The 72,089-nt window shown below is 42.2% G+C and overlaps 1 protein-coding gene, 2 long non-coding RNA genes and 1 other non-coding gene across 40 annotated transcripts; 1 reads left to right on the top strand and 3 right to left on the bottom strand.

Annotated features, from left to right (window-relative positions):
• Nucleotides 1–17,949: 17,949 nt before the first annotated feature.
• LOC4352028 (phosphoglucan, water dikinase, chloroplastic-like) lies at nt 17,950–34,962 on the top strand. Its single transcript, NM_001423463.1, has 19 exons — nt 17,950–18,211; nt 18,934–19,585; nt 22,081–22,167; nt 22,306–22,437; nt 23,149–23,274; nt 23,353–23,531; nt 24,785–24,869; nt 25,223–25,390; nt 25,470–25,522; nt 27,309–27,514; nt 27,622–27,740; nt 29,208–29,278; nt 29,372–29,489; nt 30,560–30,646; nt 30,731–30,817; nt 30,893–30,969; nt 32,752–32,914; nt 33,022–33,151; nt 33,657–34,962. The coding sequence occupies exons 1-19, from the start codon at nt 18,033–18,035 to the stop codon at nt 34,556–34,558; spliced, it is 3,621 nt and encodes a 1,206-aa protein (NP_001410392.1). The 5' UTR covers nt 17,950–18,032; the 3' UTR covers nt 34,559–34,962.
• Nucleotides 34,963–37,736: 2,774 nt separating this feature from the next.
• Nucleotides 37,737–46,458, bottom strand: LOC4352027 (uncharacterized). Of its 37 annotated transcripts, none has more exons than XR_010738338.1 (12): nt 45,639–46,458; nt 45,339–45,508; nt 44,832–45,066; nt 43,794–43,893; nt 43,360–43,413; nt 43,106–43,217; nt 41,292–41,334; nt 41,122–41,186; nt 40,613–40,703; nt 39,676–39,803; nt 39,361–39,513; nt 37,737–38,205 (listed from the first exon to the last, which is right to left on the bottom strand). It is a non-coding gene; the product is annotated as an uncharacterized lncRNA (long non-coding RNA). The 37 variants fall into 37 exon arrangements; XR_010738363.1 differs by having other exon boundaries at nt 40,600–40,703; nt 43,106–43,225; nt 43,360–43,580; nt 44,832–45,025; XR_010738346.1 differs by having other exon boundaries at nt 41,122–41,203; nt 43,360–43,580; nt 44,832–45,025.
• An 8,442-nt stretch (nt 46,459–54,900) lies between these two features.
• On the bottom strand, nt 54,901–57,713 carry LOC136354680 (uncharacterized). The gene is made up of 4 exons (XR_010738253.1): nt 57,493–57,713; nt 57,155–57,418; nt 56,395–56,460; nt 54,901–55,173 (listed from the first exon to the last, which is right to left on the bottom strand). It is a non-coding gene; the product is annotated as an uncharacterized lncRNA (long non-coding RNA).
• A 997-nt stretch (nt 57,714–58,710) lies between these two features.
• LOC112937508 (small nucleolar RNA R71) lies at nt 58,711–58,817 on the bottom strand. The gene has a single exon (XR_003240172.1). It is a non-coding gene; the product is annotated as a small nucleolar RNA R71 (small nucleolar RNA).
• Between the last annotated feature and the right edge of the window lie 13,272 nt (nt 58,818–72,089).

Raw genomic sequence — 72,089 nt, 5'->3', positions numbered from 1 at the left:
GAAGGGAAAGAGAGAGTTGTTTTTTATTTAAGTCGACGGCTCTTGGATGCAGAAACGAGGTATTCTCCTGTGGAAAAGTTGTGCTTGTGTTTATATTTCTCTTGTACCAAGTTAAGGCACTATCTATTGTCAAATGAATGCATTGTGATATGTAAGGCCGATGTGGTGAAATACATGCTATCGGCTCTGATTTTCAAAGGAAGGGTTGGCAAGTGGATATTTGCTTTGACAGAATTTGATCTTCGATATGAGTCACCAAAGGCGATTAAGGGACAAGCTATAGCCGATTTTATTGTGGATCATCGAGATGACTCAATCGACTCGGTAGAAATTGTGCCATGGACTTTATTCTTTGATGGATTGGTATGCACTCATGGTTGTGGTATTGGCTTGGTCATAATTTCTCCTCGAGGGGCAAGTTTTGAGTTTGCCTGCACTATTAAACCTTATGCGACTAACAATCAGGCTGAGTATGAAGCTGTTCTCAAAGGATTGCAATTGCTTAAGGAAGTTGAAGCCGACGCTATCGAAATCATGGGTGATTCCTTATTGGTAATCAGTCAATTGGCAGGAGAATATGAATCCAAGAATGATACATTGATGGTTTACAATGAGAAGTGCCGAGAATTAATGAGTGGATTTCGGCTGGTAACTTTGAAACATGTGTCAAGAGAGCAAAACATTGAAGCTAATGATTTGGCTCAAGGGGCATCGGGATATAAGCCGATGTTGAGAGATGTTGAGATAGAGGTTGCTACGATTACAGCCGATGATTGGAGATATGATGTATTTCAGTATTTGCGAAATCCGTCTCAATTGGCTTCAAGAAAATTACGAAATAAAGCTTTGAAATACACCCTGTTGGATGATGAGTTGTATTACCGGATGATTGATGGGGTGTTACTCAAGTGTTTGAGTGCCGATCAAGCCAAGGCTGCAATCGGCGAAGTACATGAAGGAATCTGTGGAACTCATCAATCAGCTCACAAGATGAAGTGGTTACTTCGGCGTGTGGGGTATTTTTGGCCAACAATGTTGGAAGATTATTTCAGATATTATAAAAGGTGTCAAGATTGTCAAAAGTTTAGGGCAATTCAGAGGGCACCAGCATCAGCTATGAATCCTATTATTAAGCCATGGCCATTTAGAGGATGGGGTATGGATATGATCGGCCAAATCAATCCACCTTCAAGCAAGGGGCATAAGTTCATACTCGTTGCGACCGATTATTTCACCAAGTGGGTAGAGGCTATTCCATTGAAGAAAGTTGATTCAGGGGATGCTATTCAGTTTGTTAAGGAACATATCATCTACCGATTTGGCATTCCTCAGACGATTACAACTGATCAAGGTTCGATATTTGTGTCTGATGAGTTTGTTCGGTTTGCCGATAGCATGGGTATCAAGTTTTCTTCTCCATATTATGCACAAGCCAATGGGCAAGCCGAAGCATCTAACAAAAGTTTGATCAAGTTGATTAAAAGAAAGATTTCTGATTATCCTCGGCAATGGCATACTCGATTGGCTGAAGCATTATGGTCTTATCGGATGGCTTGTCATGGATCGATTCAAGTTTCTCCCTATAAGCTTGTTTATGGGCATGAAGCTGTTTTACCATGGGAAGTGAGAATCGGCTCAAGAAGAACAGATTTACAGGATGGATTGACAGTCGATGAGTATTACAATCTCATGGTCGATGAACGGGAGGACCTGGTTCAATCAAGATTGCGGGCTCTTGAAAAAGTTACTTAGGATAAAGAGAGGGTTGCTCGACATTATAACAAGAAGGTGGTGCCTAAATATTTTTCAGAAGGAGAGCTTGTTTGGAAGTTGATCTTGCCGATAGGAACTTGTGATAATAAATTCGGCAAGTGGTCGCCAAATTGGGAAGGACTGTTTCAAATCCACAATGTTGTGTCCAAGGGAGCTTATATGTTGCAAAGACTTGATGGGGAAGTTTATGGACGGGCCCTTAATGGCAAATACTTGAAGAAATATTACCCAAGTGTATGGGTTAATTCATGATCGGCTGAATTTGCCGATGCATGTAGAGCCGATGTGTTTGCATCGCCTTGAGATGGCCGATATAGTAATATCGCCCTTAGCTGTTTTATCTTCATAATCGGCTGTGTTTTGCCGGTGTATGATGGCCGATATGGTTATATCGCCCACAGACTAATTTATAATTTTATCAATGTCTTCGTCATTACAAAATTAGGGGGGGCATATATATATACAAAGTTGGATATTTTTGAAATTTTTGAGGCAAATTCAGAAGTTATGTTAATCGGCATAAAGGATTATCAAAGCAGTTACTTAGTTGGTGAAGTACCAAAATATCTTAGCCAATTACAAGAATTTTCTAAGCCCTATTACATGGATAGTCATTGAGACAAATATTACTGAATAGCCGATATAGCCCTTTGCCTAATTTGCTTTACTTCTTCTATGGCTTGGGCGTCTTGAGCATCGGTTCCAGGGATGACTTTGAGGGACTTAGTCATATCGGCAATATTCCTGATAGCCGATTTCAGCCTCAACTTCTGCTCTTCAATAGCCTTTGGTAGGTTAGCCAATTTTTGTTGCTCCAAAGACAGCTCAGCGTTACATTCTTGAAGTAGTGCCAAGAGCTCAATCTTCCGAGCCTCGAGCCGATCAATATTGGACTTGATCGGGCCTTCAGATAGCTGATCAAGCTTGGATTTCACTTCATGTACAAGCTGTCGATTGGCTTGGATAGTAGTTTCGATATCCTTACGCTCTCGGCGATCGACTAATCTTTGCTTACCTTTCTTCAGCTTGAATTGGTGTTGCTCAAGATAAGCAGCTAGAGTAATAACGTTGGCTAGATCATCTGGGATTAGAGGTTGAATTTCCTTAAATCTTGCCCGGATTGAAGCACAATCAGCTACCAAGCTGTTTAATGATGACCCTAGCTGATGAGATATGTCTTCAAGATTTCTCTTCACATCATCGGACAGAGTAGCTGAGGCTTTGCTAGTGGTGTCTTCTTCTTCTTCATCAAGGTAATCCTTGATGTCAAAAGAAAACAGATCGGTTAAGACCTGCGAAAGAAAACAGAACAGTTGGTTGTTCTTCTCCTTCAACGTTGTGGCTGCCTGTAGCCGATAGAGTCCATTCGCTAGACATCGGCTGCACAGCAGGCGAAGGAGGAGGAAGCTGAAAAAGACAAGTGTTAAATAATGTTGGCTTTGATTGTACTTAAAGATACAAAGAACCTTACCGGTGGAGCTGGCTTTGATGCTATTGTTGCCGATTTCTTCTTCACGGCAGTTTTCTTCTTCTGCAAGTACAAGACTAGTAAGCAATTGGCTGTTCAAATTTGATTATTCTAAAAAGGGATGATTGAAACAAGTAATTTACCCTCCTAAAATGAGCTGGAGCAGTAGGAGTTGGAGGAGTTTGTTTTGGAGAAGCCGATGGTGTTTTATCTTCTGGGTCACTCATTTCGGCTGCAGCTTGATCAACATCCTCTCTAAGTTCTTCTTCATCCAAAGCTTGTTCAATGGATGGATCTACGGCAGGCAAGTCATCGGCTAGCTTGGATTTCTTCTTTTTGGCCTTCTTCTTTGGAGCCAGAACCGATGGATCAATAGCCGATGTCTTGGTTTTCCTTTTTCTGCCGGCATCGACTGGTTCTCTCAGTTGCCCTTAGAGCAGACTTGAGGTCCTGGGGGCATGGTAGCCGATGACAGGGGGAGATAGTCCACCTCCATTTGGAATAAGGCCAGGAGCATACTCGATGTCCTTGCCACTGTTGCTTTTGCGAGGAGGGGAGGATTCTGTTGTCTGCAAGAAAGAAGAGAAATTAGATAAGGTATCAATCGGCTAACAGTTATGTTTACAAAATTGATAATGAAAAGACTTACTTGAGGGATGGCATCTGGGAAGAGGTATGTCATATACATGGAAGCCGATTGATGGAACAGATGCAATTTCCATTCACCCCACCATTTGTCAAAGGCTTTGCTCCTGAACCTTGCAAACTCTATATTCTCAATACTGCCAAGTTGAGGTCCTGGGATATTCAGCAGCCGATCCATCATCAAGGCTGAAGATATATCACCCCTGCACTGGATCTTATCGGCAAAGTACAAGCCGATCGGCAATTGTCCCATTCCGAACTGCCTAGCTGAACTCATTGGGTGATAAAATTCATAAGAAACTTGAATGTTTCTTCCTTGATAGATGCCAACTGGAAGGATGCATGGACTAATAGCAGCTGAAAAGACTTCTCTAGACTTATCAAATTTTTCGGAGTTGATATCCTCAAATCTGAAATCTGCTGGGAGATCGAAATTCATTGAGTCCTCATATGGGAACCAAACCCGAGCATCTCTCTGGAAGCCTTCATAGAAACTGCAGAACCAGTCTTTGAGCAGTTCAGCCGATAGCTTTGCTCCAGAATCGGCTGGTGTGGATGCATATTCTCCATAAGACATGCACCTGCAATGGGTTCGCTCTTCTCCATCATCATCTGTAATCGGCTCTAGTCTTGGGAACTCTACTTCTATCACTGATGGCCGATTGACAGCTTTCATGGCTACTAAGTTCAGCCAAGTCTGTAGAAACCACCATGGCCCACCTGCTCCAACCATCGAACCGACGGCTATCTTAGCTGATGCATTGTTCAAAATTTGGTACTGATAGCTAAGGAGAATTTTGCCCAAGGGGAATTGTCTTGACATAAAGCTTGTCGAATTTTGAGTCTGGTATTTGTGTAGCCCTAGACTCTTTGGTTAGTTGAGAAACAACTGAACATAGAGTCAAGAATTGTAGCTTCTTGTCATCGAGTAGCCATCACTTGAGTGAAGATACGTGTTGAACATGTCCGAGTAGAAATCTTGAATATTGGAACACCACTTGTTGTAGTAAAATAACACGGCATCATATTTGATGACGCATACCAAGATGTCGAGGCTCTTGAAGACGTCGTAGTTGGTGAAGTAGCAAAGCTTACAAAGTAGAGACAATAGAGTCTGCCGGTGCCGAAGATAATAAAGATGAAGTCGCTCCACCATGGTGACAAAGTTGAATAGTCGTGATGAAGTGAACACGAGTCGGCGGCAACAGAAGCAAACCGGTAGCGAAGATGCGTAGTTGTGAAGATAAAAACACCAGTCGGCGGCGGCATAACCAGTCGGCGACGGAAGAAGTAGAATGATGACGAAAATGAAGACGTCCTTGAACGACGAAAATAAGTCAGCCATGAAAGTGAAGAAACCATGGGCGGCGGCGAAGGCAAACCAGCGATCATGATGACGCCAGTCAATGATGACGAAGACGCGCAGCCGTGGAGGCGAACAAGCCAGTCGGCATCAGACAAGGTGGCCAGCAATGAAGACGATGATATCCATCAGTAGTGGTAGTGGTATAAACCAGCCGTAGAGGCGAGGGCACTAGTCAGCAGCAGACGAGATGACCGGCGGTGAAGACTATAAGGCCAATCAACACTGGCAGAATCATGCAGCCATGGAAGTGAAGAAACCAGTCGGCAACAGACGTAGACAGCTTGTGTTGAAGGTGATGACGCCTATTTGTGGTGGCGGCGGCGTGGCCAGCCGTGAAGACGATAGCACCAGTTGGCGTCATACGAGGCGGCCGGTCGATGAAGATGTAGACGTCCAACAACGGCGACATAATAAACCAGCCGTGCAGGCGGAGACACCAGTCGGCGGTGGCGAAGGCGAGCCAGCGGTGAAGTCGTAGATGCCCAACAACGGTGGTGTGACCAACCAACCGTATAGACAAAAACACCAGTCAGTGGCGGACGAGGCGGCCGGTCGGTGAAGACGTAGACACCCAACAACGGCGGCATAATAGGCCAGCCGTGCAGGCAGAGACACCAGTCGGCGGCGGTGATGGCAAGCCCGCGGTAAAGACGTAGACGCCCAACAAACGGCGGGATAATAGGCCAGCCATGCAAGCGGAGACACCAGTTGGCGGTGGCGAAGGCAAGCCGTTCGGTGAAGACGTAGACGCCTAACAAACGGCGGCATAATAGGCCAGCCGTGTAGGCGGAGACACCAGTCGGCGGCAGCGAAGGCAAGCCGGCAGTGAAGACGTAGACGCCCAACAACGGCAACATAATAGGCCAATCGTGCAGGCGAAGACACCAGTCGGCGGCGGCGAAGGCAAGCCGGTGGTGATGTTCTGACTGACCTATTCCTGAAGCGTAGGAAATAAGCTTAAAGCCATGAATCCCTATTGTGCATATCTGGATCTGGATCCTACAGAACAAACATATAGGATGAGTAGTATCTGATGTAAATACAATACTAGAGGAAAATTCAAGCATTTTAAAATGTTTATAAATATGTTTTTCTCCTCTTGTCAATTTTGATTTCCCCGAGCAGATGACTCATTACGTTTAAACACTCTGCCCGACTAGTCATAGCCCCCAAGCATCGGGTGTCGGCCTAGGCACTTCCCAAACATGCATATGAGTGATATGAGTTCGTCATTAATGGAACAAAGTTTCACGGATCAGAATTTACTACTCGGGTACTTTTGCAATTGTTAAGAGCAAACAATAAATTTATCTTATCTCTATGCTTTTGATTTATTCCGAATAATACTTAGCACCTTGCGTTACTCGGTCCATCCAACGAGCCCCCGGGTGCTAGGAATCGGCCCAAAGGCAACTATCCATCGGCAAACCAAACAAAAAGCATAGGAAGATAGAACTCCATAACTCGATAGGCACTTTTGTACTCAGATTATATCGCAAGCAATCAAGATAAATATTATAAAAATTGTTTAAAAAATATGATATAACATCTGTAGCCCCCGACTCACTAGTCAACGGCGAACCAGTTGATATAGTGAGGCAGAGGAAAAGGAAAATATCATATAAAGAATGAAATAAATGATGACTCAACTTTGTAATATTCCCCTTGGTGATGGCAGAGGTGGCCAATGTGGGAACAAAGTCGTCCATCAATAACAATGAAGACACCAGTCAGCGGCAACGAAGGCGGTCGACGGTGAAAGCGAAGATGCCCTCCAACGGCGGCATAATAGGCCAGCCGTGTAGGCAGAGACACCAGTCGGCGGTGGCTAAGGCAAGCCAGTCGGTGAAGACGTGGATGCCCATGAACGGTGGTGTGACCAACCAACCGTATAGGCGAGGACACCAGTCGGCGGCGACGGAGGCAGGCCGGCGGTGAAGTCGTAGACGCCTAACAGCGGTGGCATAATAGGCCAGCCGTACAGGCGGAGACACCAGTCGGCGGCGACGGAGGCAGGCCGACGGTGAAGTCATAGACGCCCAACAACAGCGGCATAATAGGCCAGCCGTGTAGGCGGAGACACCAGTCGGCGGCGGACGAGGCGGCCGGTCGGTGAAGACGTAGATGCCCAACAATGGTGGTGTGACCATCCAATCGCGTAGGCGAGGGCACCAGTTAGCGGCGATGGAGACGGCCGGCGATACATGTAAAGAGACAAAAGAAATCTCTAATTAGCATCAAGAAAATTAATCTTGTGGATGTATGTCTGCATATATCAATGCATATATGAAGCATGCATATATTATTTGGTTGGCCGATTGATCTCATGTAGCATGAACATTAGATGCGTCCACACAAGCAGATCATTAAACCGATTCATGCTCCTGCATGTCATGAGCACGTACAAGTCACAGGTCCGAGTCCAGCCAGATCAAACCAAGTCATAGGGAATCGGACTCGGGAAACCAGGGTGCATGCAAAAAATAAACCACACATCAAACTGAGATTAGTAGTAATAAAAAGTACAGATGTACATGTATCGAAAGATGCATGCTTTTGCATGCTGGCATGGAGGATTAAATTGACGGCGCCATGACAGGTGGGTGCACGCGGACATGGATCCCGGCCAGAACAATCGCTAGTTGACGCGCGTGTGGCAGCAGTCAAAGGCTGTCATGGACAGATGGTTGCTCTTGATCGGCATATACGAACATGCAAAAGAAAGCGATTAGTAGATTAATCTGTTATTAAACAAAGAAACATATAGACTCATATATATTGGATATATGGCATGATTAAGTTGGTCGTGCTTGTTGATTGAATCAACATAAGCACGTGTGTTCCTTATAACCGGCGATGCTCCATGCATGAAGACTGTCACCGGGCCATGTGCCGGCGTATAGATCAGCACAAAGCGTGATCAAATTTACGTCGGTTGGATTCACGAGGTCGCCGACTGCTTCGTCACGATCTCAGTTGGCATGAAAAAAACCAATAAATGTAAGAAGATCAAATAATGATTGAAAATTAATCTAATAAAAGTTTATTTGGAACGACAAACCCGATAGAAGATTTGAGTCGTCGAAACCGGTGAGATTGATCTTGGCGTTTCTTATGGAGTTGAATCCATCACACTTTTCGACGGCTAATTCGACGCAACCCCTACCTGGCGCGCCAACTGTCAAAACATGAATTCGGCAATAATAAAAGGGGGTAGCGCACGAGACCTAAAAGTGGATGGATGCGGAAACAAAGGATTTAGACAGGTTCAGGCCCTCTCAATGTGAGGTAATACCCTACTCCTGTTTGGGGATTTGAATCCGCCGGGTGTATTAGATCTGACGATCATATGTGCTCATATGCCCCCTAGAGGGCCTCCTGCCCACCTTATATAGGACGGGGGGCAGGATTACAAGATAGAAACCTTAACCAATACGGTATTGATTTCCTAAATCTACTTTACAATCTTATCAAACCAGGACTTTAGGCCGTTACATAATATACAAGGAAACGTAATACCCAAGTCATGATCCGTTATATATTCCATAGATATAAGTTATCCCCTATAACCAGTCGGATAACCATGCAGTGTGGGTATGGGGTATCCATAATCTCCACAGTTGCAGGGCCACAACTTGATCCACAGTAAAGAAATTTCTCCAACCACATCAGTAGAAAAGCTACATGCTCTCGAGAGGTGACTGGCCCTTTGCCCATGTATGCTACAATATACCCCGACCAACCCTAATGCTTTTGGTCTTGAATTCAAAGGTGCTTTTGGTATTCAAGCTCATGGGATTAGCCGATGAGGTCACATCCAGACCAGTAATCATGATGATATCTAACAAAGTAGGGGTCATCGGCCCTTGGTTGAACAAGAAGGCATTAAGGGTGTTGGACCAAAAGTAGATTGCAGCGGCCATCAGAGGCTCATCCTTAGCCAAATTTGCTGTAGTAAGGGCTAGCGCTTGGCTGATTCCGATTTCATCCCAGTGGGCTTGTTTGCTAGCCGATACCCATTCGAACCACAAAGGCCAGCTTTTCTCGGGGGTACTTTTCTCAATAGATGGCCATGATTTAAAGGTGTTTTTCCAGTGACTTAAGTTTGGGTTGGCCAGTCTAAAGGGGATTCTGTTGGTCTCAACAATGATAAATTCAGAGGGGTCAAGGTTGCCAATTGGGCCGAGAAAGTACTGATGGTCGTGCGACAAACTGGGAACCGCAACAAGATTGGTAAGATGCTACAAGTGCAAAAGAGATAGAGAAGAAGAAAATAAGATGAGATGAAGAAAATCGATCTACTGCACGGGAAAAAGGGATCTAGCCGATGGATACATACCTCTGCGTACTTGGATGACGGCGCAACAGACGGGCTGGTTGATGGCGCAGCGGACAAGCCGGCAGAGGTCGACATCATCGTGAGCGGAAGCTTGGCCGGGGAGGAGATCACCTTGAAATCGCCGAGCGCACCGAGGGGATCGCCGGAGAGAGAGAAAACTAGGTTTGCTTCAGCAGTGAAAACGGAGGAAACAGCGTGAAGTTTCTCGAAGGTGACGGTTAGCATTTAAAGCGCTGGAGTAACGGTCGGAAAACGGCAAGTGCGATTTTCACTCGGAGTCGACATATGGCAAATCCGAAACATTACCAAATATTTCGGACTTGGGGGGCATGTGTTAACGACCAAATTTGGTAATATCAGTGTTGGAAAAGAAGATTAGATCAAAGCAGAATCCAAGACGAAGATCGTTGCGGAAACAGAGCAAGAATCGGCTACGATCCAAATCGGCTACAGACAGGATTGGCAGAGTTCGAGTCGAACAGGGTTAGCCGATACAGCCGATTCTAACAATATGACACGGTGTACGTCATCGGGTTGAATTAATGTGCTTCATATGGATTGCCACACGTGGATTGAGTCCTAAGAAGGCAATTGTATCTATTAATTAGGATATTTTATGTAATTTCCTTAGAGATAAGTGTGGGCAAAAGTCTGCCGCAAAGACTTATGGTATCTTAGAGTTTGTTAGAGATGAGAGTTGTGTCCGACAAGGACATATTTTGTAATCTCGGGTATAAATAGACCTCGAGCCCCATGTAATCAATTAACACACGTTCAAATACAATCTCGGCGCATCGCCACCTTTTACTTTCGTTTTGTTTCGATGAGTTCTTGCTTTCGGGTTGAGCTGCATCGGTTTCGATCTTCAACTAGAGGTACGACTTGTTATGGCGGCTTGTGTTCTCGGGATTAGTGCTTGCATCATTATGACACTCTAATCTTGTGCATGTAAGTTGTCGAGTTATCATATATTCTATATAATCTCCGGCAATATCGTTACCTAACCTCTAATAGGCTAACATCTGTTACTAGGAGGCAGCCGACCAGGTTAATTACCGATGTTGATTTAGATTATATAGAATATCCACCACTCTACGAAACTTCCAATGGCTTGATTGTCTAGATATTGTGTTTCTTTTCATACTTATGGCTGCATCAGTTAGGTTTGACCTCATAAGTCGTGCTTAGAACTATAATCTCTAGCCTGCTTCTTGGTTGTCGATTAGAGTAGTATCGGGGTTTCAGCCGATCTTACCTGATTTAGCCTTATATTTCATGTGCTTAATTGATATGCTAAATCTGCCCTTTATATTGAGATCTTATTGCTTTTTAGATATGTTAAGCTTTTTGTTTGATATATTTTACTTGCTTTAATATCTTAATATAGAGTGGTATCGGAGTATTAGCCGATACGCGCTAGATCTATCTGATCGATTATGCTGTGAACATCTATAATCTCATTGTTAATATATATTTCGATCTAAGTGATTTATACTGTCTCGGCATGGCGACCAATCTATCCCAATCACTTGATTTAAGTATATATCGACATAAAAATTATGCACTGTTAACATCTACAGCCGATCGAGTAGATTTAGTTTTAATTTACTTATTTATAACTATCGATCGATTCACATATGACATCGGCTCGGAGATAAATGATATGTCATCGGCGGCTGGCTGATCGGCTATCATTTTTGGATTTAACTACAGTTTCTTTGTCTTTATTTCTTGTTGATTGCAGGATCAAATCAACTGGCACGCCCACGAACCTAAAAGGCAAGATTTTGGACCTGCGATGGAGTTAAGCATATATCCTAGGCCTCGTGTTTTCACATCAACAGCGAGCCTCATGAATTAATGACTCAACGAGCCAATACTTCATGACATGGGACCATCCAAACGGTCAACCGAACCGGCGAACGGAACCGATGGCTCAGAACGACAACAGAAAACTAGACACGATTTACGGCAAAGACTCGGTACGACAAACGATAGGCCGGTAGGAATTTAGGGATGCACCTACGCTTTGCAACTCGGCTACCAAGCTACGGCACAGCGGCAAACCACCACGACGACGCGAGAGCAGCGGTGGCGGCGGCGGCTAGGGTTTTGCGCGGGGCTAAAAAACTAGAGTTTCAACAACGATACTAAAAGAATTAACACCTAAAACAGGAGATTACGGATAGATTCCTCACCAAACCGAGATGATCGGCGAGGAGGAGACGGCGACGATGGTCCGGCAGCAACACGCGGAGACGACTGCAACGTTAGATCAAAACCTAGGACGGAGAAAAATTAGAACCGGATAGATAATGGTGATAGCCATGACACAGAGAGGGAAAACGGATTACCGGCAATGCTAGGGTGATGATGGTGACGACGGTCCGGCGGCAACACGCAGAGATGACGGCGATGTTAGATCAAAACTTAGAACAAAGATAAATTAGAACTGGATAGATAATGGCGATAGCCATGGCACGGAGAGGGAAAACGGATTACCGGCAACGCTAGGGTGATGACGGCCACGACGGGAGGCGGCGGCACAGCGGCGGGCGGTGGCGCTAGGGTGGGCGGCCGGCGGCTAGGGCTAAACCAAAATCGAATAGGAAAAATAGGGGTTCTAACTTATAGGAGAGGGGAAAAACTAAAAGAGATGGGGCCGGAGGGGAGTCGGCAAAGGAGAGGGGAGAGGATGCCGATTCGGACTCGGGGAGGGGAGGGCGGCGCGCGGCAGGGGGAGAGGGGGAGCAGCTGCCGATAGGGAGTGGGAGGACAAAAATAGGAAAAGGATTAGGATAGGGACTTTCCCAAATTGGAAAAGAAATGCGGTGCCGTTTTTGGAAAAGAACGGAAACGGACCCGCGGACAGAAACGGACCCGACTCATCATGCAAAACGAAACCGCAGACGAAGAGGGAGTGAATTGGGCACTATTCATGACCAAAGGTGAGAGAGAAAGATTATTATTAAGTCAAATCTTTACAATTTAAATTAACAACATTCTTTGCTCTAAAATCCTATTAATGATTTTAGAGCAAAGAGAATTCGAAAAAAATTCTCCCTGACATTTCCAATTATTAAATACATTGTTAATTTGGGTTTTCTCCTGGTTAACCAAAGTAATTTCTATAGACGATTTATTGGTGAATCAGAAACTACGAAAAAGGAGAAACTCCGGGTGTGACAGTCTAGTTGACATTCGGCTTCGTCGTTCCCGAACGAATATTCCACGCCACATTAGCTTATGCCGCATCTACCTGAAGTCCGCGCGTCCAACTTTGGTCACGTGTTCCTCGGCCAAATCCAGGGCAAGCGGCGTGAGGAGCGAGCACTTGCGCACGTTGTGGAGGTCGTTACCTCGTTTCGTCGTTCCTGCGCTTGTCCTTGCCGTCCCGTGTGTACGAGTGAGCGATGTGACATCCTGGCCCAGGGTTTAATAGGATTAATAGAATACTCATACCAACAAGTTGCAACTTCTTTTTCTTGGCCTGGAGCAATTTCGGGATGGGTGACTGACCAGGAAATTCTTCCCCTGTGCACATGAGTGAGGACAAAGTGTGCAGAAAAGACTTGTGTTCGTCTGTGAGGGCAGTCTATATCCAAGAAAAGCTGCCAGATGTAAGTGGTCCCGGCCTGGGAGAGGCGGGACGTTACAAGCGAGTAGGCCCGCATTGTCGTCGAGTTCATCCCGCAGGAGAGAGGGAGTTCCAGCAAGCCGCTGCGTCATCCCCGAGCTCATCCCACAGGAGAGAGGGGGGATCCGGCGCCTCTCCGCCCGGGGTCACCGCCGCTTCGACCACCTCTCCGCCCGGGCGCCGCCACTTCGGTCGCCTCTCCCCGCACGCGGTGCCGAGCTCGTCGCTCGATTTCCGCCGACACCCCGACGGGGAAGGTGGAGGGATAGCCCGGCGGAGATGAGGAGGAAAAGTGGCGCCGACGGTGGGGTGGTAGGGAGAGAGGTGCACCGGTGGTGTGGTGGTAGGGAGAGAGCGCGCCGACGGTGGGGTGGTGTTGATGAAAAATCCACGCTCGGTTGATGGTGCCGGAAATGTATTGGCACGAACTAAGTCGACGAACACAACAGCCTAGGAGATCTGCTTAGCTCCAGTGCAGGTCCAAAAGTTGATGAGATGTGGGCGTGCCAGTCAGTTTGATCCTGCAACTGATAAGATATGCAAATAGTAGATCAATGAGCTGATCAAGCCGATGGAGTAATTCCAGCCGATGCCTATATTAGCCGGTGCCGATAGGGTTTTAAGCAATCGGCTGTATGTCGATGCCGATAGGGTTTTAAGCAATCGGTTGTATGTCCAATGCAGAGTCTGATACTTGAGTAAATAAATGATATAAAGACAATCAGCTGATGATAATGTAACAAAACAACAATATAATCTAGTAGAAACCAATCGGCTAATAATGATATGATAGAATAAGCACTGATCCGAAGGTTATAGCATACATCGGCTAGAGGTCCGATGTCATAAAATCCACGAGATTAGATAAATAGTGAAACCTCTGTTACGATCGGCTAACTCTAACTTGTATGTGTTAACAACGGAATTTGGCAGCAAATTCGGAGAAGAAGAAAGAAGATCAAAGCGGATTTGGTGTTGAATCTAACTGAATTCGAAGTTGGACTGTGGTTGTATTTCTTAACGACATTACTAGAAATATAATTCCTAGCAATAGCACAGAAATATTCATGGTATATTATGGTTACAGACCATATCCGCAAGCGCACGGATATACCATTGTAGCATTTTACCTAAAAGTATTCCAAGGGTATCGTATTTGTTTAATCCCATGGGAAGATTATAATAGAGAGAACCAAGCTAATATTTATATGTTACTTGTGATAATCAAAATCTAAGCAGGGGTTAATTCATTTCAAGGGTAGAGTGACACAAAGCAGAAGCACTCGATATTCTCATACATACTGATTCTAGGCTGAGTGGAAAAGAATAAGAAAATAATCATTTCCTATACTTCTAATATACATACATACAACTTTAGTCAATATTATCTACTATATAGTTATATAGCCAATACCCCCCTTACGATGCCCTCCTGGCGTTTCGAGAGACCACCCCTGGTTGCCGAGTTCCTTACGACAACCCTTCATTGCCATCCAAATGGGGCAAAATATGGAGGAGTACCCTCCACAGGAAAGTAACTTAGGATTATATACTAACATGGAGGAATACCCATACTGAGCTATCACCATCAGCGGCCCACCTCTACTGTTCTGCAGCATATAACCCCAAATAATAATATTCAATAGCCTAAGCACCTCGCTTATGCTACCAAATACTACTCTACTATCATCCTCATGAAATAAGCAAACATATAAATGAACATTATACCCACATAATTGCATCTCCTGAGTAAGCTAGCTAGACAAGTATATCTCGAATAATATATCGAAAAGTCGGTACCCAAATGATTAGAATGAAGCAAAGTATCGTAAATATATTGAAAAGAAAATTCTATAAATATTACATGTCTTACAAAAGAAGGAAAAGCTACTAGAGCCATACCCGAATTCTTCCGAAAACTCCGAGGACTGAAGACTCTATTCTATTTCTATTCCACTATATTGTAGAGACTAACTGAACTTGAGAGAATGTATGAGAAGCCCCTTGCTTGAGTATGTGGAAGAAGTAAGGAGGTGAAGGCCTTAAATAGCCTAGTAATGATGGTTATGGCAGTTGGAAATGTGCGGTAATACCCTCCAACCGCTGTAGGGAAGAAATCTAGACCGTCCAGCGCCAGCCCTGCATCAAACGGTTGCACGGCGGGTTCATGGGCTAGGCCAAACCAGCACAATCTTGGCTAGCGGCCTCCTCTTTTGCTCCTTTCTGTATACTTGTGAATTTTGGGCTGTTTTGGACGTGTCAATTTGGTGTTCTCAGCCCACTTGTTCGCAAGTCTCGGCTGGTGGCCTCCTCTTTTGCTCCTTTCTGTATACTTGTGAATTTTGGGCTGTTTTGGACGTGTCAATTTGGTGTTCTCAGCCCACTTGTCCGCAAGTCTGATTCTCGATAGCGTCTGATTGATCGATTGTATGTTTTGCTACTGATTCTCCTCCATTTTGTATTTATTCTCTTGAAGAGGTTAGAATCCTAGTGCTAGTGGAATATAACTTATTCTAACATAAATATGCATTGCGAGCATAACTAGTTATCTTTTATTTTGGTAATATTGACGGGCGCAACTGATCGATAATGACCGTCAACAGACTGCACATTGACTACTTTCATAATATTGTCTTAAATCAATCTATTGAACTCATAGATAGTATTACAGTCGATTGGGTATGTTTAGGGTTTATTATTCTTTGATATATCCAGTCCATAGCCGATTTGGTCTAACTCCGTCGGCTGATACGCTATCGATCGACTGATTCTGCTTTTATTCTTTCTTGCTGATTGTAGGATCAAATCAGCTGGCATTGACACACTCGAGCCTAGCTTTGGAACTGCACTGGAGTTAAGCAGATCTCCCAGGCCGTCGTGTTTTCACATCAACAGTATGTAATCCTTACAAGCCGATGCGACGTCTAGATACTTCATCGGCTGAAACTCTGATGAAACCCTTATTGGCAATCAAAAAGTATGCTAGAGATTATGGTTTTAAGTACGACTTAGTAGATTAAACTTAACTGATGCAGCACTAAGTATGAAAAGAAACACAATATCTAAACAATCAAGCCCTTGACTGATTTTCAGGGTGGTGGATGTCTAAGCTAATCTAATCTAGCAAGACGATTTAGCCGATACTAGCAGAAACCCTAAAGCAAGAAGCAACCGATAGAGCTAAATCGATATGCTAAGACTAGATTAATAGAGGCATATGATAAATTGGTGGGCGAATGCTACCATGCAACCAATGAGTATTTATATGACTCCTTGGGTTCTAATCAAACATTTAATTTATCTCTTCTTTAAGTCTTTAAGTCTTGAATGCATAAAGACTACAAATAGGAACAACTTATTTGGAAAAACTCAAATGTGAAATATGTCTAACTTTTGTGGATGGAGGGAGTAAAATTAAAGCCACTCCTAGAGCCACTTGCACTGTGATGAACCAGATTTTGGACCCGTAGCTTTAGCCTACATGGCACTCTAAGGCTCCTCAAAATAGTGTGATGAACTGTGAATGGCCTAAGGTTGTATTCGGCAGCTAGGTTGGCAACACATATCTCGCGTACGGAAAACGAAGCACTCCATTAGCGCGTGATTAATTAAGTATTCGCTATTTTTTTCAAAAAATAGATCAATATGATTTTTTAAGCAATTTTCCTATAGAAACTTTTTGCTAAAAACGTACCGTTTAACAGTTTGAAAAGCGTGCACGCGGAACATGAGGGATTATGGTAGTAACACATGGCGTCGACCTAAGGCCTGGTTTAGTTCCCCCAAAAAATTTTCCTAAGAGCATCACATCGAATCTTTGGACACATGCATTGAGCATTAAATATATATTTAAATAAAACTAATTGCACAGTTAGAGGGGAAATCGCGAGACGAATCTTTTGAGCCTAATTAGTCCATGATTAGCCATAGTGCTACAGTACCCACGTGTGCTAATGACGGATTAATTAGGCTCAAAAGATTCGTCTCGCGGTTTCTAGGTAAGTTATGAAATTAGTTTTGTCATTCGTGTCTGAAAACCCTTTCCGATATCCGGTCAAACATCTGATGTGACAACCAAAAATTTTCTTTTCGTGAACTAAGAGCGAGTACAATAACATGCTAAGAGCGAGTACAATAACATGCTATAAGTCAGCTGTAAGCACATGTGGAGTAGAGAAAAGAAGAGAGAGAGGAAAGCGGGCTACAGATTTATAGCAGGCGGCAGAATGGACTCCTAAGTCAACTGTAAGCACATGTGGAGGAGAGAAGAGAAGAGAGAGACGAAAACGGGCTACATATTTGTAGCAGACTGCAGAACGGACTCCAATACGTTGAGTGTGTATGAGAGGTGGGACTATATATTGATGATATAATATATATTTATAGTTAACTATTATATAAATAAGATATGATTAGCTATAGATAAATTGAAGCTAATAATTACCTATACTATTAAACTTTCTCCAAACAGGTCCGAATATATGATAAGTACGGTGGTCGCGCATGGGGCCGGTCAAACGGTCACGGGAACCCCGTCGGCCCGTCCACTCGTTCCTCCCCTCCCCTGTCAGTCTGCCACGACGGCACCACCCCGATCGTCTCGCCCCTCTTCTCGTTTCCACTCCACCCGTCCTCCTCGCAGCGCATCCTCCTCGCACGCGGTCCGAGGCCTACTCGCTCGCTTGCTTTTGAGCCCCAGATCCTCCTCCTCCCCTCCCTCCGTGCCTTCTCGAACAAACCGACGCGGCGACGCCTTCCGGGAGCGACCGCCACCTGTTCGGCGGATTGCCGTTGAGGAGGATCAATGACGTCGCTGCGGCCCCTCGAAACCTCGCTCTCCATAGGCGGCAGGCCGCGCCGTGGTCTCGTCCTCCCGCCGCCCGGAGTCGGTGCGGGTGTGCTGCTCCGCCGGGGAGCGATGGCGCTCCCTGGGCGGCGCGGCTTCGCGTGCCGCGGGAGATCCGCGGCCTCGGCGGCAGAGAGGTGATATCTTGTTCTTTTTTTCCTCCTCTCTCTTATGCTTTCATGAGGCTGCGTGCAATAAACCTGGTAGAGCGAAGCTCTGTGTGTTGGGGGCAGTTGTATTGTATAGTTTGTTCCGAGATGTCTTTCGTGTTGGATATTATCCATTGCAACTCTAGTTCTGTCAACATCGTACGATTGGAAATTGCTACTAATAAACTTGTGATACAGCCCAATAGAACAAGTTTATATGGAAACTAGTAAGCAACAACACAACAAGTCTACCTAATGTAACCAAGGGATCAATCAAAGAAATGCCAAATATTGGACCAACGTAGCGGTATATGAGAAAATAAAAGCATAATAAACTGAGATAGACTGCATTCGTTATTTGTTTACTTAAGTTATTATAGTTCCTTCAGGATCAATGAAACATGGTTACACTTGATTGCTATTTAAATTTTGAATGAGAGATAATGTAACGTAATTTCATTATCTAGACTTCTGTATACTAACTGACTATCTCCATATTCCTTGACAATCTGTCTGTCATTATTATTATTTTTCCACAATGGTGGTTTGCCTTTTCTTTTCTGGCTTCAAGTGATTAACTAAAATTGTGAACCTGAAAAGGTTCATTTTAAAGAGTTTTATTGCACACATTTACTTTCCAGTTTACAAACTTAAATTTTCTGGACAATTAATTGGTTACAGTTGCTATAATTTGACTGTACATTGTACAGAACAAAGGAGAAAAAGAGAAGAGATTCTTCAAAGCAGCCATTGGTGCATCTCCAGGTTTGTCTAGAGCACCAGGTTAAGTTTGGTGAGCATGTAGGCATTATCGGTTCCACAAAGGAGCTTGGTTCATGGGAGGAGCAGGTTGAACTGGAATGGACTACAAATGGTTGGGTCTGCCAGCTTAAGCTCCCTGGAGAAACACTTGTGGAGTTTAAATTTGTTATATTTTTGGTGGGAGGAAAAGATAAAATATGGGAAGATGGTAATAACCGTGTTGTTGAGCTGCCGAAGGATGGTAAGTTTGATATAGTATGCCACTGGAATAGAACAGAAGAGCCATTAGAACTTTTAGGAACACCAAAGTTTGAGTTGGTCGGAGAAGCTGAAAAGAATACTGGCGAGGATGCTTCAGCATCTGTAACTTTTGCACCTGAAAAAGTTCAAGATATTTCAGTTGTTGAGAATGGTGATCCAGCACCAGAGGCCGAGTCAAGCAAATTTGGTGGGCAATGGCAAGGAAGTAAAACTGTTTTCATGAGATCAAATGAGCATCTGAATAAGGAGGCTGATAGGATGTGGGATACAACTGGGCTTGATGGAATAGCACTGAAACTGGTGGAGGGCGATAAAGCATCCAGGAACTGGTGGCGGAAGGTTAGTTGCTTTATAGTTAATTCCTTTTCAAATGGGTCTTATATTCCATGTACTCCCTCCGTCCCAAAATATAAGGAGTTTTGGTTGGATGGAACACATCCTATGTCCATATTCTTAGTGTCCCATCCAACCAAAACTTCTTATATTTTAGGACGGAGGGAGTAGTTTTTACCATTTATTTATTTATTTACGTGCAGAAGTTCGATACTTATTTTTTATACCATTCCTGGATAGTACTTAGAAGTGTTTAATACTTTTAGGTACCAGTTGAGTGGATTGAAATAGTGTTACTATTTCCTGGCCTGGACCATCGGTTGAACAAGAAAAAACCAGGATCCTTAGCTTAAAAAACCAGGCAACAATATTTCATTCAGCCAATATGTGGGCCTAATGATGATCCAAACTTTTTGATGGCCCAGAACATTTGATGGTTAAATGTTTGATAAAATGTGACATAGACTGGGATCGAAACCTTGGCTGCTAGCTAGTGCATGCTAGCTAGAGCAGGAGGTGATGTTGGCTGGAAAGAACAGGAAAACAATAAGAAAAGTTGATACCAATATTTGAGAATTGAGATCCAAACCTTGGTTACTGCTTTTTCTGTTTTTGACATGGAATTGGAGAGAATATAACTGAGTAAAGGTGGTGCAGCGCCTATTTCTCTGATCGGTTCTGTCTCTTCAGGGTTTGAAATAAATATTTATGCCATGCTACGGAATATTTTGTGTAGCCACCATAAAGCCAGTATGTTTAAAGCTAGTTTGCAGTTTAGGAAAAAAATCTGCTTATCTTATGACAATGCAATACACCATTACAGTGCAGAATAGCTACCAACCCTCTTTGTCCTGAACTTTTTGTAATTTAGCACTTTCTGGTTTCTTGGGAAAACTAATTGCAGGAATGTACCCTTTGCTCAGATCCAGCCTCAAAGGCATTGAGCTATAATGCCTCAGTGCTGGTGAGCTCTTTCTGTGAGTTTGTCATGTTATCAGAGGTCAATGCCAATGCTTGGCACTGACCTCTGCACCACTCAAAAATGATGTGGAAGACATTACCTCACAACAAAACAATGCCAACAAAGTGGTAAGGGTTTTGCTTTTCATCCAAGAGAGCAAGGTTCAAACTGACGATATCTTTTTACGGACCTTTCTCCTATCAATCCTACATTTGTACTCCCCTAATTTTCATTGAAAAGTGAAAACCTACATATTTTATATGTAAATTCATCTTTATTCCTAAATGTGAAAATTATCAATTTGTAAGCTCTCTAGGATTGAATTTTGTCACACAATATAAGCATTTCTGGGGCACTGAGTTCATTGCATGAAAATCCATACATTTTCAGCTAGTCAGGTGCTTGGGAAGGGAATCTAAGCAATTCAAAATTTGACCATTGAGGTGACTGAAAGGGAATCTTTTTCATTAACCTTAGTATTTGCTAAGCAACCTCAAAATGCTTATATTTTGGGATGGGGGGAGTACTTTCTATTTATAGCTATAAAGTTAAATGTATTATATAATTTATGTTGACTATTATTCTCCCAATATTATTTTAAAACTACATGTTCCATTTTTTAACTTGAAACATATGAAATGATATATACTACATGTTCTGTTTTTTTACATGTAGTCCTCTTTATTTGTAGATATAAAGTTAAATGTTAGTATGTAATTTATGTTCCCAAATTTGTAAGACAACAATAAAATATATTGGAAAGGGAAAAAAAAAGTAAGAGCCAAGGGGTCCATTCCTGCAATTAGTTTTCTCAGGGATTTATTTGTGAAATAAGAATCTGAACAGGACTAAACTATAAACAGTTCAGCTCTTTCTCTGCGATATTGAGGCAGCGATTTTTCAGTCATCGCTGAAGGTAACTGAAGATGATCGTTTACAAAAAGGATAGCTGAAGATGAACTGCAGGCTTTGACCGGCTTATATTGCAGGGTATTAGCTGTCATTGTGCACTAATCCTATACTTAGAACTGGTCATAATAGTGTTATAAAACTGCAAACAAAATGCAGTAATCTTTTGGTTGTATGTTTTTTAGTTTGTAGTGCTGTTGCCGTCAGATCTTTCTGTGTTTCTTGCACCTCTACTGCGCACGAACAACTAAATGGTGCAGCAGCACAGACAAATATATCTACATACATCTATACAAATCAAGCCATAGTTGTACCCCCATGATTGTCAGTGGTTACTGAAATCTTTTCAAAAGTTCTGGCTATTTCATGAAAAATGTAATATCCTAGTAATGTAAATTAGCTTGCTCTCTACTTTAGTGCTTCCGTGTTGGTCTAGTTGGTTATGTTAGCAAACATATGTGTGGAGATTATGGGTTTGAATCTAATGAACAAATGCGAGCGGACAGAGGGGAGTCCCCCTTGTGCATTGAGAGTTAGGGCCGGTGTAGGTAGTTGTTTTGTAGGGAGGTATATTATAACCCTGTCTACCTAATTATTTATATTAATTTAATTCATATTTTCCTTTTCGCAGTTAGAGGTTGTTCGCGGGATATTGTCAGAATCTTTTGATGACCAGAGTCGTCTGGGGGCCCTTGTATACTCAGCTATTTATCTGAAGGTTTCTCCTTACAATTGTTTTATGTCAATGGTCCTATAAATCTAATTTTCCTCTCTAGGATTATATAATTTGGAGTTAATAAGACCGTATAACAGTTTATTCATAGCTTTCTTTGATTTTTTTTATATTTTATTTCAGTGGATTTATACAGGTCAGATATCGTGCTTTGAAGATGGTGGCCACCATCGGCCTAACAAACATGCTGAGATATCGAGGCAAATATTCCGTGAACTTGAAATGATGTATTATGGGAAAACCACATCAGCCAAGGTTAATTGCCCCTTTCATCGTAGTAACAAAATGTTACATCAGCATCAGCATTTTCAAGTATTGTGATTATAGTCAGATCACAATGCCTTTAATCAAGATGAACTACTACAATTTTGTTCCCTTAAAAAGTAGAGTGAATAGTGTCCACGACGTATTGTAGCAGGACTCTGCTGCTTTATTTTAGTGAGAGCTATTATTTTTTCCCCTTAATGCTCCACCCAATCATATCTATATAAGGATATCCTTTGATTAAGCAAGCAATATGAAATAATTAATCTAGTCTCTCATGTAATCATGTTCTTCGTCCCAATTGATAGCCTCCTTGACCTAAGATCCCTTATATTTCTCTGTGCTGTCCTTGGTCCCATTCGTATGGTAGTTATCCCAATTAACTGAGGCTAAGCACATGAAAATGGTCCAACTTTTATATAATTGCTATTAAATGATTGCTCTGCTAACTATGTAATGCTTGACTGTTAGTTAAATCTTCAGGTGGATATAGGAGTAGGGCAGCTAGGGCTAGAGCCCTACTCCTATGCCCAAATATTCATTGAAATTATACTTTAAAATTTGAAAAATGGAAGACAAAAGACAAATTTATGTAGATTATACTAGTTCAGCCCTACTCTCGAGCACATTCTGGCTCTGCCAGACTAACATTTGGGAAAAGGTATATCTATTATTTGCCAACTTCCAATTATGTTTGTGCAGGATGTTCTCGTGATTCGCAAAATTCATCCCTTTTTACCTTCATTTAAGTCAGAGTTTACAGCCTCTGTCCCTCTAACACGAATTCGTGATATTGCTCACCGGAATGACATCCCACATGATCTCAAGGTGGTGATCCCTTTCTGCAGTTTTGAACAATCTCTTCATTGGATTACTTTACTTAGTTTGATCTTTTCATGTCGACAGCAAGAAATCAAGCATACTATACAAAACAAACTTCATCGTAATGCTGGACCTGAGGATCTTATTGCTACAGAAGTCATGCTTGCTAGGATTACTAAGACCCCTGGAGAATACAGTGAAACATTTGTTGAACAATTCACGATATTTTATAGCGAACTAAAAGATTTCTTCAATGCTGGCAGGTTATCTAATTTACAATTTTCCATTTTCCTACTTCCATAGATATAAGTTTTCTGTTTGCTGAAAAAGCTAACAAAATTGTCACTCTCTTTTTGAACTTATCTATCCTACTGTGTACTAAAACATCCTTATGCCAGTTATAGCTTTCCAATTCATGACTACTTATAACTAGAAGCAGTGGTAATTTTACGGTGATAGAGATAGACAGATGGTAGTCCCCCATCGACCCATGAATTCACACAAAGAAAGATAAATCAAGGTCTTAACTTGTGAAAAACACCAGACTGGTGCTGCTAGTATATGCACATATTTCTTGCAATAATGCTGGTATTAAGAATTTAATATATTTATTCAGGGCACCAGTGAAGGTAAGGCTGTGTTCTTTTGGAAGGGTTGGGAACCCTTCCGGCCTTCCCCTCTGGCACACAAAACAGAGCGGTGGATTAGCACATTATTAATTAAGTATTAGCTAAAAAAATTGAAAAATAGATTAATGTGATTTTTTAAAGCAACTTTTATATAGAATTTTTTTTGTAGAAAACACACCATTTAGTAATTTGGAAGCGTGCGTAAAACGAGGGAGTAGAAGTTGAGAAAGGGGATAAAAGAACACACCCTTAGGCTGTGTTCGAACCTGAGGATTTGTAACTCATTCATCCCGCATGGAAAACGAGGTAGCTCATTAGTGCATGGTTAATTAAGTATTAGCTAAAAAAACTTGAAGAATGAATTAATATGATTTTTTTAAAACAACTTTCCTATAGAAATTTTCTGGAAAAAAATGCACCGTTTAGTAGTTCGGGAAGCGTGCACTCGTAAAACAAGGGAGTAGAAGATGGGAATTTGTAGTTCTGAACGAGCCTTATAATGCATTCAACTTCAACGCAGTGACATGGAATGAAATAAGGAATTAAACTTTCAATTTATATTGTCAATTCTGGGTTTCATGTAATTGTTCACCAGGGTTAGAACTTCTAAGTTCTAGTCAGGCAACAGACATGCTTAGGAGGCCGTGTGCTGCCTAATGCCTATGTGGCTGCCCTTTTAGATGTACACTAGAATAAAAAAAAAAAGTTGCCATGTACTGCTAACCTGCAATCAAACCTTAAGAAGTAATAACAGATTACTACAAAATAAATTTATAAAACAAAATTGAAAAAAAGCAGATGTTTAGTGTGTTAGATATTCAAATGCCTGTTGGTCATATAGTGTCCATGTAAATATAAATTGTCTAACCTGATTACCGATTTCACAGCCTATTTGAGCAACTGGAGTCCATCAAGGAATCTCTGAACGAGTCAGGCTTAGAAGTTCTCTCATCCTTTGTGGAAACCAAAAGGGTAAACTTTGCTGAAACCAGTTAATTTTTCTTTATATGTATGATCATCAATTAATTATCTCCTTATTTCCTTTGCATTGGAGTTGCGGATAATGCTCTACCAGGGATCACTCTCAATCAGACACTTCTGTGCTCTGGTTACCTAACATAACATAATCAAATAAACTTATAAATACGAATTTATGTCACCTTGCATTGCACTATGTCCTTGTTATTTCTATGTTTTGACAGTTGATACCGACATTTGTTACTTTCTGGTATTTCAATAGAGGAACAAGTAGTACTGGTCTGGCATCATTGCTTATCATTGTCATGCCTAACTCATATTCCTTTCGTGTTTATCTTCCTTTTCAGAGTTTGGACCAAGTGGATCATGCAGAAGATTTGGATAAAAATGATACCATTCAAATTTTGATGACTACCTTGCAATCATTATCTTCTCTAAGATCGGTTCTAATGAAGGGCCTTGAAAGTGGCCTTAGAAATGATGCGCCTGATAATGCTATAGCAATGCGACAAAAGGTTATCTTGTCTAACATAATTGATAAGTGGTTGAAATTGGCTGCATATATCACAAGCGATACTTGATTACGTTTTGCAGTGGCGCCTTTGTGAAATTAGTCTTGAGGATTATTCATTTGTTCTGTTAAGCAGGTAACTGTCCTAGTTTCAACTAAGTGATTTTAATTGGTGCTTTCTCACAAACCTTATGAAATTGTACTTTTGAATTGCCTTTTCTTTCCATTCTGAAATGTTAGTTTCGCCCTTCATTTGTCTTACTAGTCAATAGTCGTCACTTTTTGAGATTTTATGTTCTTTGTTGATTAGTTTGTATGCACTTGTAAAATGCATCAGTGCTCTCTAAAAAAGCACATACCTTTCCAAACTAGTGGGCAATCGAAAATTTATTGACACTAACATGCCATAATCAATCTTTAAATAAAGTATTTACTTTGGGTATATATGAAGTGGGGGCTGCTCTGGTGAAAACTGATGGCTGCATGAATTGCAATTTTTTCTTGATTATGTCAGAACATAAATTTGATTGCATACTAGATTTCTCTTTTTGATCCAGAAGGACCATATTGGATTAAGTAAACAAATTGCTAGGGGTTTGATAGAAACGTTGTATGGTTACTGTATTAGTTTGAGTTATCCCAATAAGATCAACTAATTTACCACTAGAATTCTGCAATGAGAAACCAAGAATTGCTTGAAGCCTCTCTATCATGATAGGAAAAAGTCATTGGATAGATGTGGACGAGTGCCCTACCTCTTTTTGACCCCTGTTTCAAGCTTATCTATATCATGTGGTGTGGAGTCTTGTTGAATACAAATATTAAAGGAAAATACTGACGAATATGGATAAAAAGTGAATGTAGAGGTTGCACTCTCATGTGATGTAGTCATCTTTAGTGAAGCCATATTATCTATGTGCATATATAGAGTGGATATTGATCTATTCGAGGGCATGCAGAGTCATAATTGTTAGGTGAATCTAATGCTTAGGCATCAAATTTGTTAAATAAAACCAGCAGCTTACTCATGTGTACAAACAATAGATTGTAGGCAACTGTTGTCATAGGTAGTGGGCCGAGAGGTGGAGGTCCTAGTGAGCCGATGGGTTGAGGCCCTAGGGATCAGTTCCATCATCCTATGGTAGCTCAGTTGGATAGAGTTGGTTGGATAGGATTAGACTGGGTCTTTCCCTCCATCTTATCCATCTATATAAGGATGGATTGTATCGTCATTTGGAATTTTGGATTAAGCGATGAATCAGTCTCTCCCAACCTAAGTCCCTCTCTCATCCCTAGCAGCCGTCACCATCCTCCCGGCGGTGTTTACCCCTATGAACCCTAACCCATAACAACTGATGTCTGAACACTAGAAATGTTTGTAGGCTGCTGGGCTAATAAGTTTCCTTTGACAAGATAGAAGTCAGGATAGAGTTTTCCTGCTCTAGGATCAGTAGTAATCAGAGACCTGCAGAGATTGCAAGCAGCTGTAGTATATGTTGGTTTTGGAGCAGAATCGACTGAAACATGTTCTCTATAATTGGTAGTAATGCAAGCTAGCAGAAGTAGCTATTGTAGCAAACTGAAAACACCTTCAGTCCATCACCTACTTGTGTGTGTGTGTGTGTGAAGTGAGAAGAACAGTGTATTTCACTTGTTCGACTTTTGCAACAGTGAACTAATTTCCTTTGTGCTTTAGTGAAAAGATAGACTTTGCAGTCTGTTTTTCCAAATAATGCTAATGCATTGCATTGATTAAAATGGTATCAATTTTTGCTGACTTATTTGTTATGATTTATAGGTTAATTCACTCCATGACTCTATGTTATCATTTATAGCTTCAAAATAAAATCGTAGCTAGGCAAACTTATATTACTCTTGGCGGTATCAGTGAGCTTATGTACTTTGCTCTGGTACTATAACAGATTCATCAATACTCTTGAAGCCTTAGGTGGATCAGCTTCACTTGCAAAGGATGTAGCTAGAAATACTACTCTATGGGATACTACTCTTGATGCCCTTGTCATTGGCATCAATCAAGTTAGCTTTTCAGGTTGGAAAACAGATGAATGTATTGCCATAGGGAATGAGATTCTTTCCTGGAAGCAAAAAGGTCTATCTGAAAGTGAAGGTGCTGTTTCTTCTTTAATATCTATCTATTTTATATGCCCATGCCTAAATACCTTTATTGTAGTCAAGACTCAGAAATACCCTGACTGTTTCTTGTCATGTGTGAAGGTTGTGAAGATGGGAAATATATTTGGTCACTAAGACTTAAAGCTACACTGGACAGAGCACGGAGATTAACGGAAGAGTACTCTGAAGCACTTCTTTCTATATTCCCTGAAAAAGTAATGGTGAGTGTATTAAACGAAGCTAGAGGACCTTAACTCCATTAATGAAAAAAAATGTTCAATGGTATACAACTATGTTCATATTGTTTGACGTAGGCTTAGTTTGCTGTTATCATGGTATGGTTTGCTCTTTTCAAAACAGAAACCATTGTGTAATATTACTGCTTGGTAAGTCAGGTTATAGTTAGATAAATCATTTTTTTCCCCATTTCTTGTCACATTTCATCTTAAATGGTCTGAAAAAAATAAACCCATTCGCAACTTGATTAAGAAAAAGAGTAGCTAGATGGACACGGGAAATTAATAGCATTTTAACTGCTAAACTGAACGAGATTATCACAACCTGCTTCAGACTCAAACCAAACCTTCGTATGGAAAATTCCTTAATGCCATATAAATTTTCCTGTCCTAGATATGCCACTGAAATTTCGATTATTTATTTGTCACTGCTTTAGTCTAACAAGATAAAATCGGTAGCCTACAAGAGGTTTTAATCCTTGCCTGAAAATGTGACTGTTGACCAACTGGTGTTAAATCTTGGTGTGAGAGGTGGGAAATGCCAAATTTACCCTTGCTTTGCAAGTGAGGGAAGTCTCGTATTCCTGTTCTGTCACCATGTTAGGTTTATTACTCGCATTTACGCCATTGTATTAAAACTAACACATGTTGCAGAAATTTGTTAAAAATATCACATAGAAAATAAGAGTTTAAGACAAGTTTGTGCTCTGTTTGCACTCATGAAAATCACATCTTACTTCTTCATGTTCTGCTGCAAGTATGCATATATCCTGATCAGCATGCACAACTGTATGCATGCAGTTAAATGAAACAAATATGAAGATACAATGTTGTCAATATTATTATCCAACAAACTTAAACGCATAGTATAATAAGCTGCTGAGTACAACCTGTTGGTGTGGTTGACTGCCATTATGGCAACACACATCCGCCACCCCAAACCCACTCAGCTCAAACACCTGTGTTGTGTGAGCTAAATCCTGGATACTGCCCACCACCTCTGCCCTTCTCCTTTCTACTGGTTGTGTTGTCCATCACCTGAGAAGGATAGAAGCTAAGATGGAATAACATGGTGAATGGATGCCTAGGGTTATTGTCAATCCATTTTCACATGTTGAGTAAAGCAAGGGTAGGACTGCCATGTCGGAACAATTGTTGGCACGTCAGCTGAGCTGATCCCGCAACATTGACAATGATTGCAATTTCAGGCATGAATTAAAAAGCAGTGGTAAAACTGGAAGAACCAAAATTTCAGGGGCATATCTGGGATCAGACATTTTCAGTGGCATGTAAGCATGGAAAATTGGTTCATGGACAACTTTACTCAGATGGTCGTTCCTAAAGATTTACATTTTTTTTGTGATATTTGACCATACAAGTTTTGCACTCAGACTTTTTGTCTTGTTTGGTTATGTTTCAAACTTAGATTCTGTGTGGCTGTCTTGTTAATAGGTTATTGGGAAAGCCCTTGGAATACCAGATAACAGTGTGAGAACTTACACAGAGGCAGAAATTCGTGCTGGGTAATCCTTTTCTGTACAGAGTCTGGAAATTGTGGTTTTCTGGAGCTGTAATCAATCTAATTATTCTGAACCTAACTTTTTATATATGTCTAGCATTGTTTTTCAGGTATCTAAACTATGCACAGTACTTCAGAAAGCAATTCGAGAAGTACTTGGATCAACTGGCTGGGATGTTCTTGTTCCTGGAGTGGCCCATGGAACTCTGATGCGGGTATTTTCTGTAACTAAGCAGCAGACTTTCTTGCATTGAACTTCCTTCTGTTTGCATTGCCTTGTTTCCTGAGTTGCCACCATAATCCTAATATGAAATTTTGTGCATATCCATTGACACAGCCCAGGGACTGATTGGGGTAATTTGGCAAGGTAGGTGGCTTTGCCCTCAGTTCTCTCTGGTAGAGAGAGAGAGAGAGAGAGGAAGGAGGGGGGGGGAGGAGGGAGGGAGGGAGGGCGAGTACTGATTGGGGTAATTTGGCAAGGTAGGTTGCTTTGCCCTCAGTTCTCTCTGGTCAAGGGGGAGAGAGAGAGAGACCTCAATTTTTTTTTCCTTGTAGTGTTGCTGCAGTAGGAAACACTCCTTGACATCTTCTGTTGCACCAACCTGATTACTTACAATAGAGCAAGGGAACCTTAGCTTAGGGCACTTCAGACAGGAAGTGCAATATCATGACCATAAATGTGTGGTTTTATGGACAAAGACATGTTTGTATATATGTTTTCTTCTCCCAAATATTCATCATCCTAGCTTATAGTCTCCTAGTCCTTTCCACTCCATCTATCACAGTCCACCCTTCCTCTGTGCATTATTCTCTGAAGTTTTATTACACATTTGGAATTTTGGGTGGACGTCACATGTTTTGGGAGGAGTATAAGACTCATTTAGCATTAACCAAGATCTTTATCCTTGTCAGAGTGGCATTCTGAGTAGAATTTTATTTTCCTGTGACAGGCAAGTAACTAGATCTAGGTTTTTGGTGCCTTCAATTTTCATTAGTGACATATAGAAATTTCTACTGTTTCCATTTTTCTACTCTCTAGGTTCTTGTTTTCTGTTGGAGATAGTACATGTTTATTTGTTTCATAAACATGCATGTAAATTATTGTATGCTTCATTTCTAATTAAATTAGATCAGCTTGGGCCAGTGCCTTGCAAGAGACATTTCCTTCAGGTTACTAAATAAGGAATGGTTATAATATCCTCAGTCCAACTAGAAGTTTTTCCTGGGCCTGAGTTATTATCTGGTCTGATTGTCTATGTTTTGTGGAAACGATTTCTTTATTCAGGTGGAAAGAATTCTTCCTGGATCATTACCTTCATCTGTCAAAGAACCTGTGGTTCTAATTGTAGATAAGGCTGATGGAGATGAAGAGGTACTTTGGGAGCGCCAAGTTCTTATTTGCTGATCTTATCACCCCCATAACTGATAAACCATGGTTTTGCTCATTATTTGATAGGTCAAAGCTGCTGGGGATAATATAGTTGGTGTTATTCTTCTTCAGGAACTACCTCACCTTTCACATCTTGGTGTTAGAGCTCGTCAAGTTAGTCTTACTACACTCATTTCCTTTTACTTATGATGGTGCCGTTTCTGAAAGCTACTTTTGATATATTTACAGGAGAATGTTGTATTTGTAACTTGTGAATATGATGACACAGTTACAGATGTGTATTTGCTTGAGGGAAAATATATCAGGTCATGTTCTGTTCTAATGATTTGTTCTCATCGGAAATGTTATTTCTTTTGCTTTGATCTTTTGAAGTTTCTGTTTTATTTGTTCAAGTGACAAATATGCCCATGATTCTTCCTGTGTGTTGTGCAAATATTAATATGAGAGACGATTAAGTGACAACTATGACCTTGTTTGCGACTTTAGATTTGTATGTGGTGTACACTTTAAAATTGCTCTGCTAGAAATTTTGAATCGTTGATTGAATAACAGGCTGAAATTTTAATCTCGACTTGTGTGGTTGAATGTTTTCAGTATCTTGTTAAAAGTTTCGAATATCTAGTTGTGCTATTTAAACCAGCTAACTCATAAATGCTTTATATCATGATGTAATCCATATCTTTATCTCCACTATTATAAAAATTGATAGCATTTCTGCCAGAAATTTTGGTCCGTCACCTCCGTAGCTGTGCTGGTCTCAAACACAACTCAATCGCTGGGAGATGCCCTTACACTGTGTGAGGGAGCCTCACTCCTCCCTGCCCCCACATGGCTGGCTCCTCAGCTGGCCATGACCCACCAAGGCCGATGAGCCTACTTCCGTAAGCCAAGATCTCATCACCTCTCCCATGCATGATGTGGTGAATAGTTCCACAGGAACAGTAGCCTAAGCAGACAAAGCACATATGATGTCCCTTGTGATTTGAAAATTTGATTTCTTCTCCTATTCTCTTTCCATTTCTCTAGATATTTTCTTCTCGTTTTTTGCCACTTATAAAAATCGACTTACACCCATCACATCAATCGTGATGTAAGGTGTTTGTTTGCCAATGTGTTTTGGCTCTTCTCTTAGCGTAATACCGGTAGCAAGGTTAACTCCAAGCCTCCTACGTATCAATAGTCCAAACAACCATATTGGGAATAGATTCTTCACAAGCTGACCCATGTTAGTCAACACAGGCACCACCGCACCACTACATCAAAGCATTGCACTTCGTAACTTCAAAACTAAATACCATTCACAAATGATAACAATTTTTCATTGTAATTCATCAACCAAGCACACATGTCTTGTGATGACGACTACCATGTACATGCATTATTGATACTTCATTTTTTTTCACTTCTTTTGAAATTGTTTTCTCCGATGGCAATGCATGGGCATTTTGCTAGTAATCTTTATAGAAAAATATGACAGTAGGGAATCATGAGTTGTACGATCTACAGGTTTTGTAGATAATAGAAGTATAATTTCTGGTTACTGTGCCAACTGCGAGCCTAGTGGGTGAAGGACTGCACCACTGCAACGTTGGTGCTTCCTCCAAAGAAGGATAACTTGCAGCCTCTCCAACTAGGGATGCGCATATCCATTTCATTGTGGGCCAATGGTGCTTCCCTCCCTGCTAACTACATAAGATGTCATGACTCTCCAACTTACTGAGTTGTGCCAAAAGGAACGAATGGGGATAGAAAAGGTGCAGGAATAAAGTGTAGAAGAATATTCCAGCACACGCCATGAATTAGGCTTTATTCTTGGATAATAAGCATAAACTAAATCTAAGAGAAATATCACTTCCAAAAATGGCCTCAGTTTTTATTTAAATCAGATTGAACTTTGAACTCTGAATTTTCATCTACCATTGTAACAGACTTGCGATTTAAAATTCACTTGTGTATTTGGGTTAGCAAATTCCATAGATGCTTTCTCGTCCTTAATGAGAATTAATTGGCCTTGTTCTCTCAACAGTATATCTCTAGGACTTCTCTTTTCCCTTTTGGTGGACTGAAATTAACTTAGTTTCTTACAGATTAGAAGCATCATCCATCAATGTCAATCTCTCAATAGTTTCAGAAAAAAATGACAATGCTGTCTCTACAGAACCAAATAGTACAGGGAATCCATTTCAACAGAAACTCCAAAATGAATTCTCTCTACCATCGGATATCGAGATGCCACTGCAAATGTCTAAGGTGATGCTTCATTTCTTATCTTTGATAGGGATCATCCAGAAAGATGCATCCTGCATTCTTGTTGCAGTTGCTCTTACTTATTTTTCATTCCGTGGGCATTGCCACAGCAAAAAAGCAAATCAGGAGTGAATGGTAGTTTTGCTGCTCTTGAGCTTTCAGAAGCTTCAGTGGAATCAGCTGGTGCAAAAGCTGCTGCATGCAGAACTCTTTCTGTTCTTGCTTCATTGTCTAATAAAGGTATCAAGTTTTCATTTAAATTTTTTTTTGTCTAAGTTCTTTTGCAAATGGAACTTTACAAGGTTTGCAAGATATCGAGGGACTTTAAGTTTAAACAAGTATTTAAATAAGCTCCAATTATTATCAATGGGGAAGTCGAAAGTTTTGAACAGAAAATACTAGGATATATTACACTGCACGATTTTGTATGTAATCAAAGTATAAGGTAAACAATTCTGTGCATAATTTGGTGGATCATCCAAGTGCACGTATCATTGTATTTTCTTTATTAAAAAAAACAGTTTGCCAAGACAGTTAAAATGTAGTGCTATCCATGGTAAGTTGGTAACTGATGGAAAGTGTACATATGGTTCACAGGAAAACAATTGTAGTGACTCTAGTACAGGGTTGATATTATAGAGTTGTTTACTGCTAATGTTTGTTGAATGGAAAACTTCTAGGTGATAAATTCATAAGAGAAGACTTCTAATTATTATTTTCTGATATTTTTTTTACTGCTGTGTAGTCTATAGTGATCAAGGAGTTCCAGCAGCCTTTAGAGTCCCTTCTGGTGCTGTGATACCATTTGGATCAATGGAGGATGCGCTCAAGAAAAGTGGATCACTGGAATCCTTTACAAGCCTTCTAGAAAAGATTGAAACAGCCAAAGTCGAAAATGGTGAAGTTGATAGCCTGGCGTTGGAGCTACAAGCAATAATTTCACATCTTTCCCCACCGGAGGAGACTATTATATTTCTCAAAAGAATCTTCCCACAGGATGTCCGGTTGATTGTTAGATCTAGTGCTAATGTGGAGGATTTGGCTGGTATGTCAGCTGCTGGTCTCTATGATTCAATTCCCAATGTCAGTCTCATGGACCCATGTGCCTTTGGAGCTGCGGTTGGGAAGGTTTGGGCTTCTTTATACACAAGGAGAGCCATCCTAAGCCGTCGAGCCGCTGGTGTTTATCAGAGAGACGCGACAATGGCTGTTCTTGTCCAAGAAATACTGCAGCCAGATCTCTCCTTCGTGCTTCATACTGTTTGCCCCGCTGACCATGACCCCAAGGTTGTCCAGGCTGAGGTCGCCCCTGGGCTGGGTGAAACGCTTGCTTCAGGAACCCGTGGCACCCCGTGGAGGCTGTCATGTAACAAATTCGATGGAAAAGTTGCCACTCTTGCCTTTTCAAATTTCAGTGAGGAGATGGTGGTGCACAACTCTGGTCCTGCCAATGGAGAAGTAATTCGTCTTACTGTTGATTACAGCAAGAAGCCATTGTCGGTTGATACAACCTTTAGGAAGCAGTTTGGTCAGCGACTGGCTGCGATTGGCCAGTATCTGGAGCAGAAGTTCGGGAGTGCACAGGATGTGGAAGGTTGCCTGGTTGGGAAAGATATTTTTATAGTGCAAAGCAGGCCACAGCCATAGCATGGATGTGCGCCAATATCAGTATGGTTAGGTAAATAAAGTTTGCCGCATGGATCGACTGTTGTAATGCGAATAGCCTTCACGCAAAACTCGAAGGGTTGTCATTAGTGTTTCTTTACTATTTTTTTTGGAAGCAAGGGGAAAAAATAATGCCTAAATTCTAAAGGAAATAGAAGTTTAAGGCCTAACTAATTCAAATCTTTCATGCCATGGCCTGAGAATGCTAATATTAGCACAAATCGTATGGAAATGTAACTAGTATTCAAACAACTAGATCTCGTACGGCTTGTTGGAAAATCCGTTGTAATTGATGTAGAATTTGGCATAACATGTAATAACTACAATGCGATGTTTGTTACTGTACACTTCAAACCATCTTACTGCATATTCACAAATCTATTATTATATTATTATGCGTACAATAAAATCACCATTAGAATTATATATTACTGTAGTAATATGAGACAACACCATTGTTTAGTTCCTATGAGTAGGAGCTACCACCACGTTATTGATTGATTTTAATACAACTAACCTTTACTCACACGTTACTGTGCCAATTGTATTATGTGTTACTTGAGACCTGTAGTACCATCATGAAATCAATATAGTAACAATATAACTCGTGTGCAGTAACAGCGTAAATATATCTACTTTGTAATAATATCTTTCCTTTGAACTGCTTTAGCTGTTACCGACCCACGCCCTAGCCCGTATGCATCGTCCTCTGTCCTGTTCCAGAGACTGTGCCTTCTCCCCAATATTGATATCCTCTTCCTATGCATCTCGATCCTGATCCCTAGGGGTAGGCGTTTGGTTTTCCTAGTTTAACCGGTTCGGTTTTTGTGGGGACACGGGATAAAATTAGGTGTCCCACGAATACGTAACCTCCTATGCATCTCGATCCTGATCCCTAGGGGTGGGCTTTCGGTTTTCCTAATTTAATCGGTTCGGTTTTTGTGGGGACACCAGATAAAGTTAAGGTGCCCCACGAATACATAACCTCCTAGGAAGTTCAGTTACGCATGAAATGATATAAAATCATAAACTTTGATATATGATCATTCCATATATTACCCATAAAACCTTATAAACAAATAAACAGTCCAACTCCACCACAGGAACTGCCTGAGCATAGAATGACCTAGAAATCATAATCGTCCCACTCTAACGAGTCACGGGATCTCCACGAGCATCTTTCTCCTCATGATCTGAACCCATTTATGAGTACAAAAGGTACTCAGCAAAACATGCTTATAATAACATAATAAAATGCAATATAAGAAGTTGAAAGGTTTAAACCCAAACCTTATCAGTTATTTCATAGGGTCTGTCCTAATACACATTTAATATAAGCAACATAATTAAACATTTAATTTAAACAATATTAATAAGCATAAAATATACTACCTCTGTCCCAAAATATAAGAAACTAGGACCAAATGGAACGTTGATACGTTGTATTAGGAAATATCTCATCCAGTCCTAGGTTCTTATATTTTGGAATGGAGGGAGTAATTGTTTCTAATAACTTAAACAGAACATGAGCTAATAACAAAATTAACCAAATTAATTATTAGCCAATTAGTTTAACTTGTGCTCATAATCTGGAATCCACCCATAGACACAACTCCATTAACCGGGAGCACAACGCATTCAAATACTCTATGACTCTGCAACGTCTACCTAGCTTTTTACCCACACGATACCCACAGCAGACCAGGCTAAAAAGTAACAAGGTGTAATATTGCTCCACATCTCTCTTTTTTCTGCCTAGTAAGTTAAAGGACGCTTGGGTCATTGCTCGGAGTGATCCGGCCCCAAGTGTGTACCAACTTACCTCCGCATCCACTTAACATTGTTCGTTACTCGATGGGCAACTGAGAACTTCTTCGGCCCATAGGGCAGTTCTGAACTCTTAGATGAACCTTTAATGCCATCAGCTTCCTATTTCTAGTCAGATACCTTGAATGCTTCTTTTGAACCATGGGTCGATGACTCCAACATTACTTGATATCTCTATGCTGACCGGCCTAGATACAACCTCTTTCATCAACATCGTAAGTTTGAGAACAAAGTGCAACTATAAGTTGGACACCAAAGGTGGAGGTGGTTGGTCAGGGTATATCACCAGACATTCCAACCAAGGTTGTCAGTATCCCGATTCGTATTCTAGTATCTTACGATACTACGATCCTACCAAGCAGAAACGATACCGATCCCACCTCTCGATCCTACTATTCATTACTACACGATCCTATGAAATCTTAGGTGGTATCTCGATTCTACGATCCCTACGATATTACAAAATATTATTTAAAATAAGATGGTTTGGAAATAATGTAAACGAATATGCTCAAGTATATATAGAAATCAGTTAAATATATCAAAACCAATGTGATTTCTCATGATAAATGTCTATATTTGCATAATATATATTATTACTATATATTTTTATATAGAATGGCTATATATAATTAATATAAATATTAATTAAACTTTTCAAAAAAGAAAATCTCATAGTATCCCGATACTATGATACGATCCTACGATACAATACTACTTTGAGCAAAACGATACTACCTAATATCCGATCCTAACAACTTGATTCCAACACTAGGGCTGTTATTGAGAAGGAGCATGTAGCCTTCTTGAATCTTTGGCTGGACAGATTTGTTTTCTGTGGAACTAAGTTGTGGACCAACAGCTAATATGCCGTTGCTTTAGGGCCCGTTTAGTTCCCCAAAATTTTTTTCCCAAAAACATCACATCGAATCTTTGAACACATACATAAAGCATTAAATATAGATAAAAAGAAAAACTAATTGCACAGTTATGAAGGAAATCGCGAGACAATCTTTTAAACCTAATTAACCATAAGTGCTACAATAACCCACATGTGCTAATGACGGCTTAATTAGTCTCAAAAGATTCGTCTCGCGGTTTTAAGGCCAGTTCAAGAATTAATTTTTTCATTCGTGTCCGAAAACCCCTTCCAACATCCGGTCAAACGTTCGATGTGAAATCCAAAAATTTTCTTTTCCCCAACTAAACACACCCTTGGTAAACTAGAGGATGGGGCGCCGTTGCGCGCGCCGCCTGTATGAAATACCGGCACACTATACCACACCTTGCTGATCCAATGTGTATAACTGATAATTGACCGTACGCAACAAGGTTACCGAATCCAGTGGATTTCTGAGATTTTATTACTAAACTGTTTGGTCCAACTGCCCTGCCAACATCCTCGCATGCTTCCGATATACGTACATAAAATTCAACGAAATAGTTTCAGCATAACAAACACATGTACAGTCTAGCAGTGAAATAGACTAAGACTGTTTAGTTCAGCGCAAAGTTTTGATTTTGGTTAAAATTGGAGATGATGTGACTGAAAAGTTATATGTATGATAGGTTGATGTGATGGAAAAGGACTGAAGTTTGGATCTAAACTTTAGATCTAAACACAGCCTAACACAATGGCTAAGTATTGTCTCCCACCGATGGAAAGGGGTCAGAAAAGCTTTTGTATTGCACCAATATCAGGGAGCAATTCTGATAATTTCTCGATCCCACCGATGGAAAGGGGTCAGATAAGCTTTTGTATTGCACCAATATCAGGGAGCAATGCTGATAATCTCTCGATCCTGCTTCAACATTAAGAAAAACAAATATATATAAATTGATGCTTGCTGAAGATAATGATTAGAGGATTGACAATTAAGACATCATGTGCTGAGATTTCCTCTATTAGATCAAAGCAGAAGTAATTGCAAATATCTGACATGTAGCTAGCGTATGAATTGAGTTATCAATGCTCAATGATCACCAATGCAATACCGATCACACACTGTTCCATGAGATTTTGGGTCTAGCAGAAGTGTATGAATATAACCAACACATGTATAGTAGATATTGCAGGAGAGTAGCTGCAGGCTAGATGAACTTTCCATTCATGCATAATATAGACAAAACTGTAGAAAAATATCTATAGGGATAGAACTGAAATGTAATACCTGAAAAATGTCTTTGTGGCTAAAACTGAAATGAATCGAGATGAGAAGTAAGAGCAAGCATGAATGTAATACCTGACTACATGAGTTATGTGGGCCATTGAAGATCATGGCACACAAACATTTCTCATGTAAAAGCATATGATTAGTTGTTTAAAATTGCCATACAACTTCATAATTAGTTGCATAATTGGTGATAACTTTGATCCAAATTAAGACACAACCGAGAACACGAAGTATATATGAAGTATGTTCTACCACCTGTCCACCTCTGTATATAAGAGTACTTACAGTATGACATTTTTTTATATATAAGACTACTTAAAGTATGACATTTTTTTTCTTTATACTCCTGTATCGTTATTGTGCCTCTAGATAATCTGCAGCTCTTATGCAATCTTAGTTACAGTTTGGCCTTTTGGGCTTGTACAACTCTACCATGGCCATTCCCATGCATATAATACATAGGGTTCTATGTAAGAACTATGTACTGCACTGCTTGCAGCAAATACCCCAATCCGAATACTACAGAGTAAATTGTAGTTGCTCTAAAATTTTTATATATAGGAAACCCATACAGAACATAGTTCCACGTGATTTGATCGCTAGTCAGCTAAAACCTTTTTCCATGTTATTCATACTCACCTATCGAATTTATTTTCTTTAGCATGGCACTATAATACTATTCATACATAATGCAAGAATCAAACTTGCTATATAAACATGTACCAAATGAATCAAGCCGATTTGATAGAAGCAAAATTAGCAGATAAATGCAATGTATAATACCTCACAGTTGTATTATCCAGCTGCTTTTTGCATCAATTGCCACAAATGAGCATTGCGTCCTCTTTCTCATATTAGTTCCAAAATTTCTTCAAACTTCATGCATCCCTCTAATCCTCCAAACAAATTAGACCTCTCTTCATAGAAACAACCACACTACAAACGAATTCATCTGAATATTGCTTTTTTTCAAGAGGAATGCAAAAGAAAAAGTAATCTATCACTTCAACCTCTCTAACATGAGAGGACTGTAAAAAAGGAAGTGGGGCAACGTTGCTCTGGTGAGCATCAGCAACAAAACTGGATAGTGGATCATACCTGAGAGCATCAAGCTGCTCACCGCTGATTAATTTTACCCTCCGCCACTGCCAACTGATCTACAATTGCTATAGATCAATGGATCTGGCATTAATATCGTGGATCAATCTTATGTAGCCAAGAACAACCTACGAATGAATGCGTGCTGATATTAGTATATTGGATTTTTATTCATGATGAACAAAAAGGTATTCATGCAGTTTTAACTAATAACACGAGGTCATTAAGCTTTGACAAGCTAAGTGCAACATTTAGGAAATCTTATATAAACTTAAGCCTAAGGCCTTCTTTGAATAAAAGGTTGAAAGCAGATCTCACAAGTAACTTGAACATATTAATTTTGTCTTAAGATGTTAAGCATAGTAGATTAGATGTTCTTTCAGTATAGATATTAACATGCATGATCAAAGCTATGAGAAAACTGAAAAGTATAGTTAAGCACCCATTGTATAGTGAACAGGTAGAACAACCATAAATAAATTCTAGGTGTTAAGAACAATCTCAAGATTTCTCCAAACGAAAAGAACAATCTCCAGATACTGATGAGACATAATGATAAAAAATTGAAACAAATAGTGCACATAATGATCGAACACTCATGTTTTTCCATATAACTGACTATAGATTCTAAATAAGATCAAATAATTTGTTATGTTACAAGCAAAAGCATTGTAAAAGGTACGGGGCATTTCCTGCCAAGAACATCATATGCACATTTACGGTATTGGCAATATGATCAAACAGGTTGTAACAAGAAGAATGCCTTAAAATAAAGATGTGTCCATTAGCAGCACAATGATAATATAGGTAGATAGCATATATATTGATGCCAGGACGTATATAGCACAATACAAGTATATAATAATCGCACCTATATGATAGTATTCTACCTCTGGAAATGTACAGTTTAGCTGGCAAACTTACAAAATGCACTAACCAGGCCAAAATAGCGATGCACTTAATTAATCACTTTAGCGACTTGGTTGCGGCCTTGTGTTTCTGAGTAAAGTCACAAACTGCACGCAGCACTGAAGAAAGGTAATAAAATGGGATAGTTATAAACATCAGTAATAAAGTGGTTTGGTTAAATAAACTATTTTCACACTGAGGAAACTAAAAACGGCATACCTCTCTTTTTTCCCTTCATTATATAGAACAACATGATCCTATGACTAACTAAGCTATTTTTTAAAGGCACATCAGCATTTTTATAAGTTGAGTTCTAAACAAAAACCTTAAGAATAATAAAGATAATGATTGGCTGTTCATAGGATGACAGATGAATTACAATGTAGCACGCTTAGGAGAGCATGACATAGTGCCTACAATGGACTGTTACTGACTGAGATTTATGTGATCCTTAGTTACTCTCCTATTATGGGAATAGATAGCTCAGCTATTAATCTTAAATTCTCTAGCATCCTTTAATTATAGAGATATGCTTACTATTAGCCAGCTCTGATATGCGTGCACATTTCCGCTTAGAGGTGTTGGGTTCCAAAGCCAGCTTCCTGGATGAGAGCAAAGGCTTTAACAGTTGTCAAATGTAGCAATATCATTAGTATATCATGATATCTGTTAGTACAATTGTCAGTATGTAAAAAGGAAATGCTTACAACTTGTACTACAGCTCATTGTTGTTTGCACTGTCAGCCTCATCTATATCGAAAGGAAATACATCAGATCCTAAACTACATTAGTTATTATATTTACATTGGAGAATGGAGAATAACTCCAGTGTAGATCAATTATTATTTGACCGAACAAAAAGGTGGTTGACAAATAGAAAACATGTCTAGTTAGACTTAGTATCCAAGGCAATGGGTGTCTAAAATGTACTGCAAAATATATATGTCTTGTTAGTTTATGTTTAAAAAATTTCCCCAATGTACACAAATGGCAGCAACAGCTGTACCTACAGGAATTCAACCAAACAACTCCAACTCATTTTCGAGAAATACAACTAACTAAAAACTTGAATCATTATATTATTCAGCCATGGTATACTTAATGTAAATTACAAAATTCTGAACGATTATAATTCCTTCAGGTTAAAATGCATCGATGTCATGATAATTCAACATGGTTAGAGATAATACCAAGTGTGGTGTATATAGATCAAAGCTCATGTATGAGATGCTAACATCCTATAGGAATATTTAAGAATGTCATTGATCAGAAAAATAGGACATATGCAAATTACAATTATTTAGGTCAAACTGAAGATCAAAATAAATTGCACTAAGATGAAATATTGCATCTAATTGGGACCTGAGACTAACAGATCAACCACCGTTGGTGGAAAAAATGCTCTATTTTTCAAATGCACAATACTGGTAGCTATACATATATGCTCTAGTATAGTTGATTGGAAATACAAAAGGTTTCTCAATGTAATTTAGGATCTAATTTTGTATAAGCCACAGTAAATTGGTTAGATATATTTACATACAAAAGTTCATATACACACACTCACTGCAATGGATCTTACTTAAATACCAGGACTAAATGAATATGTATATATGACCTTAAATTTTGAACAGAGAAAACATGCTACGTATTACTCTGTAGGAAGTACACACCATAGAGGGTTTGAGGTGAAAAAACAAAATTCTTTACATATAAAGGTACATGCCAGTTCTAATCTTAAATTAACCCTAGAAAAAACCTGAAAGATAAGAAGCCTAATTCTAGCATGCATATTCTCAAGTGATAAAATCCATGGCAAAATGATGCAACCATGTATGCCTAGACCACACTCAATGAACTTGAGGAAAAAATAAGTATCCAAAAAATTTCAATCACAAGAATAGTCTCTAAAAGGTGAATTTAAACTAAAAAAATCTGCACATAATTATAGAGCTAAAGGAAGTGTTAAACTCGTTGGAGTGCATTAAACCATATTCACGAAGGTGTTGTTTGTATAGATAATTTAAAGCAAGAAGTAACTAAAGTAAGAAAATATATCTCAGCTACAATGATAAGTGATAATTTGAAGTATTCAGAGCTAGGATTACTTGAAGATACTCTCTTGATTCAACGAGTAGAAAGAATAAATGCCAAACTCTAGCATAAGTTTTTGTATATTCTAATCTTGTAGTTCTCTCATGTAAATATTGTTCTTTATATATATATTAATATAGGACAGAAGGAGTTTCTCCTGCTGTTTTTGGTCAAAAAAAAAGGGATATAGTAACTTGTATATGCCTTCCAGTAAAGGTAACAACTTGTAAATTGTAACTTGTATATGCCGGCAGTAGTAATATATAAATATGTTCTCAAATAGAATGAATAGGGCAAGAAACATGGTGATGCATCAATTATTTTGACCTTTCAAATACAACCTGTAAGGGTATCATTCAATACATAGAAGTCCACAAATTTGGTAAACCAGAGAGCATCAGTTAGATAGCATGCACATGGATCTCACCTCTAAACCTAAGAACATTTACAATTCCTGAAACAAATGAAGAAAAATGTTTCTCGCCTTAAGTGGAGATGATCAGCGACATACTTGTCCCATACTTTACCCAGCTTCTACGCTGAAATGCTTCAAGTTATTTAACCCAAAAAAACTATGAGCATGCCATGTGGCTTGTCAATTACTGATTTTAATAGGCGACACTCCGTAGAAGGCATTGAAAAGGGCAGGTAAAGCCATATAATCAGGATAGAAGTACATACCAAATATGCATGTGTTAGCAGATTTCATGTGGAACAATTGCCATCATATCTTGTCTGAAAGCAAATAAAATATGATGCAGTGAAATTCATCACCAGCCACTGCTAAGGAAAACCAACAATTTCTATAAAATTACAAAAAGAAGTTGGTATTGATTAATCCTTTCCTGTTCTCAGAAAGAGTATTGATTAATCCTTTCTTGTTCTCGGAAACATGCCATTGACTAATAAGAAACCATGATAATGGTTATTTCCTTGTAATATACAAAGTGGTAGCATTTTATGACAAAATTACAGAAATACAAAAGGCACAATTTTTGTGTGAGAAGGAATGATAATAATTGGGGACATACAAGAAAACATTATTATCTGGTTAACAGAAAGAAACTGTAACAAGGATGATGGACCTATAAATATATGCAGTGTATGTATCATACCTTGAACTGTAGATGAATACTCACAAGGATACCATACCAATTTACGTAAGTCCAAATCTATAATCTGTCACCAGTGATATATATTCATTTTTCAGAAGCGCTGTAGAACATCATAAAAGAGAATTGTTATTAATATGAGGAGGACACGAAGAGTAGAACTTTCATGTGAAATCGACAAATCGTGGCACGGAAGATCCATTACAAATTAATCTTAACACTTCGCACATGACGCCTGTATACTGACTCAAAGGCTCAAAGCACACTGCTACCAATGCAAGAACTCTCTAGGATTCCTAATCACGTATTATACATCGTTTAGATAAAAGCAACATGATAAGGTACATCGATTACTCATTAACACAGCACATTACAAATAGCATGTACTGACTTGATGTAACCTGTATGATTAATACTTTTTTTTGTTTTCATAGGTCAACTGGATGGTTCCACTTCCTAAATCCCTTTTGTAATAAACAGGATGAAATAGTAAGACATCTCATTCCACTTTCATATATAAACCTTTTTGCATTGCTCAATTAAATTATATAGCTTTGCCACCTCTGTATATAATACTACTTTATACAGCCCTTTTGCTTTACACCCCTGTATAAACTGTACATCTACATAATGTGCATTTCTCTATGTAACCGTACTTACAGTATAGCCTTTCTAGCTTCTACAGCTCTGGCATGACTATTTCCATATATAACTTATGGTACTATGGAAGAACTATGTATTGCACTACTCAATCCCCTTAAATGACCTTTTTTATTTGTACTAAATACTTGAATTTGAATACTACATAGAGCAAATTGTGTTTGTTGTACAATTCTTTTATTATAGGAAACCCATACAATATATCCACATAATTAGGTTACTTGTGTTTATAATCCTTCACCATGTAATCCAACTCAACTATTGAAATTTATTTTATTTCATATCGCACTGTAATACAATCCAAACATATATAAACATGTATAGTACGAATCAAGCGAATTCGATAGAACCAAATTTAGTCCATAAATGCAGTTATAATACCTCACAATTGTCTTGTGCAGCTGCTTTTTGCAACAATTTTCTCAGAGGAAACACTGCATCCTGACCAAACTCTATTTTTCTTCGCCCAATCAACCAAACCTTAGTGTCATGTTACCACTGTGAATGTTGTACTGCCTCCGTCTGCATCACCACTGAGAATCTCGCCTGCACGCAGAGGTCATGTTTTCTATTTTCTGCAAGTATAGTTCTATCAACTATTACACCAGTTCTTGAACTGTCAAATAAGATAAAAGCTGAAAAAATTTCAGATCGGGTGAGCTCAGGCTTTTGTCGTTCTATATTGCGGAATAATAATGGTAAATTGGAAATGGTTTATGGTTTATTCTTGTAAAAGAAACTCTCCCTTTACTATTGTCCATAACAGATTCCCCAAAGTACATGTTTTCCTTGTACTATCTTTCTCACCTGTTGTAACATAGGAAAACAATATCAGCTAACATTTTTTTTCATGTGGCAACAAATACGGCCGTGAAAAATAATGCAAACCTTGAGGAAGCAGCGGCGATGGCAATTTCCGTAGGCGGGATGCTAGTATCTCCTTCCCCAAGAGCATGGGACTATGGTGACATGAGCTTGCTCTATTGCTGCCAGGGCTGGAGGGAAGATAAAGACAGTCAACGAGGAGAAGTGGTTGGCTGGACGCTTTTCTCGTTCACCTATGCACATCAGCAAAGTAAAGAACAAAGAATTCACCTATGCACATCAGCAAAGTAAAGAACAAAGAAAAAGGGGAAAAAATCAAGGAAGGCAGAGGATTGAGAAGCCGAGAACGAACCAGAGACTCACCGGAGTGATTCAAATCTTGCAGTCGCGTGAGGGAGAGGATGAGGAGGCATGCAGCACCAGACAAGGGCGTCACTGGGGCGACCCGATTCTAGGACAGTGTGATGACAGGCTTGCCTTGTGAGTAAGCCATCTAGATCGATCGTAGCGCCAGTTAACCGAGCTTCTCCCCGTTGAGGTCGATCGTATCATCACCGGATCGAGCACCTTACCACCTCGAACGCCCCGGAAGATGTTGGGGAGGGAGGCAATGCTCGACGACGGCAGCGGCTCGTGTATCGCAAGAGCAGAAGATAGAGGGACGTGGCGAAGGGATGCTGGTGGCATGGGCAAGGATTTCGCCCCACTGCTCCATCACCACCATCCCCTCCATCATCCGTCAAACCACCGGATTGGCCGGCCATGAACTTGCCGCCATAAGATGCGACGGCCTTGAGGGCTTGGCCATCGGATCCAGCTTCTCCAACGGCGGCGAGCAACCACATGGCGCGGCGGCGGCGGCGGAGGCGGCGACGCGAGGGGAAGGCGGAGGCGGCGACGCGAGGGGAAGGCGGAGGTGGATATGGACGCGGCGGCTCGAGGCGACAGGGACGACGATGGCGACGGCGCGAGGCGGAGGTGGCGTCGCGAGGGGCAGGCGGAGGCGGCGGCGACGGGAGAGAAAGAGGATGAGACGAGAGGGAGGAGGGGACGCGTGCCGCGGCGGCGGAGGTGGACGTGGCCGTTGCGGCGGAGGTAGACGCGCTCGCGTCGGCGAGAGGGGAAGGCGGAGACGGAGGCGGCGGCGCGTGGCGGCGACGGTGGGAGATGGGGAGGGAGAGACGAGAGGGAGAAGAGAAGGGGGCGGCGGCGTCTAGGGTTTGGTTAAGTGGGTGGCATTTTGCGAAAAAGCCCCTATACTTCCACTTTTTACAGCGCACTCCTAATCCGCAATTTTTCCCTCCTTCACATGCAATATCCAGTTTTTTAAAGGGCCTCCAAATAAAAAATCGCCTCAGAGCGACTTTCATGAGGAACCTACTCCGAATTATGGACAAATCTAAGGGCTTTTTTTGCAAAAAATACACCCGAGCACTGTAGTACTGTAGCAAATCGCTGACGTGGACACGCCGAGCGGCCGCCCAGCCCGCCGCTCTTAATGATTTTTAATGGTAAAGAGATGCCTTTAGGAAAATATCTATTGGGGCCACGTATCAACTTCTGCATAAAACAACAAGAAAATTGCTAACTGGCAAGCCGATAGGATGTGGAGGGCCTCGGTGGTTTGTCCAACTTTGGCTCAATCTCTATACAGTTCAAGTTGCTAATCGTATGTCCAACCCTCGAAGAATATGTATTTCCAACGATGCCGATGAAATAACTCACCAATGTATGTCCTTTAGAGAAGCAACATCAATCTACCCTAGATTAGGACCATTGGATGAAAAACTTCAAATTTGGTTTGAACACTTCTATAATGGTTTCCCAGAAGCACTAGAATTTGGTACTCCAACACTGATTTCAGTTCCTATGAGCTCCCAATTGATTTGAGATTGGATGAAATCAACAGTGACAACAAGTCCAGAGATATATTTATATCAGTTGTCTCACCCTGCATCCTTTCGACTGGTATATCTACCGGCCGTTACTCTGAGGTCTCTTACGAATTCTATCATTTAATGGTGGCAGCCCGACAACTAGGATATGGCCAACTCCCAATTGGTCTATACTTCTTAAGAAAAATTCAAACTAGGGGAATAGTGATCTCAACTCTCTTATTTGATCGGCTGCTAAACCTTGAAGGACCTATCTTACGCTCTCCTGCCGATATCGATATCCATCCCATGCGCAGCCGATTGTTTGATTAATGGTGGATTGAGTGGATGAAACATCTTTACGTCTTGGGATCTAACTTTTACTTAACCATAGTCAATCCTTCAATTAGCCCTTGCAATTCATAAACTTCTCTACCGTTAATCCATTTTTATTGTAGGCCGCCGATGTCCTTCCACAATTAGTGATAGTAATCAGCCGATAGTATATGCTCAAGCTTTATTACCATATAGGGAAATAGCTCCGACTATCATCGGTTTCAGTGCCGCCATGGAAGATATCGAAAATGTTGCTGCCGATATGGGCGATGAACCTACCAATGTTACTAATGAAGATGAAGATGCCAGCAATATCCCTGAGGACAAAAGCAGCAAAGCCAGTGAGCAACCTCCTCCTCTACCTCCTCGTCGTCGGCCAACCCCGAGCAAGAGTAAATATTGCATCCTTCCACTCTATCTGGACAACATTCATATCTTCTAACACTTTATTATCTTTCTGAAGACAAAAACCATATCAGCTTCTACTCATCGGCAACCAACTCCTCGACTGACACCTCCTCCATTGGCAAGTTCTCTTTGAACTCTCCATCTTTCATTTTGATCAATACTATCAATTCTAACATCTAACACTTTTCAGCCTAAGGCTCCATCGGCTTCCCCTCATTAGCGGCACTGAAACCGATGATAGTATATTAGTGAGGGCGATGTCATTTCAGGTCCGACGAGCAAGACTGTACCACCATCCTATTTAGCATGACGATGTGGCACCCGGCTCCGGAGGTGAGGGACCGAATGTCATCTGTTTCACCCGCCACACCTTCTTCATCTTTGGTGTGACTTGTGGCTTCTTAGCAACTGATTTCACAGGCTTTCTAGCCTGCGCCCCTGGCTTTACTGGTGTATTTCTTGGACGAGGCTTGCTCATTTCTGCTTCCTTCTCGAGGAAGTTCTTCATGAAAGCTGTTAGGTTGTTCGTCGTTAGCGGCTTCACTTCAACCTCTTGTATATTATGTGGATTTGGCCCGTACTTGATCTTCACCATAGAGCACCACTCCGTCCTAGGTCAAAACTCAAACTTTTCCTCCTTCCCGTTAATGCGGAGCCGGATACTCCTAGCTCCCAAATCGATGTTAGCCTCCGCAGTGCTAAGGAATTGACGCCCCAAAATGAGTGGCGTATCCTTGTCAGAGTCCATGTGTCACATCCTGATTTTTGTTTCAGGATTTATAAATTATTTAATAAATTATTATTAGAATTTATATTAAATGTTCATTAATTTACAAGTGAAGTTAAATGTGGGAAATAAAATTTCCTAAATATAAAGCATGGATGGATTTAATTTTTATTAAATTCTCCATGGTTAATTATACTCTCTGGAATATTCTCGGATTTTTCGGAGCTCAATTCCTAATTTTAATCATACAAAGAGCATTTCAGTAATTACCCACATATTAAATTAATCATTAAATGGTCTAATTATAATTTTGTTAAGTACTTTGAGTGTCCAAGTATTTTCAAGATTTTTCTTGGAATTATTTGAGCATAGGAAGTATTTTTAACAATTCAAAGATCATTTCATTGATTAATTTAATTGGAAAAGTAATAATAATCCTCTTCCTAGTCTTGGGCCCTTTCCAGCCCATCTCCCTCTTTTGTGTGCACGGCCGTGCAGCCCAAGTCAGCCCAGCCGAGTTTCCCCCTTCTCTTTCTTTCTTTTCTTTGTTTTCAGCCAGCCCAAGACGAAAAGTCTAATTTGCCTCCCTCGACACTGTTTATCTTCTACCTCTAGCAGCCGAACTGAGACCGATTTGGCTCGGTTTTTCTCCTCCAAATCTGACCTTTCCCCTTGTGTTTATCTAAAATTAGTTGAGGGGAAATATTCCTCTTATCCTCCTCTATCTTTACCCCCAAAAATCGGAGCTAATCGTTGAGTATCTTATCCGGATCGAACTCGTTTTCGAGTTTATCTCCAAAACTGAGTTTTTGATTTCCCGGATCGATTTCTTGCGGGAGGAGTCCGATCTCTTTAATCCAAGGCTATAAATAGGACCCCCTAGTCCTCCTCTTTCGTTTGCCCCCTCTCCCGTGATCTCCCGTGCCTCGTAGCGCCGCCGCCACGTGCTCCACCCCGCCGTCGTCGCCGGCCGAGCTCCATCCGCGTCGCGCCGCCGCCTCCGTCGTCGCCGCCGGTCGCCGTCACCGCCGTAAGGTGCGCCGAGGTGTGGAGAAGCCCGGCCGCTCTCTCCCCGCTGTCGCCGGTCACCGGAGTCCCGTCGTCGCCGTCGACCGAAGCCGCGCCGCCGTTAGACCTCGTCGCCGGCCGTCGTCGTTCGTCGTTTGGTTCGAGGGTGAGTACCGTTGGGTTCGTCTCGTCGTCCTCTACGTGTTCATGTCCTCCAAAGTCGCAGCCGACCATCCAATCTCCGGCGAGGTCGCCATCTTGGTCCGGCCATTGATGAGGTCATCATGACGTCATCATCGTTTTTCTTTTTCCTGTTTTTCTAATAGATTAAATCTTCGGAAATTCATAACTAAATCATCGTAACTCGGTTTTGAGTGGTTCAAGTTGCTAAATTCATCTAAAATCATGATCTACATGTTTGTTTACTTTATATGTACTGTTTATTTGGTTTTTATTAGTCTTTTTCTTCGTTTTGCGTGTTAGCTTGTCGTTTCCGTCGTTGCGAAGGTTCGTGAGTGCGTCGGGAGTGTTCAGAAGATTAATTGAAGACCGATTATTGCAATGCAAGTCACACAGATCCTAAACACAATCCTTTGAGCATGTTGATCCTATATTTAAATTCTCTATTTATTTCAACTGTGCATTTATTTTCGAATGTCACTGGGTGGTGTGAATCTATTCCTTTGTTATGGCCTGTTTGCATTGATTACTTTATTCCTTGATACCTTGGGTTATTATAACTTGACTAGTTGAGCTTTATATATTGGTTGAGCTAGATATTAGATATGATTGCTTAGCCATGCTTAGAAACATTAGCACACTATTGGGATAACTTATGACTCACTATTATTTAAGGATGGCTTAATGATAGTTCACGATGGTTAATCGTGATTGGTTAATTAATTACTTGCCAACTAAAACTTGATAATGGTGGGTTGTGAGCACATGGTTTTGAGAGTCGTGCTCATGACAATTAAGGACCGGTTCGCGAGCTACTATTGTGAAACATTAATCGTGCCAACCACAAGCCAGCGTGGGCAACGGCTTTACTTTTCGTATAGCATGGTTCATTGCAGAGCACCAGACTGAGAAGTGGCGGAGATAAGCCCACGGGGGTCGCTGGGGAGTCCATGCCTCTGGTTTTTGAGGGGGTGATTATGATCCAGGAAAGGTGCATTGTGGTGGGTTGTGTTATGCGAGGGGTAATGTCACAGCTCCTTTCCGAGGTACCGTGGTGGTACTGAGGCACATGGTGACATGTTGTGGGGCTGTGTCTTGTGGGTACAGTGGTACACCTCTGGCCAGAGTAAAACTATTCGAATAGCCGTGCCCGCGGTTATGGGCGGGTTGAGCAATGTTTTTCGTGTTTAGTCTCACACCTCTCACAATAATTATGGATGTTATACCTGGTAATAATTTGCTTAGCTCCTGGTTTGGAGTTAGATCTGTACAGCGGGGTATGGTTGTTCAGGATGGTTGGGCCTGTACAGCATGGGTGTGCTGTTCAGTGTTGATTAAAATTTCTGATTAATTACTCTACTGTTTTACTACTCTTAACTCTTTGCTAAATGCTGCTTTCGCAAATGAGCCTATATTATGCCATCCTTTGGTATCCTTGTGCACTTGCATATTTGCTGTGTGGCTTGCTGAGTATGTCATATGCTAACCTTGCAATAATCAATCAACCTCAGTTGAAGAAAAAGGATCCAGAAGGAGAAGACGTTTGGCTTATACCCCAGTTGAGCTGCCTGTGGGAGTGGAGCCGGAGCTTCGCTAGATTTTATTTTCCGCTGCAGTTTTCTTCATGGTGAGGACTAAGTGCCTCTTAAGTAAGTATTTAGCGTTTTAGTTAATTTGATGAATCTGTATATTAAATTGTCAGTTTGTGTACCTCGGCTGATTCCTGGACGAGGATTTTATGCACAAATAAGTTCGGAAATTATTAGTGAATTTCCGGGCGTGACACCATGTCAAGCACCACAAAGTCTATCGGGATGAAGAAATCCCGGATCTTCACTGGTACGTCTTCAGCAATACCCACTGGGTAGCGGACCAAAGATTCAGCTAGTTGGAGACGCATCGGTGTTGGTGCCAACACCGCGAAGTTGAGTTTTTCGAAGACCTCCTTTGGCAAGACGCTCAAGCTTGCTCCAAGGTCACAGAGGGCTTGGTCGAAATGCTGTGTCCCAATTGAGCAGGTGATTGTGGGACACCCCGGATCTTTCTTCTTCTCTGGAAGTCGGTGGAGTAAAGCGTTGCTACACTCCTTCGTCAGTTTCACCACCTCTGTGGTTGCTACACTCCTTGGTCAGTTCCTCCTTTGTCAGTCTCTTGTTGTTTAGAATGTCCTTCAGGTAGCAAGCGTGTGTGGGTACTTGCATCACATCCAAAAGTGGCACGTTTATGTGGATCTTTTGAATGACTTCAACAAAACGAGAGGACTGCTCGTCCACGGATGGCTTTCGATATCATTGAGGAAATGGCAGCAGATTGGTATCACGATATTCCTGAGGTGCTATCTCCTCTGTCCCTGCTGTGCTAGATTGAGATGTATCCTCGCTGTTCCTCCTAGTTCATGCAGTGTTAAGATACGGTGGATCCTAAGTCGATTTTCCTCCCCTCATGATGATTGCCTTAACATTTTCTATGGAGGGTTCGGGTTGCCCTGGAATCCTCCCAGTCTCATTAGCAGGGACTAGAGTAGCTAGTTGCGTCAGCTGAGTTTCTAGCATTTTATTAAATCTCAGCTGGTTTTGGAAAGCGGAAGCAAAGCCATCTAGCTTAACATTTATGTTTTCTAAGATCTTGTCATTGGCAGCTAGTTTCTTGCTTAGAGCACCGGTAGTTTTAGCCTGAATAAAAACAAGATCTTTCAAGGAAGGCTGGTTGTTGAATGTATCGTTATTGTTGTCGCTGCCTCCTTGGTAGTTGGAGCGGAGCTGGTTCCACCCCTGACCTCCTTGTGGACGAGCAAAGGTTCAAGCTTGGGGGGGATTATTGACAGTCGTTATCGACAAGTTTCGACCATCAATATTATCCAATATATGAAGACTAGCTATGCTCGCAATGCATAATTCCCAAATAAAATAATTACTTCCACTATATGCTTTGCTACTAACATTTATGCAGGAGAAGCATTCATAAATGAAGAGAACGAGGTGGAAATATATCGATCAATCAGTCAAAAGTCTGCCGGTGATCTACAATTACACGAGAAGGCCCAAAAGTCCAATTTAATAATCACAAATGGGCCTAGAATGTATGTCACTGATTCAGGGGCCCACATGGAAGTCTCCTGAAGGAAGCTGGGGGCTAGAAGAGCCATAGGGGGTCGGCCGACCCCTTGTTGAGCCCAATCCAGTCGCATTTTGGCCAGGACAAAAGGGAGGCCGAGGAGAAAGCAGCAGGCCAAAAACCAGGCCTGTTGGGCAATTCCCCTTTGGCGTGGACGCTCCGGATGAACTCCTGATGGCGGTTGCGGGGCATTTCCGACAATTCCCATGCTCTACAACCGTCATTGGGTGCTATAAAAGGACCTCACCTCCTTCACTTTCAATACACACTCAAGCAAGGATAAAAGCTCTCTACAAAGTTAGTATTAGTGTTAGTAGAGTAGAGTTAGAATAGTTCCAAGTCCGTGGAGGCTTCGGGGAGTTCGGTAAAGGTTCTATAGCTTTTCCTTTCTTCTTTGTAAGACTTCCATTTATCAATATAATATTCTTCTTTGTACAAGTTCGGTACTTTATTCCAATCATAGAGTATGAGTATCAGTCTTAGTTTATTCATAAGTAGTATAATCTGTGTGGTTAAACCTTCTGGGATTTCCATTGATGCTGGTATAATGTCTGATTACTGGGTCATAAGTCTGCTCTGGCTAGGCCGAGAGCTATGGCTCGGGGACTCAGATGCTCTGCACCGATTGCAAGGCTGTAGAGTAATAAGTAGTAACTTAAGCATAGGGTTTAGGTTATCACTTATCATTATTTGGAGGTATATTCTTTGGGTGATTTGCATGCCGCTGATGGTGACAGCTCAGTACGGGCGTCTCCCCCGCAGTTTATATTCCTACATACAATTTCCTGGGGTTGGATACACCGCCGTATCCTACTTCGATTGGAGGGTTATGACAGGTTGTCATAAGAAACTCGGCAACCCGGGGTAACTTTGCGATGCATCGGGAGGGCATAGCTATTCTTGGGCTTAGTTATGTTGCATTGTTAAAGGGGTTATACTACATAGTGTATACTAGTTAGAATATACTAAGATGTTGTATACTAGAAGTATAGGAATAGAACTTATCTAAATTACTACCACTTAGCTATAATTAGGAGAATGTAGGAGTTAGCTAAATCCTTAGCTGTGTGTCACTCAACCCTTAAGCTTAACTTACCCCTGCATAGACCTTGATGTATACATGTAATATATAAACTATTAACATAGTACTCTCTTATCATATCTTCCCTTGGGATAAAATAAATACGATACCTTGGAATACTCCCGGGTGAAATGCTACAATGGTATATCCGTGCGCTTGCAGATCACATCTGTAACCATAATATACCTAGGTTATTTCTAGTGCTATTGCTGGGAATTATATTTCCAGCAGTGTCGCTAAGAAATACCAATGAGTATTTCTAGCGCCGTTGCCGGGGAAGATAAAAGATTAAGAGTTTACTACATGTTAATAATTTTATATGTTACCTCCGTATAGTTATTGTCCTTTGTTGGCAAACCTTGTTTGTTTTCTCTTTTATATGAAAACAGGGTAGTACAGGACTGGTTCTGATCTGCCGACCAATTTCATATCTGGAGTCACTGGTGAAGTGAAGCCGACCCCGTGTCGTTCATCCTCAAGGTTACTCTATCGGCAACCAGACCAGCCAATTCCGCGCCACCAGAATTGCACGATACGGCTGAGAAGTGTGGACACCCTGAGTATTATACCATCCAGTGTCCAACGCGACCACCACATACTATTGGAGAAGTGGGATCCATACATGCATAAATAGCCACTCGTCCTCAATGTGTCCATGATCGCGGTTGACAACCTTCTGTTATAATAACCGAAATGTCGAGTAGTGAGTGCAAGACATAACCGTAAGATAGCTTGCCAGTCCACCACGTCATATGCCCGTCAACCACTCGAAGGTGGCGACCAAAAGCATACCCCAGTGACTCGCTATCCCCAATTATTTCAAGCGATCAAAACCCGTTACTCATGCTTAGCTAGTCCCCAGGAATACGACTATCCTCACACTTTCATCGCAAGCAATTAATAAACATAGCAAGTACCATAATAGGGTTAAAGTGCAGCGAGATACATGACACATAATAGGGTCCGAGGTCCCAACATACAACACATAAATATAGCAGCGGAAGTCTCAAATAGAGTTCATAAGCAAAAGATAAAACCGGTGGTGCCACAACCCCACTAGGGCAAACTAACCGGGCAAGAGCCAAGTTGCAAGAGATCACTCCTTGCCCTCGCCGCCCTCGGCAGAGCAATGACCACACAAGAAGCATAACTCAAAACTGGATTCCACTCCTGAAATTGCAGACACCGGGTTAAGTACAAGATTGTACTCGCAAGTCTTACCCAAAATTATATATACATAAGGGAGAGAGAAGCATGCAAGCTTTCTAGCCTACAGTGGGTCTCTAGGTTCAACATTTGCATAATGCTAATTTTATTGAGCAATTAATGAGTAAAATAAGCAAGGACAAGTAAATCTAGCATCATTTTAATTTATGGACAGCAAGAACATAATTCTGAAATGTATAAGCAAATGAGCCCAAACGGCGCTCTCATCATCAACCATGTTCCACCAAAGTCCATACCAACATGGCACAACATGCCAACACCACCATCAAACATAATCCCATCCATAAAAATCCACATTTTATGCTAACATGAGTGAGATACACATCAAGCAATGTCCATAACCGAGGACGCGGCTATTCGAATAGATTATACTCTGACCAGAGGTGTACAACTGGTCCCACATGAAATGAAAAAGATCAAATGCTACACACCCCGTCGAGTGCGGTACACAAGTGATTCAAGCTCATTACATGCCCTTTCTTAGCCCCACCACAACCACCTATACCACGCTAGGGTTCCCGACGACTCAGTCACGTGCGTGCGTGACGTGACCAAGGCGGGCGCGCCACGCGGGAGGCATCCCTGGCCAATATAGGCACCCGAGGCCCTCCAAAGGGCTACCTGCCCTCAAGTCTCTCCAACGTGGTATAAATGATCACAGTAGAACTAGTAAAGGACAAGCCGGTCCCAAATAAGGCATGTGGTAAGTACGAAGGGTGCTTGAATAGATGTCAAAATGTTCGGTCCTTAACGACTCAGACGGGGCTTCTTGCATCAGAGGAAAACCAACCTCCCTTCATCGCCCTATCACCCGTCCAAGTCCAACATATTTCATCAACCATTATTTAGTGTAAGTGCTCAAGTTTTATGCCCAATAATGCAAGTTGTCTATATACAACAATTAATAGCACTGTCCATCCCTACAGTTCTATTAGCACTAAGCATGGCTAAGCATTAATGAATAAGACATCCCAAGTAATCCCAACCAGTGGTAATAGGGTATAAGGACAGCAATATTACAAGAACTAAATGCATAAATAGGTTCTTCCCATACACCATAAACCGGCAATATTAATATCTAGGAATGCATGCATATATATACGTATAGATTGCAACCAAATCATTTTTAGAGAAAGCATAGGTTCTATATGTTTAGGTGCTTGCCTTGCTACTGAGGGTAGTCACTATCCTTCTCGGGATATGGCTCTTTACTCTCCGGAATCTCTGAATCTATCGAAAAGAAGCAATATGCGAATAAGAGCCAAATAAACATGCACATGCAAAATGATCAATAAATTATGAAATAAATACAGTGGGTAGATCATATTTTAACTTGAATTTAGGTGAAAGAATCACCAGATTATCACTTATGGTTTGGGAGATATGAAAATGACAAGCTCTTAGGTGCTGAAAATGGCAGTTCTGTAAATATTAACGTTTCCTTTAGTACTTTACAAGTAAAATGCATTTCAAACCAAGATTTCATAATAATGATTATTTTTAGAGTAAAGTACATCACTCACAGCTCCTAAGAAAAATTATTTCACAGCTATATGTGTTGTCATTATTTATTTATGGATTTTACAAGTTAAAAACATAGGAATGATAAATAAACTCCTAAACATGATTTAAGAGGTAGTTTTGCCAAAAACAACACCACAACAGAAAAGAGTACTAAAATATAAGCTCAACAAAATTGGTTTCACAATTTTAGCTTTTACCAATAATTTCTTACGAATTTATTAAGAGCTAGACCACTCAAGGGATACATATAGCTATTTATATTTTTACTGGGAAAACCAGTACAAAAGTTGGTCATTTTTATTTTACAACATAGAAGATCACATTTTTCTTAATCCACAGAAATTTGGTTCACTGAATTCAGAGTTCATATGAATTAGTTATGAATTTTTAAAACGCAAACCTCTTTCAGCTCAAAAGCTATCTCAGAAATCGATTTCTATTTTCGCTCCCCTTTTCTCCAACTTCCACCGGACATCCCTCACATGGCAGCAACCTGGACGTAGGGTCATGCGAGGCTAAGGCCTCGGGCTGATGGCAAGAGACAGAGCAAGGCCTCGGCTGACGGTAAGAGACGTTGCCTAGGGCTGCTTCAACCGAAATCAAAAGAGATTAACACCGGATGAGCTGCAGCCACCTCCTAGCTGCAATAATGGAGATGGATGACCTGTTGAATGTTGCTATAAATGTTCAACATGGAGAGAATTCAAAAGAGGCACCATGGATGAAAAGGAAGCTCACCAAATAGAGGAAAACACAATGCTGCTGCTGCAGCCCTACAGGCTGAAACCACCACTCTCTTCTTCCTTCTCGATCTCTCTCAACTCTCCATGCATGTGCAAGATGTTGGGATGGATTGAAAGCTTAGATGATGGGGATTGTTATGGTCTAACATGCAGAGCTTGAGTTTGGGTTCTTTGATGGGATTTGGGGGAGGAGAAGTGAGTTGGGAGCTCAGCTTCAGAAGGAAAAGAAAGAAAGCAAGGGAAGTGAAAGGGGAGGAAGAAGGGGTTTTCCTTTGCCCACCTTATGTCTTGAGGTGGGGAGAACACCCAAGGGTGGGTTTTGGGCTAAAAAGGCACCCAAGGTTAGTGACAAGTGGGCCCAAGTCGTGGTGGTCTAAGAGGTAAGGGCTGGAATAGAGGTGGAACAAGAATTTGGGTAGATTTCCGGAATTTTCAGCAATTTTACACCTCTTCCAATATGACACTCAGTTAGTTCAAGAAATAATAGTGATATAATTTTATCCTTTGGTGTGGAGATAGACCTGGACACCTAGTTTCCATTTTTCAAAGTTTCACTCAAAAATTCAAAATATTTTAATTCTGGTGAAAAGATGAAATTGGTTAGGCTGAAATTTTTAGGAGGCCAAAACAGAGAGTAAAAATTCCACAAAATTTATATTTGTTGGTGATAAATAAACTAGTATTTGAATAAATTATTATACATGTACATTTCTGTTCAAGTTATTGTTCAAATAGAAGTGGTTTCAATTTTACCGATTAGAGTTAACTTTGTCATCGCCTATGATCAAATTGCAATATAGTAAATATGAAATCTAAAGGACAACAAAAGCACTTCTAAATACCTGGTTATGATCCTAGGGCTGTTACAAGAAGTCCCTTTGCAAGTTCGCTGCTCGCTCTGTTGGTAACATGCTAGTTGCAACCCAAGTCAGCAGGGGAGATGGTGACTTTGATTTAAAGACCAGCTAAATTAACGATGGCGTAGGCTTGCTTGTTCCGTGGCAAGGCTAAGGAGGATGCAAGTGCTCATTTTCAGTAATTCGTGGAAAGTCGTAGCACGTATACCGTCAGAAGAATCAGACTCCAATTATTGCCGTTCTCCCTCCTCGAGAGAGCAGAACAGCGGTTCTACATCAACCGTGCAACAGTGAATACCCGAAACAATTGCTCAACGGCCTTCCTCTCAAGATTCTTCCTGATGGGCAAGGCCAACGCTCTTCGTGGAAGAATATCCAGCTTTTAGCAAACGAGGGATGAAACCATTCTTGAAGCCTGGGAAAGGCTGTTGGAATGCGTCACCGCCCGTCCTCATCATGGGATGGCCGAGTGGCTCATCCAACAGAGTTTCTTGAACGAATTAACCCCCTTGTCCTGGGATCACCTGGATGCTGCTGCTAGAGGGACATTCTTCTCAAGTACAGTCAGATGCCAACCGATTGAGAAGATGCTCTCAAATATGGGGTGGAGCGAGGAACGACTCCAAACTCGTCAATGCGGCATGTACACTATCAAGTGGATGGAAATGCTAGCAGCTCAGTTGGATCTCCTTATGAATAGAGTGGACAACAACGAGAAGGAATCCAAGCAGGGTACCGTTAATGCTCTGGGCTCTCACACGACATCTGAGGTTTATGGCAATGCCGGTCACTCTGGGACGGATGGTCCGAAAACCCGTAAAGACGTCATGCTCATGAACAACAGCAACGGGAACCGTCCACAAGGAGACCAAGGATGGAGCATTGCTCCATGGGGTAGATCAAGAACGGACCGAAGCACAAGGAGGTCAAAGTAAAACCCCAAAGGACGGATAGCCTCAACACCTTCATGATGAACTTCCGGGAACAGGGAGAAACGAGGAACCAACAATACCTTAAGCTGGCATCCAAGAAGTCGGGAATACAGGCTGGTCAACCTGAGTTCCTAGTTACGAAGAGGCCGCAGCCTACGCCTAAGACAAAGAAGGTGTGGTGGGTTAAGGAGAAGACACCCATTCCTGTACCTCCGGAACTGGGTGCCTCATCGAGCTAAAACATCGGAGGTACGGTCGTGCTCGTCGGACCTGAAACGACGTCGCCCTTGCCAACAGGTAAATTGGTAGTTATCTCATATTTATTTTCCATTGCATCGAAACATGTTTGAATTTTCAAAACGCACATTGAGATTTGAATTTGAGGAAAATTATTCAAATGAATTTTTGTGAGCAAAATAAAATAAATTTTTTGGCAAAATTCTACACAACCACCTTCACACTAGTCGTTGGAACCCAACAGGTACTTGTGGGGCCGATTGGGTCCACCAGGGGTCGGGCCGAACTGGCCTAGCACCGGCTGGCTGCAAATTTTTGCAGGGTAGTGGCTAGTGGGGCCCACATGCCATGACTAGCCGTTATCCATGCACTATATATGTAGCTCGGCTGGGAGAGGGAAGTCACACCACTTTAACTCATTTTCACTCCCTCTCAAAACCTTGCTCTCAAAATTAATTCATTCAAAGTTTTGCAAGTTTGCCTCAAATTCACACAATTTACTGCATTTAGTTTAGACACTTTGCATGTACAAGTTTGCTTTAGTTCGGTGCAAGGTTAATCGGCGGGTATTTGCTTAACCCCCGTCCGAGTAGTCTTGTATTCTTTCTCTTTGTTATAGCTATGAAGAAACGACTTTCGGGCATATTCAAGAGACGATCAAGCTCACGGACAAGTCGACACAATAAGCCAAGTACACCTTCTTCCGTGGATGCATCCATGGAGGAGGCGTATGTTCCACCGAGGCTGTACGACAACTCCGATCTCGACCTCGTGGGCGACCGGGAATTGCAAAGCCTACTACATACTGAAAAACCGAACGTGTGCTCACACCTGAGCATACGACTCGACCTTCTGAAAATGATAGGTACGGATGCTGAGTTTCATACTATTTAGCGTGCTATAGGTTGGGATAAATTTGCATGTGTAGACGAGCTGGGTTCCCGTTTGCTTACCATGCAGTTTCATGTGCCTTGCTAGAGGTGGGCGATGGTGTTACTTTCCGGTTATTCCGCAAGGAATATCACCTTTCTTGGAAAGACTTTAGCTTGCATCTAGGCTTTGACAAAACATGCAAAATTAATTTCAGGATGCATTTCCTGATTTTAACAAGCGTATGTTTTGGCAATGTATTTCGGGTCTGTCATCCTGTAAAAAGCCTGGAACTAGGGACATCCATAATCCTACCTTGAGGTTGTTGCATAGGTTGCTTGGTTTCGTGCTGTTTCCTAGAGCTGATATCCAGATAGTACGAACTTATCCTTTTGCATGCCATGGATAGAAAAATCAAGTTTCACCCGTTCAACCCATGATCAAGCAATGGTTAGAAAATGTGAAGTTGTCTGGTCCTGTTAAGTGTATTTCTTTGGTGACTCATTTAGCATGAAGAGTTGGGACTATGCTTGATACGCAAGTATCTTGTATTCCTGTTACCCGCTCTTATGTTGATGAGGCCTATCTGATTCAAGGTCACATACTGAAACATGGTCTAAATGATTGTCACGCCCGGAATTTCTATCCAAAATTCCAAACGCTTACATGTGTGTTAAACCCTCGTCCAGGAATCAACCGAGGCACACAATAACAAATTGATAATAGAGTACTATTAAATATTCGCAAATAAAAAAAAATTATTACAGAGGTAGATAGTTCCTCTCAAAGAATAACATTCTACGCAGCGGAAAAAAAAACTATAACAAACTACGGAACAGCTATGGCAACTCCACTCCACAGGCATCTTAACCAAGAACAAGCCTAATCCTCCAGATCATCACCTTCACTGAGATACTCCTCTTCTGATGAATGAATATTGCAAGAATGAGCATATGACATACTCAACAAGACACACAGCAAATATGCAAGTGCACAGGATAACAAAGGATGGCATAATATAGATCATTTGCAGAAAACAACATTTAATAAATATTTAAGAGAATAATAAAAACAGTTGAATAATTAATCAACATTAAATAAACACCATACAACACACCCGTGTTGCATAGGCCCAACCACATTTGAACAACCAACCCCAGTTGAACAAATTAAACCTCCAAACCAGGAATTATCCATTCCAAACCAGGAGTCAAATTAATTATCACATTATTAACATTGATGAGTAGAGTGAGACTAATCACGAAAAACATTGCTCAACTCACCCATAACCGCGGGTACGGCTATTCGAATAGATTAAACTCTGATCAGAGGTGTACCACTGTACCCACAAGACACAACCCCACATCATGTCACCATGTGCCTCAATACCACCACGGTACCTCGGAAAGGAGTTGTGACAATACCCCTTGCACAACATAACCCATTACAGCGCACCTTTCCTGGATCATAATCACCCCCTTATAAACAAGGCATGGACTCCCCAGCGACCCCCATGGACTTCTCGCCACTTCTCAGTCTGGCGCACTATAATGAATCACGCTATACAAAAGATAAAGCCGTTGCCCACGCTGGCTTGTGGCTGGCACGATAAATGTTTCACAACAGTAGCTCGCGAACCGGTCCTTAATTGTCATGAGCACAACCATCAAAACCATATGCTCACAACCCACCTTAACCAGGTTTTAATTATCAATTAATTAACATCGCACGATTAACCATCGTGAGCTACCATTGAATATAACCTTAATTAATAATAATAATAATAATTTATATTTAACCCCTTTAGTTAGCTAATGTTTCTAAGCAAGGCTAAGCAAACTTACATATAGCATTTAGCCGAACCAATCCAATATATAAGGTTCATGCTAATCAAGTTATAACCCATAGGAAAACAAAGTCATCTTCGGCCATTAATTAATTGGGAAAGGTTCACCACCCGATTGACATTCGAAAACAATGCACAGTGGAAATAAAATAATAGCTTTAAACGGGATCAACATGCTCAAAGGGTTGTTTGGGATCTGTGTGACTTGCCTTGGGCTTCCGCAAACGCTTCGGAACCTTCCTCAACGGAAACGCTCTCCTCCGGAACGTCGGAAACTAAAGCAATTAAACAAAAACCAACAAAACAGTACAACAACAAGCATAAACAGTATATGTGGATATTTTTAACATGTAGATCTTGATTTTAGAAAAATTTAGCAACTTGAACCACTCGAAACGGATCTACGGTTATTTAGTTATGATTTTCCGAAGTTTTAATCTATTAGAAAATTGGAAAAAAAGGAAAAGAAAAGGAGATGATGACGTCAGCATGACGTCACCCCACGGTAGCCGGCTAGGGTTGGCGAGCTCGCCGGAGATTAGATGGTCGGCCGCGGATTTGGAGGGCACCTACGCGTAGAGGACGACGAGGCGAACCCAACGGTACTCACCAAAGTGCCAAACGGCGAACGATGACGGCCGGCGACTAGGAAGCGGCGGCGGCGGCTCGGGTTGGACGGCGACGGCGAGCTACGGCGGTCGGCGGCGAAGGGGGACGGGCGGTGTCACGCCCAGAAATTCCCGAATAGAATTCCAAGCAGAATGTGCATTAAAATCCCCGTCCAGGACCAGCCGGGGTACACAAACGACAATGTTGACATACAGATCCACGTCTTACAAACATCATAAAGTCTTACATAAATGCAGCAGAAGGAAAGAAAGACAACAGGAGCTAAGCCTTGACTAAACTGCAGCGGGAACACCACTCCACAGGCATCCTCGACGGCACGGACGAAGCCTACTCCTCGGAGAAACCTTCATCTGACCCGAACTCGAACTCTGGGGTTGGGAAAAGTAGAGCAAGACTGAGTACTACCCACTGTACTCAGCAAGTCATACCGGAATAGAGGTATGATGCAGGGAATCATCAAAGAAAAGCTAAAGTGGTTCATTTGCATAAAGCGGGCATTTATAAACAGAGATTGAAAGATTTAAACAGTTGTAAAAATTAAGCAGTATTAGTCATCCACTGTCCAACGCTACACCACGTTGCAACAGGCCCAACCATCCACCTAAACTATCCAAATTAAAGGATTACACTAAGGTGAGACTAATCACGGTGAATCTGGTTGACCGCCCATAACCGCGGGCACGGCTATTCGAATAGTTTTACTCTGATCAGAGGTGTACAACTGTACCCACAAGACACAGCCCCACGACACGTTTCCGTGCGCCGACATGCCACCACGACATACCGGAAAGAGGCCGTGACAGGACCCTCTAGCCAAGCACACCACACCTCAGGTTTCACCCCCGTCCCCGGCGGGCAACGGGCAGTCCCCTCTCGTGCCTAGGTGAATCCGGAAGCCGCATAGGCCGTCGCAGGGCCCATCCAAACTCCATCACGCCCACCCTTGCCTGGATGCGTCGACTAGAGAAAAGCTACACTACAAGCCCAGCCGTTGCCCACGCTGGCTTGTGGTAAGTACGATAAGTTCTTCCAGGGCATCCCGCGAACCGGTCCTTAATTGCCATGGGCGCGACTAGCAAAACCATGCACCCACAGCCCACCATGTGATACATTTTATTTAACCAACACCAGCGCGGTGGTACTAATCCAACATTATCATGTAAACCTATAGTCTAGGTTTTAAATTGAGATTTCCCCATTGTGTGCTAGTTGAACTAAGCATGGCTAAGCAATTCCTAGTCCAAAGTCTAATCAAGTTATGACCCAAGCTAACAAAGGAGCATGGTATCCAAAAGGCATGGCTGTAACAATAGGTAACCATCCCCAGTAATATTATAAAACAATGCAATATTTGAAAGAAAACAATAGAGCATTTGCAATATAGGGTCAACATGTTCAAGTGACAAGCATGACTTGCCTTGCTCTGCTGCTGGAGGAACCTCGGCGACTATCTCAAAGTACACCGGAGCGTCGGAAGAGCCGGAATCTAGCGACATACAAGGCAAACATTGCAAACAGGCTATAAGACTACTGAAACAGGGAACAAAACCATTTTTAATGGATTCTACACATTTTTCCTGATTTACTGAGACTTGAATGGACTTAAACGGAGCTCGGATGAATTAGTTATGAATTTTAGAAGATTCACTGTGTTTATTACTATAACCAAAATCCTTAAATACTTTATTGCGCAATAAATTCCAGGGCTGACGTCAGCACGGGTGGCGCGGCGCCGACATGCGGGGCCCACCGGTCAGCGGCACGGGGAGGAGAGAGGAGGCGTCGGCCCGCGGGCCCACCGGTCAGCGGCACGGGGAGGGCGGTCTACCGTGGACCGGGACCACGCGGGTGATCCACCGCCGATCCACGGGACCGACGGCCCGGATCGCCCTCGGGCCGATCGGACGGACGGCGGCGGCGGCAGCCCCCGGGCTCGGATCGGCATCAAAGCCGATCGGCCGACCCGGGGCTAGCGGCGGCGGTGCGTGCGCGTCGCGTCGCCGGCGACGGCATCCGGCGGCGGAGGCGACGCGAAAGCGGCGGCAGCGGACGGCGGCAACGACCCAAAGCGACGGCGAGCGCGGGCGGCGGCGACGCACGGGGAAATGGGGAAGGAGAGGAGAGGAGATGCCTCACCGAGGGTGGCCGGCGCGGAGGAAGACGATGGCGAACGGCGACGGCAAGCCACGGGAGGCGACGGCGGCCGGCGGACGAGCTTCGGCGTGCCCTAAGGAAGGAGAAGAGAGGGATTAGAGAGAGGGAGATAGACCCCGGCGACCGGCATTCGAGGCCGAAAGCGGCGGTAGGGGTTAAACCCACCGGAGCGCGAGGAGACGGGTGTTCCGGCGGCGAACCTCGACGGGGGAGGGGCGGCCGAGGTAGATCTCGACCCCGCGAACCCGACGGCGACGACGGCGCGGTGCGGCGGCGACCCTAGCGGCGGCTAGCGGCGGCCGAAGTAGCAAAAACGGCGGCGGCGGGTGGTTGCACGACGCGGGAGCGATGGGGAGCTCGGGAGAGGTCGGCGCAATGGGGAAAAAGTGAGAGGGAGCGGCGGTGAAGCTTAAATAAGGGGAGAGAGGGCCGGACGTGGCCGGGAGAGGCGGGAATCGCCGGCCGACGTGGGGAGTGGGGAGGGAGAGAGAGACGGGATTCGAAATTCGAATCCCGGCCATCTCGGGCGCGGGCGCGAGCGGGAGAGAGAGGGGAATGGGCGCGGAGAGCGCGGCGCACGCGCGGACGTGGCCAACGTGGCCCGGAGAAGGCGGAGGCGTGGGCGTGACGGCCGTTACGAGCGAGGCGGCGCGAGCGGGAGAGGCGGGAGGTGGGAGACGGGTCTGACAGGTGGGTCCCACCTGTCGGCGACCCCGGGAGGGAGGGAGGCGGGCGGCCGGCTGGGCCTCGGCCTGCGGCCGGCCCAGCAGGGAGGAGGGGGAGGAAAGGAGGAGATGGGCCGGCGGCCCATCCGAAAGAAAGGAGGAAAGAGAGAAAAAGGAAAAGAAAAAGAAAAAGGAATTTTTTTCCTGGAATTAAAAATTGCACTTTGGTGATTTTTAATTGGTTACAATTATTTCTAGGGCTCTGAAAATTCCACTAAAAATCCTGTTAGTGAGTTTCGACATGTAGAACTCAAGAAAAATTCCACATGCCAAATCCAATTATTATTTGCATTGATTTTCAAGGGTTTACTCTTGCTTTGCACCGGTATTTTTCTTAGGGTCATTTATAAATTCAATTTTTGGCTTAGGAGGAGAACTACAGGGTGTGACAGGCGGCCGAGCTTCCTCACCTCCGTGCGCACCTAACGGCGACGGCGGCAAGCGGCGGCAACGGCGGAGGCGATGCGGCGGCGCGGCTGGAGAAGGAAGATGAGTCCGACATGTGGGCCCCACATGTCGGTCTCCACAGGAGAGAGGAGCGGGCGGCGTCGGCTGGGCCGGCTTGGGCCGGTTCGGCCGCGCGGAGAGAGAAGAGAGTTGGGCCGAAATCGGCCCAACGGCTTAAAAGGGGTTTTTTGAACTTTTTTAAATAAAACAATTTGTGAAATGTTGTTTCAATTATTAAAAATACTTCCCTTGCTCAATTAATTCCCAGAAAATTCTAGAAAATAGAAGAGCAAGCATAATATTTAATAAAATTTTATCTAGCTCATTTTCATGTTGAAAAATTTCCTAGAAAATTAGGGTTTAGCTTGTAGGCTTTTAAAATAATTTCTAAAAATGATTTAAAATATGCATTTTTAATTTAGTCGATTTTTAGGGCGTAACAAACCTACCCCCCTTAAACAGAATCTCGTCCTCGAGATTCAGAAGAACTGACGAACAGATGAGGATGAGCTGACTTCAATTCATCTTCTCGCTCCCAAGTGGCTTCTTCTTCTGAATGATTGCTCCACTGAACCTTGCAAAACCGTATAACGCGATTCCTGGTATTCCTCTCGCTTACTTCCAAAATTCTGACTGGCTTCTCAACATAAGTTAAATCTTCCTGAAGCTCTATACGATCAGGATCTGCTTCCTCCGTAGGTACACGTAAACATTTCTTCAGCTGAGACACATGGAACACGTCGTGTATTCCCGCCATTGACGGAGGCAACTCTAACTGATAAGCTACTTCACCTCTTCGACTCACAATCTTAAAAGGTCCCACAAAACGCGGTGCCAATTTCCCTTTGGTTTGGAAACGATGAACACCTCGTAATGGCGTAACCCGAAGGTATACATAATCTCCTTCTTCGAAAGCCAAATCTCTGCGACGATTATCGGCATAGCTCTTCTGACGTGACTGAGCAACGCGCAACCTTTCTTGGATAATCTTTACTTTTTCTTCTGCCTCTCGCAATATGTCTGTCCCAAAAACTTGACGTTCACCGGTTTGATCCCAAAGAATCGGCGTACGACATTTTCGACCATATAATGCTTCATACGGAGCCATTTGCAAACTAGCTTGATAACTATTGTTATATGAGAATTCCGCGTACGGCAAATTCTTATCCCAACTTCCACCAAAATCTAGAACACAGGCTCTCAACATATCTTCTAAAATTTGGTTTACTCTTTCCGTCTGACCATCTGTTTGAGGGTGATAGGCGGTACTGAAATTCAAACGGGTACCCATCTCTACTTGTAATTTCTGCCAAAACTTCGAAGTAAACTGGCTACCTCTATCTGACACTATCTTCTTAGGAACGCCATGCAAACATACCACTCTGGCCATGTATAACTCTGCAAGCTTATTCCCCGTATAGGTTGTTTTGACAGGTATGAAGTGAGCGACTTTTGTCAACCTATCAACCACTACCCAAATAGAATCATGTCCTGCTGACGTTCTGGGTAGACCGGTTATAAAATCCATTCCTATTTCTTCCCACTTCCACTCTGGAATCTTCAACGGTTGTAACAGACCGGCTGGCTTCTGATGTTCTGCCTTGACCCGCTGACATACATCACATAGAGCCACATATTCTGCTATCTCACGTCGCATACTGGCCCACCAGAATTGTTGCTTTAAGTCTTGGTACATCTTGGTGCTTCCAGGGTGAATGGAATACAAAGTTTCATGAGCTTCTTTCATGATAGTATCCTTCAACTCCTTATTTTCTGGGACGCAAATTCTTTCTCCCAACCACACAGTTCCTTGCTCATCTTCTACATAACCGATGGCTTTACCTCTTCTCATGTTCTTTTTAATTTCTTGTATGTCAGGATCATTCACTTGAGCTTCTCTAACTTGATCAAACAGAGTAGGTTGAGCTTCCAAAGTAGCCACAAAACCTTTGCTGACTATTCCCAAGTTCAACTTTTCAAATTCTTGGCATAACTTCCAAGGTAAACGTCGACCTTCTGACATATTACAGTAGCTTTTCCTGCTAAGAGCATCGGCTACAACATTTGCTTTCCCCGGGTGATAGTGGATTTCCATATCATAATCTTTAATCAACTCTAACCATCTTCGCTGACGCATGTTCAAATCAGGTTGAGTGAAAATGTACTTCAAACTTTTATGATCCGTATACATCTCTGTACGGTTACCGAAAAGATAATGACGCCAAATCTTCAATGCATGCACCACAGCTGCCAATTCTAGGTCATGCGTTGGGTAGTTATTCTCATGAGGACGTAACTGCCTAGATGCATAGGCAACCACCTTTCCTTCTTGCATCAACACACAACCCAAACCGTGTCGGGATGCATCACAATACACTTGGAAACCTTTCCTCGAATTAGGCAAAATTAATACAGGTGCAGTCACTAGCCTTTTCTTCAGTTCTTGGAAACTTCGTTCACAATCCTCTGTCCACTTGTACTTCACTTCCTTCTGAAGCAGACGAGTCATTGGTCTGGCGATCTTTGAAAAGTTCTCAATAAACCTGCGGTAATACCTTGCAAGTCCAAGGAAACTACGAATTTCTGAAACCGTCTTGGGTTGCTTCCAACTTAACACTGACTCCACATTGCTTGGATCTACTGCCACTCCTCCAGACGAGATGACATGTCCAAGAAACTTCACTTCGGACAACCAAAATTCACATTTACTGAACTTGGCATAAAGCTGATGCTCACGTAGTTTCTCTAAAGCTAGACGAAGATGCTCCTCATGTTCTTCCTTCGTCTTGGAGTAAATGAGAATGTCATCAATAAACACCACGACAAACTTATCCAGATATTCCATAAACACCTTGTTCATCAGATTCATGAAAAAGGCTGGGGCATTAGTGAGTCCAAATGACATAACGGTACATTCGAACAAACCATACCGAGTTGTGAAGGCGGTCTTTGGTATATCTTCCTCACGGATTCGAAGTTGATGATATCCAGAACGGAGATCTATCTTGGAGAAAACTGTAGCACCTTTCAATTGATCAAAGAGGTCATCAATTCTGGGTAGAGGATACTTATTCTTGATAGTGACCTCATTCAACGCTCGATAATCCACGCACATTCTCTGAGTATGATCTTTCTTCTCCACAAAGATGACTGGTGCTCCCCATGGCGAAGTACTGGGTCTAATGTATCCTTTCTGAAGCAAATCATCCACCTGTCTCTTCACTTCAGCTAACTCATTAGCTGCCATTCTGTATGGTCTCTTATGGATAGGGTTGGTTCCAGGTACCAAGTCTATCCGAAACTCTATGTCTCTCTTAGGTGGCAGACCTGGCAAATCCTCGGGAAACACGTCTGGGTAGTCTTGTACTATGGGAATCTCTTGTAGAGCAACTTGGTTTAAGTTCACACCATGAGATTTAGGAGAGGACACAAAGAAAGAAACGGTTTCCCCATTGCTACTAGTTAAAGTCACCTTACGGTTGACACAATCTATAACTCCTCTGTGACGAGATAACCAGTCCATCCCTAAGATAACATCTAGATCCTTGGATTCTAGCAAGATAAGTGAGGATGGGAAAGGAACTTCTTCTATTTCTATAGTAGCGGAAGGACAATACTGTGTCGAAAATACTTGATTGCCTGGGGTGTTAACTAGTAAAGGTCTCCCAAGACTAACAACTTCCATCCCATGATTGCTCGCAAAACTTTTAGACAAAAAGGAATGTGTAGCACCGGAATCAAAAAGCACAGTTGCGGGTATAGAGTTAACAGGAAACGTACCCAAAACCACATATGGTGCATTCTGAGCTTCTGCTGCTACCACATGATTGACACGTGCCTTTGGTACTGGAACATTGGAGTTGTTCGGAGCTGGAGCGTTCTTCACGCGCCGAGGCTTAGGACACTTATCAGCATAATGTCCTGGATCACCACAATTGAAGCACACCACTGGTTTGCTTCCCTGTTCCTTCCTGACAGGCTGGTTCTGAGCTGGAGTTGCTGCAGGACGAGCAACCACGTTGCGGTTGTCATTGCCACGATTACCAGTATTGTTGTTGTAGAACTGGCGTTGGGGGCGGATAACTGATGAAGATCCTCCTTGAGGGTACGATGGAGCTTGAGGTCCAATAACGAGACGTGGCCTCTGGTTACTGCCCTGTTGTGCCTTGAATTGGGCAGCCCTGCGCTTCTTCTGCTCCATCCGGTTATACTTGTCTTCCTGACGAATCGCCTTGTCCACCAATTGCTGGAAATCCCGGAAATCCGTAGACATCAAGGCATAAGACAACTCATCATTCAGTCCCTCTAAAAACTTCTCCTGACGTTCTTCATCAGTGCGAACATCCTCTGGAGCATAGCGAGCTAAACGGTTGAAATCATGGAGGTACTCAGTGACCGAACGAGATCCCTGGTTGAGTGCTCTAAATTCTCTCTTCTTTAGAGCTACAACACCCGCTGGTATGTGTGTCTTCTTGAAAGCAGCCGTGAATTCCTGCCACGTAATAGGCTCTCCTTCAGCCCTGCCTTGGCGAAAATGATCCCACCATTCGGCAGCAGGTCCATGCAGTTGATGCGAAGCAAAAGAAACTTTCTCCTGCTCAGTACACTGGATCAAATCCAACTTCTTTTCCACCGCATGCAGCCAGTCTCCTGCTTCTACTGGATTGGTGGTGCTTGAAAAGGTAGGGGGTCTCACACGTAAGAAATCTGCCAGCTTGTTTTGGGGAGGTGGGGGTGGATTCTGGTTCTGATTGTTTGCCTGCTGATTCTGTGCCTGCTGCACTAACAGATTGATCAGTTGTGTTTGTTGGGCCAGAATCTGAGCTAGCGTGGGATCTCCTCCATTGTTAGTAGCTCCACTACCACTTCCACTTCCACTTCCAGTGCGCGTGTTCACCATCTGGCGATAAGCAGAGACAACAGGAAAGAACGACAGAGAGACACCCTTAGAACGGAGTTATTTAATTAATTTAAATTCTATATTGCTCTTAACTGTGTATGATTACATTTAAGTTGCACTAACACTATCTCACCAACTATCTTACACTCCGACAAGCAAAAGAGCTAGACTCATGCTGTTACATCCCACCAATGATGTAAGCAACAACTAAAACCCACACACTCACAAGCAAACTTAAACAAGCAAACTAACACAGCGAACTACGGCAACGATCTAGCTAAGCGACTAAACCCGCCTTGTGTCGGAACGAAGCGATGGATCTTCTTCCTCTGGAGTAGCTGGCTCTCTTTCTTCAGGGTCTTCCTCTTCTTCCTCATCACTTATGATGTCGATGACAGGTTCAGCACGATCGGGCACAGCTTCGCCCATCACACGAATCTTCGAGGCTAACTGGAGACGAGGTGGCGGACAGGTTCTCTTTCTTGCGACGAGGCGAAGCTTGGGTGTTGGCGGCGGCGTTTCTCCTTTAAGTTCAGCTAATTCCTTCTGTAGACGGTACACCTTGCTCTCCAACTTGCAAATCTTGCCTCGATTCCAGTTTTCCCTGTCATGAGCTGCTTTGTCTCGCTCCACACTTACTGCATCCATAGCACTAAGCATATGCACCACATGCATCAGAGTGGCACTCTCTTCACCATCAGGACAGATATAGGTTCCATAGTCTTGACCATGAGGCTTGTGAGGATGATACTAGAAAGCTGATGAATCCAACTCTTCTTCAAAGCGTTGACGCAACTCTCCAATGGCCACCAAAGCTGCTTCTTGACAAGCATGGCTGTACGATCTTCCTCCAGCTTCGAACTTAATAGACGGAAGGTCTTCACGATCACTAGCCAACGTCACACGAACATGACACTTCTCCTCGTCGGGGTCATGGGAAATTTGGCGATACTCGGGAGCAACTTCATAACCTACCTCAAAAACCATCAATCTT

The sequence above is a fragment of the Oryza sativa genome, chromosome 12 (assembly GCF_034140825.1).
Source record: "Oryza sativa Japonica Group chromosome 12, ASM3414082v1".
NCBI classification, from domain to species: Eukaryota; Viridiplantae; Streptophyta; class Magnoliopsida; order Poales; family Poaceae; genus Oryza; species Oryza sativa.
The sequence above is the reverse complement of the archived record's forward strand: the minus strand, read 5'-3'. Positions and strand labels throughout refer to the sequence as shown.

Bases quoted from the DNA above. Each gene is read 5' to 3' on its own strand.
- LOC4352028 (NM_001423463.1), top strand. From the start codon at position 18,033: ATGACGTCGCTGCGGCCCCTCGAAACCTCGCTCTCCATAGGCGGCAGG. The intron at 29,279-29,371 runs GTAATCCTTTTC...ATATATGTCTAG, and splicing joins GAGGCAGAAATTCGTGCTGG to CATTGTTTTTCAGGTATCTA. The intron at 32,915-33,021 runs GTGATGCTTCAT...GCATTGCCACAG, and splicing joins TGCCACTGCAAATGTCTAAG to CAAAAAAGCAAATCAGGAGT.